This window comes from Poecilia mexicana, unplaced genomic scaffold (genome assembly GCF_051168715.1).
Source record: "Poecilia mexicana isolate PSO_F unplaced genomic scaffold, ASM5116871v1 scaffold_9, whole genome shotgun sequence".
NCBI lineage: Eukaryota > Metazoa > Chordata > Actinopteri > Cyprinodontiformes > Poeciliidae > Poecilia > Poecilia mexicana.
Window position 1 is genome coordinate 1,699,234 of NW_028263378.1, and position 60,948 is coordinate 1,760,181.

A 60,948-nucleotide genomic window follows, 5' to 3' on the forward strand; every position below is an offset into this window, starting at 1 on the left:
TTTACATTTTTTGCCATTTTTACCCTGAAAATGAAAAATTTTTCAACGTTTATTTATTTAAAAACACAGAAAACAGTGAGGCATTTATTTAGTTTACATTTTTATTTTTCATGCTTTCTGTTCCAATGAAGATGTAACTTGGACACAAAGATGTTTTAAAGCTTATAATAAAATTATCGTTAAAATGAACACCATCTGTACATTTATTTAAAAACTATAAAAACCTTGATTTTAACTCTTTAATGCCAGTTTTAAGGATTAAAATCTGGAGGTTTGTAAGAAAACAGAAATATAATTTATATTTTACATTTACAAATGAGAATTATTTGTTTTATCTTGTTCAATATTTCATATGTTTATATGGAAATTCAGTGATTTTCATGACATGAAAACAGATTCATTTAAGCTGCATTTTAAATTAATGGTACAAAAAATTCAGAAGGGATTTTATTTTTTTTTGTTTTAAAAATGTATGAAAGTCTAAAAAAATAAAAACTGAAAAAAAATCTGAGCCAGGAATTTATATCAACGCAGCAAAAATTAGTTAAAAATAAATAAAACTTAATGTGCATTAAAAAATGACCAGGATGGAAAAGGAGATATTAATCTTCAAGTAAATGTTATTTACTAATGTTAATCGTTATTGATGACCAAATGAATCGTTTACTGATGTTTTTATTTCTGCGGTTTAAAGCTCATTTAATCCCAGTCGTTCTTCGCCGCGGCGCCTCCTTCCCTCCGTCTTTCCCGTCTCAATCTGCAGATTATTCCTGCGAGGATTCCAGAAAAATCCCCAGAACAAACACGGCCGGCGGGTCGGTTCATCCATCATGGCCGCTTTTTCCCTGTGAGAACCGGATCTGGACCCGCAGCCCAAACAAACCGTCACACCGACCCGTTTCAGGACGTTTTCCTCCAGGCTCTGACGAGCCGGATCGGGTTTCATGTAATGAGATTACAGCAGTGATAGTTTTAATTAGCAGCAGCTAGAAGGAAAACAAACCGAGGAGCTGCTGACGGACGAGGAAGAAAAAACACAAAGGAAGAAAAGTCTGAGCTCACATGGAGCTGGATGCTGCAGATCTGCTCCGACTGCTGATCGTCACTCAGCAAAGGCTTTAAAACAACATTAATACTCAGATTTACAATATTTAACATCAATCTGGGGGAACAACGACAAAACACATTAAAAATACAAACATGACGCAGTTTTAAAATCACAGTAAGAAAAAATTACATTTCAAGAATAAAGTCGTAGCATGAGGTCAGTCATCAACACTTTCTTATATTTCAACTTTATTCTGTTTTTATTTTTAACACGTTTTCTTAGTGTGGACCTAAAAGTCCTAAAGGTGAGTTTACTGTGATTTATAATTTCATCAATAACATCTTTATAAAATCTTTAAATCATTAAATATCCACAGTATAAAAAGGGTTTCAAACTGTTTCCTTCCTTTATCGGGACGTCAGTTTTCAGTTTGTTGTCCAGGTTTTTACTTTTGGTCGGAGGCCGAACTAAGAGATTTCATGGACCACCTTTGGCCCCTGGACCACCCTTTGGACTCCCTGGTTTAGATAAAAGTTAACGTGTAAATATGATCACATCCCATCAGAACCGGACTCGGGTTTGAGCGGTACCGGTGGATCCTCTGAGGAAGCTGCTCCAGAATCCGTCTGGATTTTAAACGTCAGAAAGTGAAACGACGACATGGATTCTGGTGAAGCAGCAGCTGGTTGACGCCTCCTTCCTGCTGCAGGTAGGTAACTGAGGATCGGCGGCCATGTTTTGAGTTCACTGTAATTAATCAGTTTAATCAAACAATCTCATTTTCAATTCAAAAGCCATTTTTGCTGCCAAGTTACTAAACATTTTAGCTAAAAAACAAAAATATTTACTGTTATTTAGATTCTTCAACCGTCAGACGGGAGTGAAGTTCAGGTCTCCAGTTTCAGGAGCTTCTTCAGACATGTGGCCTGTAGACGCTAACATTAGCGTAGCGTCTGTGCTGCTGCTATGTGGTTAGCATCAAGATGCTAGCTTCACTGATAAGCTAACTGCTTTTAGCACAACCTGAACATCCTGGTCTTTTCCAGACCCATCAGATCGTTCTCCAGCAGAACAAACCCGAGAAGCAGCTTTAAATCACTGATGTTAGATTTATGAGCGCATCAGAAATGAGTAGCTGTAAAATAAAAAGCAATTAATTGCATTAAAATCTGTCATTAATTGACATAAATTACAGTCAAAGTTACACAGAACTGATTTTAAAAATACTAACTCGCTTTGATGAGATGAAAAATAACCAGATGTCAGGAAAAAATGATTGTTAGACACGAAGACGAGAGCAGATTCGGTTCAATCAAGTCACTAAAGTAAAAGTTTTAATTTCAGGCTGTGGATATTCAGTTAATTGTTGCTTTTTAAATTTGGCTTTTATTTAAATTTTATTCTCACTAAAAGAATATTTGTCACATCTAAGGTGTAAAAATATGGAAACAATTTATGTTTACATCATGCCACACTTTTCAGATTTTTAAGGATCTAATTTTACTCCAGAAACGTTTGTAACATTGGAGTTTGTTGTTTAATGTGACAAAACTAAAGTCCAGAATAATATTTGTCTCAGTTCTGCTCTATAAGCAGCAACAATGAGAAGAAACCCAGAAGAAACTGGAAACCAGCAGTTTAATGGGAGTAATGGGTTTAATGGTTTTAATGGTTTGCTTTGGGTGGAGCTTCCTGCTGGATATTTAGCAGACGGCTCACACTTTCAGATCCAATTAGTCATGAACTTAAGGAGTTTTTCTTCTCTCAGGTCTAATTGGAAACACATTGAAGGAGAAGCAAAGTGGAAGAAAATCTGTCAAACCACAAATTATGAGTTTATTTTTTATATTTGACATGTTGAATATGTATTCAAGATAAATATGTTAAGATAAATATGTTTGCTGTATCTTCTGATCCATAAACGGCTCAGAACAAAACTGGACTTTAACGTAAACTGGACCTTTATATGCAACCTAGTGGTGGAAGTGTGAACTACATGTGGAACGGATTGAAATTTAAAATCCGTAAATAATCTGAACCCTCAGGGAGGATTGTGCAAAAAATTTAATTCAGGCAGACAAATGTCTGATGTATCAGGAAAACCAGAATTATTATAATTATTTATAATTCTGGGTTTGAAGCTTTTTAGCGACATTCAGCACTTAAAGAAAATGAGTAATCGGTTTAAGAGGCAACTTTTATCATTAAGGTATAAATGTAGAAAAAGTAAATTACATGCGTGTATTTTGATTATACAACTTTGAAGATTCAAAAACAGTTGTGATCAGTTTCAAAGTAACACTTGATCAATAACAATATTGATAAAATATTCTGACTAAAATTGAAAAGTTTTGTTCATCAATTCAAATATCTGAATTTATTGAATCAGCATCTGTGTTTTTAATGCAGGACGTTTAGACAGAAACTAAAGTTATTCTGCAGCTGCAACAAAAAGTTTTCTGGAGTTTTAATTTAGCTCAGGCTAAAAATTTAACTATTAACATTAAATATAAAATATACCAATTTAACCTTTTTGGTGGAATAAACCTGTGAAACTAATTATAAGAGATTCTCTGTAAAGAAAAAAAATCCTGCTGCCATCATTAATGCAAAAATAATTTATTCCAAAGAAAAAGATAAAACAATAAATTAAATCACACGAGGCTGCAGCGCCCCCTGCTGTCAGGCACCAACTCCTCCATCAGGGACAGAAAACGGATTATTGCAGTAAAAACGCTTCGCATGTCGAGTCGGATGTTTCTGCTCATCACATTAACGTCACATGATCTGAGAAACGTTACATTTTATAATCGACCAAACAACCTGCAGAAACACTTCAAAGGATCTGAAGGTGTAAAATAATTTATGATTTTAATATAAATGTGTAACAGCTGAACGTCGGGTTGGTTCAGAACTTAAAACGCTTTAGCAGAAAAATGATTTTCTGACCTGTTTGTTTTGATCCGATAATAAAAACAGTTTGACTTGTTCTAGTGAACTGAAGGGTTTTTCTGGAAGATTTACATTCATTTACATAAAAAACCTTCACCTGCTGTTTGTCGACGAGAATCGAACCTTCAACACCAGAGCTCTGGTTCTGATCAGCTGAATATTGATCCCAGCTGATCAGAAAGAGCAGAGCAGCTTCAGACGCTGTAGAAACTACAAGTTAAAGTTTTATTTCTGTGTAACGTTAGCTCAACGGAGCTGAATCAGGCTCAGTTCCTCTCCATGGGCCTCAGGTTAAATGTCCCCGTCTGATTGGCCGGTGTGGCGGCCGTCTCCCTCTGATTGGCCGTCAGAGCTTCCTGTCCCTCATGGCTTCCTGTATCTGCCTGCTGAGCTCAGCGATGATGCGGTCGTCATGCGTGTAAACGCCGGTCCTCAGCAGCGTGTCTCTCTCCTCCAGCAGGCGGCTCAGGTGTTCCTCCGCGCTCTCGTTCAGGTTCAGGCTGGGGGCGGAGTCTGGCTCTGCGGGGGCGGGGCCTAACTTCTCTTCTTCCTGCTTCTTCAGCCTGTGGGGGAGGAGTTACAAACATTCAGAGTAAAACACGTCCTAAACAAAACATTTCACATCAGGTTGTCTTATTTTCAGCTCTGCTAAATAAATAAGCTAATGCTAAAGCACTAATTTTGTTAAAGCTAAAGCACTAATTTTGTTAATGCTAAGGCGCTAAAGCAACACAGTATTTATTTTATCTCCAGTGTTCCTGCAGACGTCGGTCCTGACCTCCTGACCTTTGACCCTCCAGACTGAAACATCTTCCTCACCTGTTGATCTCGTTCCTGATGTCGTCCAGCTCCTGGCGGTCCTGCCGCACCGCGTCCTTCTCCTCTGTTGCTAGGTAACGGAGCCTCATGGCCTCCAGCTCCGCCTGCTGCTTCTTCAGCCGGGCCATGGCGTTCTCTTGCTCCCTCTGCGCACAAACACGTTAGCGTTAGCATCGCAGCTCTGCTAGCATCTGGACTCTTCATATCTCCACTAAAATCATTAGCAAACAGACCTCTGACCTTTGACCTCAGCACTGAGTTCAGCTGCCAGCTCTGTGTTTGTCCTTAATTAGAGCGCAGAGCGGCGCGATGATAAATTTGTCTGCTTGTACATTTTCATAAAGTCTCCCTGAGGATCCGATCCACTGAGACCAACCGCATCGCCGTGAGAGCCGACAGAAAACTTCATAAAAACGTCACAGTCGTATTTCTCTCCGCCGCCCGGCCAGATTTACCAGAACCGCTGATCTGAGGTCAGGACGACCCGTAAATCAGAGCCGCGCTAACACGCTGTCGGAGCGGCTCGGCTGCCACTCTGAGGTCCGATCCAATCAGGACGGAAACAAACTGTTTGGGCTCAACGGGTCAGAACTGCAGCTGGAAAATGAAGAAACGACATAAATCCGATAAAAGGAAAACTTTCACGGCTCAGAAAAAAAACAAAGTTCTGAGGATCTGGCACCGGAACCGGGTGATGACGGGTCAGAACCCGGAGGATCTGGGTCTCATTTTTAACTCAATATGATCCATAAACGGAGCTTCAGCCTGAAATAAACCCAGAGCCTGAAGGTTCTGCTCAGAGTTCTGGTCGGGTTGGACCCGACCCGGTAATACGATGAGTTCTGCTACTTAATCATTTTGATCATATTTGTTTTAAGGCTCATGAAGTGAATTTATCCACCAAAGAGCTTTTAACAATATAAACATTAATTATTATGTTATGATACAAAATCTGCAATTAATCACAAATATTTCAATCAATTAGCAAAAATTATTTCAATATTTACCTGATTTAACTTCCCTGCATTTACGAAACTGATTATAGATTTTAATAATCTACTTAATTTGTCAGTTAAATCAATAACATTTAATTATTTTTATTTAAATATGATTTTTAATAATAATAACAGGAGCAGCTTTCTGTCAAATAACCGAGTTTAACCCAAACGGGTCGGCCCAGAACCGGCCGACAGGCGCTGGGTTCTGGTGACACTCAGAAGAACCGCAGCCGGCCCGGTCTGGATGGGAAAACTAACAGAACTCCTGGTGCTGACCCGGCCCGGTTCTCTCCGGTCCATTTGCTGCCTGGATAATTACAGGGAAAACAATCGGGCCGAACATTTCATCTGCCAAGGACAAGCGGACCAGAACCAGGTGGTACCGACAGCAGAACCAGACCAGGAGCCTGGCAGTTCTGACCCAATAAACCAGAAGAGTCAGAACTTTTGGGCTGGAGGTGAAATAAATATTATTTTATTGTTAATCTGTAGAAAAACGATTTAAAGCTTTTAAAACTAAACGGTTCAATTAAAGTCTCATTTGGAATATGAGCTTTTATTCTGGGTTTTTTACATTTGCAGGTCCGACTCCAGACGGGTCAGAACCCCCAGGCGGTCCTGAAACATTTTAATTTATTAAATTAAGTTACAGTTTATTCAGCTTCAGGTCGTTTCTCCTGCTGTCTCTGGTTAAAAGACGATTCCTTTCACACACAGTGTGACGTCGCCTCCACTCACCACAGAAACGCTAAAAATAAAAACACTTCCTGCCAAATACCAACTTCAAGCTGGTATTTATTCTAAACGGGTTGTACAGAACATGACGACTGTGATTCTTCAATGTTTTGAGTTAAAGTGAATAAAATGTTAAAGAGCTTCAATCAGAAAACAGATTGTCGTTTGTTCATCTGTCCCAGAATCCAAGACCTTTTTGTTCTTTTAATTGTATTGAAAGAGTTGGGCTGATTCTGAGAATTTACTTATTAGGAGGCAAAAAATAAATAAAAAGAAGAAAAAGTTATGCTGATCATTTTAGTTCCCAACAAGAAATCAAACCAGGAAACAGAAGAAAAAACTAAGTAGCTCAATGAGCGACTCTAAAGATAAATACAAAATGTTAAAACAACTTTGAGAAATGTAGTAATTTTTCCCTGACTGGAGGTAAGATACTGACTGCTTGTTGATTCCTCACAGAACCCCACAAAGTATCCATTAATCTGTTTTCTACTGAATCTACAGTAACAGATCTGAATATTCTCCTCATCGCTCCTCGTTAAACCGCCAGCAGGAAGAAACGGGTTCCATTCTACAAGTTTCCTTTTTTGGTTTCTGAGGCCCAATCCTCCATTTTCTACAATAAAAATATCTTTGTTTATGTTTCTGTTCATAAAAGCAGCTTTTAAAGCGACCCGACCTCCTGCTCAGCCTTAAAAACACCAAATTTAGCTGTGAGCCTCACATCTTTCATCTGCCTGTCCCAATATTTTCCCTCAGAAAAGAACAACTCCAGGTCCGTGTCCCAATATTTTGACCCAACACCTCGGCGCTGTTTGGGCTTCGACTCGCGGCGCGGAAAGAACATCATTCCTCAGGAATTTTTATGATCCGCCGAGCGAAACGGGAGGCGAGAACAAATCGACGAGGAGAAAACCCAAACAGACGAGTTTAGAACCGGCCGAGTAAACACAGAGACGCTGCTGCAGATTGATCTGCAGGAGGCGACGAAACCCGTAAAGACGCATAAATCACCCCGTGTTTTCTCTGCAACCACGACGAGAACGGAGGGGGCGGAGATAAAGGATGTGAGAAACCGGAGGGAGAGATGAGGAGGAGGAGGAGGAGGAAGATCTGGGTCGGGTTCTCCAGCTGCTTCCTGTCAGGAACAGTTATTAGTTCATCTGACGAGTTCAGAGCAGAGCTGGACCAAAAACATAAAAAATAAAACAAAGTTTGTTTTCTTTTACAAATATTTTCATAAATTGGCTTTTATCGTAATGATCCCTCGCGTGAGAAGTGATTATTGGAAAGATGAGACAAGATTGTTTAACATTGAGAATAAAGTCACAATATTAGCAGAATAAAAACACAAATTTACCAGAAAAACGTCTTAAAAATACAAGAAAAACGTTTAAATGAGAGAAAAGCCGGTCAGGATCCTGGAAACGTCAGGATCAGGATTCAGCCCGACCCGATCCGCTTGAAACGAACGAAGAGCCACAAAGTTCTGCTGATCAGAATTTGATGCTGATCAAATATTTCCTCCTCCGTAAAAATAACAACTTCACATTTATTTTCATAAAATTACCACTTCATCTTACTAATATTATGACTTTATTGCTGCAACAATAAAACTTTGTTTCATTTAAATTTTGCAGAGCGACTGCATTCCTGTCATAACTTTATTCTAGTCATAATAATAAACTTTATTCTGATATTTTATCATAGATCTCCATGTCTGCTGCTTGTCAAACAAGATGGCCGCCCTGCGCGTGATGACATCGTTCAGTGATGTCATCTCGCGCAGGGCGGCCATCTTGTCTGAATTCGGTTAACCTTTGAGCAGAAGCAGGCAGAACCTCCGGCCCGGCGGAGGCGGTACCTGTTTGAACCGAGCCAGCTCCTTCAGCGCGCGGCCCCACTGCTGCTTGTAGTGCAGCTTGGACTTGGTGGTCGACTCCAGCTTCCGCTCCAGTTCCACCTTCACAGAAACAAGCCGTCAGAGCAGAACCGCAGCAGCAGAACCGCTGGTATGAACCCAGAGGCCAGCGGGTCGGGTCGGGTCACCTTCTCCAGCGCCAGCAGGTTGACTTCTGCCTGCAGCCTGAACTCGGGCCGCTGGTTCTGCTGCTCCCGGTAGAGCTGGAACTCCTTCTGCAGCTGCTGGTATCGGGCCTCTGCGTCCGCCATCTGGACCCAGAACCAGAACGTTACCGAGTTTAACCAGGCCGTTATGGACCAGCAGAACCGGCACCTCTCTACCTGCTGCAGCAGCCGGCCACGCTCCTCCTCCATGAGCCGGACCTTCTCCCTCTCCAGCGCCACCAGGTGGTCGCTCTCCCTCTGCAGCCGCCTGCTGGCCTCCTGCAGCTCCTTCTGGGTCAGGTCGTGTTCGGCTCTCAGCTCCCGCTGCAGACGCTGAGTCTGCAGAGGAACAGAACCACGTCAGATTTAAAATAAACTCCATTAAAAATACTTCAACATGTTTTTACTCAAGTTACAGTAAAAAGTCCAAGAAATTACTAAAGAGTGTTTTAGGCTCTGATTGAATAAATCAGAATCTGGTTCTGATGAGACTCAGAACCTCTAAACGGGTTTTAATCAGTTTATTAAACCCATTTTTAAAAATATGATCTTAAATGTGTTTTCATTGGCTGGAAGTAGAAAACTAACAGAAATAAAGGCTGGAAAACATCGATACAAAACTGAACTTATCAATAATATTCACATTTATCTGCACCAGGACAGAGACGCTGCGTCAGCATGACGCTACACAGCATCCCCTTTAATTATTTATTTCTAATCATGGCTGAAACTTTACTATTTGGTCAGATGTAAAAAGAAAAACCGTTTGTGTGGCCTGTTTAGGCTCCTTCTGTCCACTAGGTGGAGCTGCAGCGACTGAAGCGGCTCAGGAGAAACTGAAGAACAATCAGGATTTCCACAGGAAGTTATTAAACACAAAGAGTTCAGACCAGAAACACGACACGTCCCTTAAAGAAGTGAGGTAGTTGTGGAAAAATTAAACAAACGGTGTCAGAACATTTCAGTAAACACTGAAGATGATCTAAAAATGATCGATTACTTTCAGTTCGTATTGATCAGATTTGATCAGCCTGACCTGCAGCTCCGCCTCAGCCAGCTGCTTCTCCCTCTTCTCCAGGTCACACAGCGTCTTCTGCAGCTTCTCCTCCAGCAGGTTAAACTCCAGCTCCTGCGGAACCACCAGAACCGGATCAGAACCGGATCAGAACCACCAGAACTGGTTCAGGACCGGATCAGATGAACTCTTGACCTTCTTCTTGACCAGCGCCTCCCTCTCTCCGTCTCTCTTCCTCCACTCGTCCGCCAGCGCCTGCATGTGCCGCAGCTCCTTCTGCTTCAGCTGCAGACAGAACCGCCGCCATCTTTAAACCAGAACCAGAACTCCTCACCGGGTCAGAACCAGACGTTCCTGTTTACTGAGCTTCTTCTGCTCCATCCTCAATGAAATTCTGTCTTCATGTAAAAACCAACTAAAAACAGAAAAACTTAGAAAATGTGGAAAGTTCTGAGTTTTTACAGGAAAAAGATCAACTTTATTCTTTTGTTGACATATTTTAAGATATTTTTATTCGGGTCGGGAATTTAATGTTAATTTCAATTAAAGCTGTAGTTTGTAACTTTTATTAAAAATATGTTTTTTACATATTTGTTAAAACTGTCACCATGTTGTTAATGTTTGTTATAGACAGATAATCTGAAAAGATCGATCTGCTGTCTGAAGAAATGAACCAAAAACAACCAATGAGAGCCAGGAGGAGGAGCTTAGCGCTGTCAATCATTATCATGTACACGCTGCTAACTGTGCAAATGGGAAACATCGATTTGAACATTTGCCTTGGAGGCTTGGGGTGAGCAGGGTGATTGACAACACTAAGACCCGCCTCCTGGCTCTGATTGGTTGTTTCTAGTTGGTACAGTGTTCACAGATTATCTCATACCAAACTGTCACAACATGGTGACAAAAACTATATTTAAGTTACCTGCTGCAGCTTTAATTAAACTGAATTCATTTTCAATTTCCCCAAAAACGTTTGTTGCTCGGTTGAGGTGGTTTTTGGCTTTTTGGAAAATGATTTAATGAACTAAACAGGAAATGGAAACATTTACTGAATAAGTTCTGATGTAGTGATCGCTCCCACCCGCTGGTGGACCTGAGCCTTACCAGAGGCACAAAACCTCCAGCTGAGAGGAGACTCCGTTTTATTCTGAAACGTTTGCTGCATGCTAGTTAGCAACCTCTACTTTCTGTTAATTTCAAGCATAATTTCTGATGAAATTACGCAAATTTGAATTTTTCTTTTTTGCAACATTTTAAAACTCCTGAAAACACGCCTGATTGGACAGACAGCTAGCTAGCGGCTAACAGAGCTAACTCTTCTGTTTCTACCTGATCGTCGAACAGATCCTCCTGCTCCTCCTTCCACATCTCCAGCTCCAGGGCCGCGCGGTACTCCAGGGTGTCCCTGGTAGCCTGGGGGGCTGGCGGGGCCCCGGGCCCCTGGGGGGCCGGCGGCAGCAGGGACGGCTTGGGCGCTGCTGGGTGAGAAGACGACTGAGGGACGGCGGGACATTCGTCCTAGAGACATGATGAGGAAAAATAAAGGAAAACTCAGAGGAACGGAAACTTTGTAATGAAATCAAGTATAATAAAATAAAAGCTTTTTATTTTACATTCATCTCATGTTTAATAAACTATTCAGTGGAATTTTGTTCCTCATGGACTGAAGATGTTTGTATTTATAGTCTTCAGCTGATCAGGGATGAAAAAATGAATCGTAATCGATCATTTAAATAAAAGTCAACTAATTTAGCAATCAATTATTCATTAACTGATGTATCCAGATTAAAAAGAAATATCCATCCGTCCATCCATCCATCCGTCCATCCGTCCATCCATCCATATTCTGAGCATATTCAGAATTTTCTGAGCAGTAATTCAGCCAAAACTCTACAATAAAACGTTTTGCATTTATGATAAATTACATTTCGTCTGTCAGTGTTCTACCCGGACGTCCTCTAGTGGCAGTTTGAATAAATGAATGATGTCATTGCATTTTAGGCAATAAAATGTTTATTTCTTATGCATTTCTTTTAATTTTTTATAAAAGTTACGTACTGCAGCTTTAATTTATTTCTAATGTTTAAAAAAAAAAGCATAAATGAAAAACCTGAGGACGTCCTGATTGTTTTAAATCCAATCGTCAGAATAACAATCACTAAAATAATGGTCAGCTGCAGTCTTAATGCTGACCCACTGAACTAGGTTCAGAACCATCTGGACCCACCTGGATCGAGTCCGACACCAGAACCTCTTTAGCCTTAATGAAGCCCAGATCCTCCAGCGTCGCCACGTAGCTCAGCTCTGCCACGCGCTCCGCGGGCCTGGAGGACCGACACACCGCCGTTAGTAACCGCCAGGCGACCCGCCTGTCTGTCTGTCTGTCGGAGGCGTCCCTACCGCTGGGGGTGGACCACGGGGATCCGGTCCTGGTGGGTCTGCCTCCAGCCCGGGTCCCCCGCCGGGCCCAGCCGGGTCTTCTCTGAGCTCAACACCTGGTGCAGCTGGATGGAGGCCGAGCCCAGCAGCTGGTCTCTGCTGGAGGAGCCGCGGTCCCACAGCTCCACCACTAGAGGAACCCTGGAACAGCAACGCCATGGTAACGTGTTGCCATGGCAACACGCAGCCAAACACCTGGCTGGGCGCAGCTAGCAACGCCAGGTAATGCAATTCTTTTACATGCAAACCCACCAAATTCTGCAGCATGTTAAGGTTCTCATAGTCAAGCTAGCATAACTGACCTACTTTCCTCTCCTTCAATATATATATATATTTTTTGCATTAAAACTTCTTCCTTACCTCGTTATCTAGTTGTTGTAGTGTTGACAATTAGCACTGCATAGTTTTTTCTTTTTATGTCAGGCGTACATGCAAGACTCAGCAGCTAAAACCAATGCTATACATCATTAGCTAGCAGCTTTCTGCCCTCCAGAAGGGAGACGGGGGCGGGATCTTACCTGCATGACGTCACGATGCAACGTGTTGATGCAATTAAGAAGTAATTTAAGAATTGTGACTGACGTATTTAAGGCCAAATTACTGTTTTAATTAATACAAGACATTTTAACCTGCCATGTGTCTCAGAGAAGAACCTAGATAAGGACAGGCGTGTTACCTGAGGACAGGTGTGTTACCTGCGGAAGGTGTCCTGCAGCTGCTGTGGCAGCGCGGCGAAGTCGAAGGCGCAGTAGGACTGCGGCAGTGACACCTCCATGTTCCTCTGCAGCTCCACCGGCGGACTGGTCATGATGGGAGCCGAGCTGCCGAAGAACTGGTACGAATACCTGGAGAGCAACCCAGACTGGTCAGACTGGGAGCAGGACCGGTGGCGGTACTGGTCAGACTGTCAGCAGGACCGGCGGCGGTACTGGTCAGACTGGGAGCAGGACCGGTGGCGGTACTGGTCAGACTGGGAGCAGGACCGGCGGCAGTACTGGTCAGACTGTCAGCAGGACCGGCGGCGGTACTGGTCAGACTGTCAGCAGGACCGGCGGCGGTACTGGTCAGACTGGGAGCAGGACCGGCGGCGGTACTGGTCAGACTGTCAGCAGGACCGGCAGCGGTACTGGTCAGACTGGGAGCAGGACCGGTGGCGGTACTGGTCAGACTGGGAGCAGGACCAGCGGCGGTACTGGTCAGACTGGGAGCCCACCTGAGCATGGCGGCGATGGGGTATGGCGTGGCGAGCTTGGCCAGGCTGCGCAGGTCCAGAGAGAAGCAGTAGTGATGGGCGGAGGACGGGATGGACACTTTGGGAGCGGAGACGCTGACGGAGGACGCTGCGCCTTCAGGGTGACGAAGAGGAGCATCACCTTCATCACCTCCCGCCAGCTTCCTGTCGAGCTCCTGCTCCTCCAGCAGACTCTCCGCCTCGCTCTCCGTACGGAACGAAGAAGGAGGAAGAGGAGGGGAAGCAGCAGGTTTCTGGGTCGGCGCGACAGCAGGAGGGAGAGGTGGAGCTCTGCTGGGATCCTTTCCCCTCAAAACCTGAAAAACACAAAATATTTAAAATACCCAGATAAAAAAACAAAACTTAACCTTTGAACTCTCACCTATTTCATCATAAATACTTTCAGCATCTTTATGAAGCTCAAACAACAGATAACAACAGAGTTAAAGATTTAAAACTGTTTCTCTGCCAAATTCAGCTTAACATTGACTCTGCTGCCCTCTAGTGGCCGTCAAGAAGAAGACAGGACTATAATAAACCAGAAACGATTCCAGGATTAAATTAAAAAACACTAATAAATCTGACAGTTACACAGATAAATACAACTCTGAGGAGCTCCATAGAAAGTATTCACCCCCTTGGATGTTTTACCATTTTTACTGATTTAGAAATAAATCATGAAAAAAGTAGACATTTTTGACAAATAATTTAGAAAAAAAGTGAAAACTAGTTTCTAAAACATGACAATTAAATAAAATTATTTAACCTTACAATAAGTTACTGTAAAAGTTTTCACACCCCTCCAGTCCCAGCAGGGAGTCAGTGGATCCATCAGTTTCCTGCTGAACTCTTGCAGCTTTATGTTAAACATTTTTATTAAACTATTATTTTGTAGAAATCAGTTTTCACTTTGACATTAAGAGTTTTTTTGTATTTTTTTTCCGATAATTTTTTTTTATTTTGTTGCTAATGTCTGATTTGTAAAATCAATAAAAAGGGTAAAACATCCAGGAGGATTTTTAAATATTAAGTAAAACTATAAGCAGTAAACAACTGATGTTTAAACTTCTAAATAAAAACTTTGAATTAATGTTTTAAATGTTTTATTTTAGTGCTTTTTATAGCTGCTATTTTGATGCACTATAAATATTTCTTGTAGTTTTGTGTGTGAATTAAATGGTTGTTTTAATGTTCATGTTTATTAATAAGCTCTGTTCCTTATTAAATAATTTCATATTCTATTAAATAAAGCCAGATGGCAGTAAGATGGAAATGAATATGCTGATCTCGGCCCAGTTTTATTCACCGGGCCGGTACCGGTACACGACATGCCTAATCACAGCAATTCAAACTCAAAAATCCTTTATTGATCCAGAGGGAAATGAAACGTTGTAGTAACTCATTAATTCAGTTTCCTGCAGCGTTGTGGCGTTTCCCTACCTGAGGCGCCGGCTCCTCCCTCCTCAGGGTGACGGCCACGCCCACCGTCGGCTGCAGCTCCGCAGGAAGAGCCGGCAGCTTGCTGCGCGGCGGCGGCTGCAGGACGAACGCCCCCTCCACCGTGGCGCCCTTGGCCTCTAGGTCGGCGGTGGCGGCGGCGGCAGCGAGGGCGGACAGCGAAACATCGCTGCTGCCCAGAGAGCGGTTCCCGCAGCACAGGTGGACCTGCGGACGCAGCGGGACGTCAGGACCGGCCGCCGCCACGACGCTTCGGTCAGAGGTGGGGGCTCACCTGTAGGCTGGACTGCTGCGTCAGGAAGGCCTGCAGCGCCTGCGTGCTGCTGCGGATGCGCACGGAGGCGCGCTCCGGCTCGAAGTCTGGACTCAGCAGGTTGTGGAACGGCTCGCTGGTGATGTCGTTCCCCAGCAGGGAGTAGTAGAAGAAGAAACCAGAGTCCTCCGCTAGCAGCTTCTTGGTGCTGGGAATCAGCTGCAGCAACGACAGAGAAAACAGCCTGGGGTCAGTTTTAAGAAAAGATGGAAAGAGAAATAAAATCTAATTTTATTAAGACACATCATCCAGAACTGCTACAGCTGAAAGGAAGATCAATTCAAAACTTTAAGTCTTTTTTTAAATCACTTGGAATCAAATTTAAGATCCAAATAAAAACATGTCAGTTAGCAACAAGTTGAACATAAAACATGAGTTTTTTATGTGATTCTTGTAGTGAAGCATCATAAAACAAAGCCTGTGAAAACTAAAAACACCTGCAGCTTGTTGGCAGACTGACTTTGAGGTTTTGTGTTTCATGCATCAATCATCATTTTTAAGACTTCTTTAAGATTTTAACAACAATTAAGGTTTTATTTTTAGATTGATGAATTCAACACCTATGAAGACTTTTTAAGGTCCGTTCACCGAGACAGAAACGGTTTGAGAAAAACACCAGACGTGTTGGTCTGTTACCTTTGTCATCAAAGATCGGATCATTTCTAAAAGCCCCGAAACCAAAAACCCCAGAACTTACTTTCCTGATGACATCATGTAACCAGTGAGCGGTCGGTCGGGGAGGAAGCTGACAGATTTCCTCACCTGTTCCAGTTTGGTAGCGAAGGCGACGGTAACGGAGAGGACGAACATGTTGCCACAGCGATCCGCCGGACCGACCTGATGGTAGCCCTGATCCGGGATCAGCTGCGCCTCCAGCCTGGCGGGCAGCGCGCCGCTCACCGGGCCAGAACCTGCAGCACAGACACAATAAACCTCATGTTTTTATTCAGACAGGACCAGAAACACCTTTGTAAATAAGTTCTACCCAAAATTTCAGTGAAATGTTTTTCTTTTCTTTAATTACATTTTTTATTTCTGTGCATCTTTTAATGTTTTTCTAAAATTGTTTAGAAAAAGCTGAAGTGGTGAAATGGAAAGTCTGCAGAATGCGTATTTCCCCACCGATGAATCGATTAATTGTGAGGATAATGAATTACTACAATAATCATGAGCTGCTCTCTGGTTCCAGAGCATCAGCAGGAAAATGCACAGTAAACCAGCCGGGTCTGCAGGGTCCTACACCCCCATATTCAGCAGAGCCGGTCCAGACCAGCCGACCTTGTCGAGGCGCCGCCTTCTTGGCTCGGATCTTGTCAGGAGAAGCTGCTGCGGCCTTGGAGTCGTTCTCCAGCAGCGTGCCGACGAGCAGCGCCGCCTTCTGCTTGGTGTATTTACTGCTGAGCAGCGGGTACCAGCGGGGATCCTGGAACACAGCGCAGCCTCGTCACCACGGCGCAGAAACACGCTCACCTGGGCCTGCAGCCGCCGCTTTACCTGCCTGGCCTCCTGGACCGACCGCAGGTCCAGGACGATGTAGCCCACGCTCTCCTTCTTCTTGCTGACGGAGTCCAGAGTGAAGCACTGCAGCTTGATGGGCGTCCGCTGCAGCCTGGAGGGACAGAGGGTCAGCATGGAGGGACAGAGTGGAGGGACAGAGTGGAGGGACAGAGTGGAGGGACAGAGTGGAGGGACAGAGTGGAGGGACAGAGTGGAGGGACAGAGTGGAGGGACAGAGGGTCAGCATGGAGGGACAGAGTGGAGGGACAGAGTGGAGGGACAGAGGGACAGCATGGAGGGACAGAGTGGAGGGACAGAGTGGAGGGTCAGCATGGAGGGACAGAGTGGAGGGACAGAGTGGAGGGACAGAGTGGAGGGACAGAGGGACAGCATGGAGGGACAGAGTGGAGAGACAGAGGGTCAGCATGGAGGGACAGAGTGGAGGGACAGAGGGACAGCATGGAGGGACAGAGTGGAGGGACAGAGGGACAGCATGGAGGGACAGAGTGGAGGGACAGAGTGGAGGGTCAGCATGGAGGGACAGAGTGGAGGGACAGAGTGGAGGGTCAGCATGGAGGGACAGAGTGGAGGGACAGAGTGGAGGGACAGAGTGGAGGGACAGAGTGGAGGGTCAGCATGGAGGGACAGAGTGGAGGGACAGAGTGGAGGGTCAGCATGGAGGGACAGAGTGGAGGGACAGAGTGGAGGGTCAGCATGGAGGGACAGAGTGGAGGGACAGAGTGGAGGGACAGAGGGACAGCATGGAGGGACAGAGTGGAGGGACAGAGGGTCAGCATGGAGGGACAGAGGGACAGCATGGAGGGACAGAGTGGAGGGACAGAGTGGAGGGACAGAGGGACAGCATGGAGGGACAGAGTGGAGAGACAGAGGGTCAGCATGGAGGGACAGCATGGAGGGACAGAGTGGAGGGACAGAGGGTCAGCATGGAGGGACAGAGGGTCAGCATGGAGGGACAGAGGGACAGCGTGGAGGGACACCTGTGCTGATGCAGCGTCTTGCGGTCCAGCTCCCAGGCCAGCTCGGTGCTGAACTGCGGCTGCTCTCGATGCTCCACTGGATCCGTTTCCAGATGTTCGCCATCGAAGCTCGCCTGGACCACCAGACTGAGGCGAGGGCTCTTCGGAAAATGCCGACCTAAACGACGAGTTTGTTAAATTTAATTTAAGTATCAATTCATTTCTTCATAATTCCCAGATTTCCCAGCATTCTGATGGACATTTCTCCAAGCCCTGCTCCTTTTTTCACTCATCTTCAATTCAAAGATCCAGTAATAAATCTGAACATCAAGAGACGAACCACTAATGACTAACAACATCAAGCTGCAATTTTTTAATTGGATCTTTGTCACCAGCTGGAATAAACACAACTCTGTCACTTCAGTCTTTCAACATCAAAGATTCAGTTAAATTAAAAACACTTCATTGATCCCAAAGGGAAACTAAATGTTGTCACTAACATCATCCAACTGTCTCCAGAGAGTCGTTAATGTCTGGCCGTTTGGTTAGGATGGAGGAAAACTGATTTTAGTTATTTATTTTGAATGAGTTTACCTTATAAAAATTATATACCCAAATTAGAGGAGATGAATTAATATTTTAGAATTTTTTATGAATATAAACAACATTCAAATACTTGAAAATGTATTAAGTAACAGCTGATTTATTTGAAAACAACATGGAGTTATTGGTGTTATTGGTGATGGACATATTAAATCATATTATATCATATTACTGTAATTTGCATTATTAAAATATTTTTCCTTTGTAGATGGGGCACCAAAACTGGCTCCAGGGCCCCCCATCTTTTTAAATCCGGCCCTGCTGCTGCATAAATATTTATGCAATCACCTGTTTTATGCAAAATATTTTTGTCATTTTGTAAAAATTGGCTTTAATATTGACGCTAAAATGCTTTTTTATTATTATTTGTTTGTCAAAAAGCTACATTTTGTTTATCATGACTAATTTGTAAAAACAATCAGAGTAAAACATCCAATGGGCTGAATACTTTGAGTCACTGCATTTCTGTCCATCTGTGTTCTGCTGAAACACTGTGACTTTCCCAAATGAAAGGTTTATTCTAAGCTAAGCGAAACTTTTTAATTTTGCCAGCCTGCAGCTATGCATGCTGGCTAACAGGAATGTTTATAAATGAAATGCAGCCCTGATTTATTCAGCTGTTTTAAGACATTTGCTGTAACCAGAAACAGGAAAACTGTTTATTTAGAACTGAAAAGGCTAAAAACCGGTGAACTGTTCATCCCACCTTAACTAACTGTTTACCCGAACCCAACAGTCAGACTTAAGCTGCTAACGCGACACTTTGTCTCCGAGAAACAGAGTTAAAACCACCGAAAGAAACTAAAAACACCTGCAGGTTGAGCTCTAACTGTCCCCGTTTATCCCATTAAACCCAGGTCACCTTCCAGAATGGACACAACGATGAGAAGTTGGTCAGACTTCGCAGCCATGTTGACATCAGCTCCGCTTCAAAGAAGGAAAAAACGACGTCGAAGTGACAAACTCCGTCTTCCCGTCGTCGGTTTCATTTAGGGTTAAATTGTTGAGCTGTAACTGTTAACAGTTGGTGTTTAATTAAAAAGCAGAGCGTCACCGACCGTTACGACATCAAACAGCCGCTTTGTTGTCAAGCTTTGGCGCCACCCATCCTGTTTTAAAAGCGGAGAAAATGAAGAAGGCGCTCCACAGCGCCTCTGCCGGTTGGAGGCGGGACTGCATACATTGAATCAGTAAAAAAGTAACGTAGAAAGGATACGGTACTCAAATACTACGTACGGGTGTTGCATATATTTATTTAAGAGTTTAAAATACGTATTTACCCTTTTCACCTCCAAATGGCACAAAAGGGGGTCAGCAAATAAAAAAAAATGTTAGCATAACAAAGCTTGTCTACAAACAAGAAGTCTCACTCTGACATAAATTATAGGTTTGTGTCTGATACATTTTTGGTCAAAATATGTTTGAAATGCAGAAATTTCACACAAGCAGGAGTGAAAATTTCATAATAATATTACTCAAATAAAAGTAAAACTATGGTTCTCCTTAAAGTATTTTTCAAAAAAAAATACTGCATATGTGTACTGCATATCTGTGGCATTACTGTATATTTTGTTGCATTGTGTTAAATGTATAAAATATATGCATTTAATACAACAGCTAAGAAAGAGCAGAGCATAAAAGCGAAGCTTTAATTTTCCTGTTTCATCTGTGTTTCAGCTGCTACACATAAAAACAGGTGAAATCATCTTCCTCTGAGAAGAGTGTGTAACTCATTCTGTAAATACTTAAATTTGAAGAAAATAAATACAAACCAGTATATATATAAACATCCTTTAATCATGATTGCCAACCATATGAATTAAGGCATATACAGTATAAAAAAGCAACAGCAGGACTTATGTTTATACAGTTTCTGAGCGTTATTTACTGGTTAAACCAGGTGGATGAACTGAACATAACAAGCAGCCTCTATGAGACAACAATAGTGTCTCCAAAAAGTAGATTGAAGTTTGTAAACAGAGTCCATCGCGCTAAATTCAAGTAATAAAATGAGCACTGAAACTATGAAGGTAAGGTGTTGTGTTGGTGAGGCAGAGCCGCTGATAGAAATGCTGGGGCTTCGGGCTGCTTGTTCTCAGCCTTGTTCTGCTGTTTTTACGTTGTTGCTGTTTGTAAATGCATGAGCTTAATTTTTAAAATAACATTCGGTATGTCCCTCGAGTTTGGAGATCCACAAGGACCAAAGTGCTGCAGAAACAGTGAGCTGTCAGCGAGCTAACGTTGCGTTTACAGTCGTCCAGCAGGAGTTGTAAACCAGCTACTGGCCAAATATTTAATAAAGAGTTTGATCCAGATGTTTTAAATGACAAGATTTATGACCATCCAGTTATTTAGGCTTTTTTAAGCAAAATAATTGTAGACCAACTTGGTCAGATAAAATTATGTTGAAAGTTTGGCAGTGTTACAACACCAGAGGTAAAAGCTGATTGTGTTTATCAGAGGCTCTGCTGGGAGCAGAAAACGGGCAAAACATCCACCACACTCATTAACGACACAAATGTATACCATAGTTACTTTGTGCATCCATTTACCATTATCAGATATTAAGTTAGTCATTATTTTCTATAACATGCTAATTATCACTTAATAAGTAAAGAAAATAAAACATCTCCAAACCTGCTCAGGTTAAACTGCAACCAAGAAAAAAAAATCAAAATAGCGTGTTTTTAAAAACTTTTCTTCATGAGCTGGAAAAATACAGTCCTGCTGCATGTAAATGTTCTAACAAACAATTTACACATTTATAGGAACAAGATATCGAAGCATTAAACTCTGTCTTGTAACAAACAACGAAGTGACATTTTTGGTTTTTGGTCAAAATAATTCCTAGTTTACCTAAAGAAAAATGCCCTGATCTGTTTGTAAACATATCAGTTTAACACTGACTTTTATTTAAGTTTTTTAATAAACTTTATAATGAGGTTAAAACTTATTGTTTGGGCTACATTTTGTCCACATCAGTGATACTAAAAACACAGCATGCAATGCCAGGAAGAAATGAAACAACAAAAACTAATTTAGATTAAAACAAGTTCAAAATTAAGACAAACTAGGATTTTATAGTTTACAAATTATAATATTTTAATTGATAAAGGGAAATGTTTCTCTAACTGTTGCCTGTCTTGACCTATCTAATCTAATTTTATTATTATCATCATTTAACATGTTGTTGAAGAAAGTTTAATTACTAATAAAAATGGCAATCTGACTTTTTGGAACAGAATTGTTTTGAAACAAACATGAACAAAAGTGCAACTGAGATAAAAGGAATTAGATTTTAATTGGGCCTGTTGGTTTTTATATAAAGTACCATAAGACAATATTCATTGTGATTTGGCACTGTGTAAACTGAATCTAACTTAACTGAATTAATTAAATGTAATCGTCTTCATAACATTTATCACAAAACATTAAATTTCTTAAAACACTGACCGCAAAATGTGAATGATATTTTTTATGTAGTTGAAATAATGCCGTTTTGTTTAAATCAAAGAGAAATAATGTGTAACCGTAATTAGCACCTGCTAATCTGTATTGTTATGGCTAATTTACTGTATGTAGCATAACTAGCTTTAATTAGCTGTTGATATTTTTCTTTCATGATTAGTTTTAGCTGCAGAAAACACCTAAATATCAAACTGTCAACCTCCTATTACATTTAAATGTTCTTTTGAAAATATACACGAGTCTTATGTGATCTATTTGTGTTAGCGAACACCTTTGGCTTGCAAGCTAATAGCTAGCCAAATCTAGTTACTCCTTTTGTTTTGTTCAGTGTTTCTAACATAAAAACAAACATTTAAATAAATATGATGAATAAAATGTATATTTTCTATTATTATTTTAACATATTTTAATGTTGTAGCCAAAAATCGCACAGCTAACATGCTCCGAGCTATGCTAACAGGTGAGCTAATATAGCTCTGCCAGTGGGACCTGTAGATTTTGAAACGATTTTGAAACAATCCTTCCCAACTTCTCCTAAAAATATTGCTGACTTCATTTTAATTTAGATTACAACAAATATGTTGTTCCTTTATCTTTCTGCTGAACTAACATTTATTTCAGCAAACGTCATCACATGCATGTCATATTAGCAAGAACAGCTAGCTCTCGGGCTAGCAGTTGAAACGTTTTATTATGTTAGCTTAAATTTGGACTACTATGCATCAAAGCACAATTAACAACTTAAATTTGATATCTGATGTTTTGATAATTCAGTACAAAATTTATTTTTCTTTCAGATTAACTGCTTTTTCACCTGAACTTAATTGTGAAAAAGTGTGTGTAAACATGAGGTTTTGCTTGAAACAAAAGTTTTTGATAAAACGTGTAACAGAAACTGAGCTGATGAGGGAAATAAACAGGTGAGTGGTTCTACTTCCTGTTGGGTGCGCCTGCATTGCCCCCCGCATGGTGATCAACAGAGTGAGCATGTTGGTGCTCTGCCATAAATCTGTACAGAATATATTTACACCACTGGGGTTGGTAAATGGCACTGGGTAGGTCGAAGTGAAGGTTTTACTCCCACATAAAGACAATACAATCAACATGGTTACACTCAAGTACAGGTTAGTTATACAAATGTAGCGTCAGCACTATGAAGGAGGGAGGACCACTTCAATAATCAGAATGAGAACAATAATTATACACTTTTAGCTTCCTAATGCTGTTTTTGTCCCAACGGGGCTTTAAAAAAAAGAACAGTGAGTTTGAGTTATTACCTTTACATTCAGTCATATCGTCATTATATTACACTACAATAAATGTGCATTTTATAAAGTTAAACACAACAGCAGAGGTAAAGCTGAGTGCACGGGGCTCTAGGATGTCATCTTATACACAACATTTCAATTCGATGACATCTCGCTTTTTACAAGAAGTCCCGCTTTTTAAAAAAAAGAAAAAAAAAGAAAGTCTCATTCCTGCGATCTGTCCCCCACCGCTTCATCTGCTCCTCTGTTATAAAACCGGTGGATGTCATCAGTACGAAATGAAAGAGGTTTCTCTGTTTGTTTGTTCCCTGCCTCTCAGCGAGGCGAAGCTTATTCCACACCAAGGAATTGATGTCTGATAAATCTGCCATCCCTCATGTGAGACGCGGTCACATGGTTCTACTTCTTCCCTTCGCTGTCTGTGGAGGAAAACATAAAGATGTTTAGGTGTTTGGAACATTCAGTTCTGCTTGACTTCAGAGAGAAAACAGTCAGAGTTACGTTCAGCGGGAAAAACCTTCTGGGAGAGAAGAAATGTGCTCAATGAAGCTGTGAGGGTTTCTGCTCTTATTCATCCTGACTTTAGAGAATCTTCTGATCTGACATGATAACACACCAAAAAGCTCTTTAAGAGAAAATACGGATAACCCTCGAATCAAAGTGCAAAACTAGTGGCGGGTAGGCTCGTCAAGATAACTAATTTTACTGGTGATAAATTTGTTATCGCGATTAACGATAATATTGTTGTTTTGAGATTATTTTTAATCAATACAATAAAGAAAAAAACGATTCTGAAAGATCAATAAACTTTAAATTCTAAACTTAACACTGAAACTTTTAGTTGAAACAAAATATCCAAAATAAATTAACAAAACAAATAAAATTAATTCTGAAGTCTCGATTAAAATCTGTGACAGGGGTCAAATTGTGAAAACATATTTGGTATCCATGGGAACGCCACAGATACCAACTTCTTGGCTAGATGCTGATAGAAAGAATTTGAGTATTTGACTTTACATCCCAGGTTTGCAGGTCAGACGTCGGTTTTTTGTTTTTTTCCAAAAAATACATTTCAATTTGAGTCAAATGTAAGAGTTTCTTGTTGATTTATTATAACTGGGTGAAAAATTATAGATAGTTTCTAAAACACTGATATAATGAATAATAAAAACAAACCCTAGTGAAGGACAAAACCTTCCAAATTATTTACATTTCTTCCCCCTTTTCTCTGAAACTGCAGCAGCTGCAGTGATAATTACTTTTCTGATTGCGTCTCCCAAGTGTTAGATTTATTTTAATACCAAGATTATTGAAATAGAGTTTGTAATTAAAGAGAGAAACTACATTATATTTGGATGTGTTATTTTAAACACATACTTCAGAAAACCCCATTGATTTTTTATTAATCAAGATAATTATAGGCCTGCAATTAACCACATTTTAATCTAAAATACTGACAAAATATATAACGCATATGGTGAAAATATTTTGTTTACAAGATTTTTTTATGCAACTTTGCAGCAAATGCATCAAATCTGGTGAGTTAGGATGTGGAGAAAACGAAGCTAATCTCTTCTATCTCCACCATTTCCAGGTAGCTGCAGTCTTTGCAGGGTTACATAATCGTTACATTGTGCTCTGGAACCGCCTGGCAGGTTTCCTCTGCATTATTTTACACTTTCAAACAAAGCAACAGAAAACACTGCAGACAGAGGATCATTTACTCAGAAGGTGATTTTCTCCAGAGAGGAAAAGGTTAACACTTAGATGAATTAAGACAGTTCTCAACATCATTTACTCTCTGTTTGCATTTAAATAATGGAACTTCTGCCACTTTAGAAGAGCAGTTTCATCCAGCAGAACATCTTAAAATAATCAATTTACATGTTTTATGTCATGGTTTAAACATGAAAAAATAAAAATGTCTATGTTGCTTTCTTTAATTTTGACACTGCAATGATTTTTATTTTGTTTTTTTGACAGTATGGTGAATAGCTATGTAACATGTGCTGTGTCATCAGTTTTCCAGCCTTGTAAACATGTCATGTATTGAAGTGAGGAGTTTTTCTGGTTCAGTTTCCGTCTCACCTGCTGAGGAATGACCCGACACCTGCTGGCTGGAGACCAGCGACCTGGAGCTCAGACCTGCAAAACATGAAGCATAAAAAAACAAGAAAATCTGAGTTTGGACATTTACACAACATGAAACATCCTGAAATAAAACTTGTAGGCCTGACACAATAATCAATAATCAGTTCATTGCATGATGAATTAAAATGAGCTCAGTCATTTCCATTTTCATGATTGTTTTTCTCTTCCTACCAAAAACTGGACGATAAAAATCTTCAGTTTGGTGCTTTGGTCTCAACTAGATCTTTATTTAAAGGACACATTTGTTTACAAAGACTTCATTATTATTATTTATTATTTCTGTTGTTTTGTTTATTAATTTGTGTATTTAAAACGTTTTCCAGTTTTAGTGTTAAATGTTCATTAGAAGATAAATTTTATTGATCTTTGAGAATGAATGTGTTCTTGCATTATTATGCCATCATTATTTTAGTCTCAAAGAAGTAATATTATCGTTCATCGCAATAACTTCTGGGATAATTTATCACCAGTAAAATGTATTATTGTGACAGGAATAATTGTTCCCATGTCACTTTCACCATTGAGATTTAGAATCTAATGGGAAACAGCTGAAAACATTTCATACAAATAACATCCACAAAAACGACCTTAAAATGTTTTAACACATTTATATACTTTCCATTTAATTGGTATGTGATTTGTTTTCTTTATTTCTGTTGTAAGTTTTATCACTAAGACAGATCATGATATATATCGTTATCACCAAAGAGCACAGTAGATATCAGGATATTCATTTGATCCCAAATCGCACATCTTACACAGACCAGATGTTTTCGCTGCAGAACATTTAGAGATTCTGAGTCTTAATTTCTATAATAAGACAAAATTGAATTAAAAAACAATATTACAGAGCAACTTTTAAATAAAAAGACAAGGTTAGCTACAAAATTTCTTCGTTAAACAGGATTTGCTCACATTTACATTTTTGTGCTTTTGTATGTTAGGAATTAGTACCAAAAAAAAGCAGAACTGTGTTTGTGTCACTATTTTATTTCACTTTTGGATTAATAAAAGATCCTTTTGAATTTAAGCTACGTCCTTTAAAATGTGTGACCAGGTCAGAAGAAGCAGCAGCTCTGTACCTTGGTAGATATCAAACTGCCCGGACATCAGGTTGTAGCTCATACCCAGGTGTGTGTGATGGTGTGTGTGGAGGTGTCGAGCAAACGACAAGTGGTTCCTCTCCCGTTCGATGTCTCTGTCTTCCTCAGGCGAACCCTTCTCACCAGGCTGGGCAGAAAACAGACAAACGCTCGGCTTGTTCTGGCTTTTCTGAGTCACATCGGGTCAAAGGTTAAAGTCTCTGAGCTCAAAACAAAAATCAGAACTGGAACAGGTTCTAAACCTTCAGCGATTCGTCGAGTCATGCTGGTGAAGAATCATCATGTTAAGTTATAAATATACGATTTTAAAGCTGCAGTATGTAACATTTAAAAATAAATGTTTTTTACATATTTGTTAAAACTGTCAAGTAATTTAGAATCTGTCCAGAAAAAGCTAGTAAAGTTAGCAATAACGACAAAACGAACAGCTAGCTTTGCTATTAGCGCATTAGCCACCACTGTTAGCTTCTGCATTTCTGGTGATTTTTACTTTATGTAACACGTCAGATTGTCCATCCAAGGGTATATCTATATAATTTCTGATAAGAACACAGAATTTTTAAAAAGTGAAATTAATCCAGAAGTCTTAACTTCAGCTGGCCTGGATGTACAGAGGCTCTTCATGGAAGAAGAGTTTATGTTTGAAATTAAAGATGCTTGATGCCAGGCATATGTTTAATCAGGCCTGGTGTTTATGCAGTAAATGTCAGCCTAATTGCTTGAAGTTAGAATTAACTTTTTCAAGAACAGATAAAACATCTGCTTCCTGTCGTGTTTGTCTTTCTTTTATCCTTCGCTGTGGGGGTTTCTGTCAGAGTAACCATCAGAGCCAACATGTGAAGGAAAAACAAACATCAGAGGAGCGGCGCAGTGTGAGTGTGGCCGTGAAGGAAGCGAGCGTTTTCTCACAGCAGGGGATTTTCCATGGAAGTGATGGCTGGGCTGCTGCAGCAGCTCCACGGAAGAGGAGGAGGAGGAGGACGAAGAGTCACCGATCAGCTTGCCGCTGGCCGGTTCTCCTCTGCCGGGCGGAGTCACCTCCGACTCCTCTCTGCCAGCCGTCTTTCCATACAGAGGATAGTGGAAACCTGGAGAACGAAACACAAAGCAGGAACAAACAAATTTAGCTGGATGATAAATTGTCCCAGAAGTTACTGCAATAAATGATAATATTGTTGTTTTGAAACTCTAAGACATAATAATGCAACAATACAAGTAAACTTTAAATTCTAATGAACATTTAACACTGGAACTGGTTTTTAGCCTAAATAAATAAACAAAACGAAAGTAACAACAAATACAATGAATTATCAAGTCTCTGTAAACAAAATTGTCCTTAAAAAAAGACTAGTTGAGACTAAAACACTAGACTGAAGACTTTTTGGTAGACAGAGAAAAGAGAAAAGCAATAAATCATGCAAATGAAAATTATTTATACTGTTTTAATTTATTATGTGATTAACTGATTTACTGATTTATTACTTATTGTGACAGGCCTAGACACACAGAACTGTGGAAAAAACAGATCAGTGTGTTGAAAGCATCCAAACAAAACCTACAGAAAAATATGCAAAACACTGATTTTGTTTGGTATAAAGATTATTTAAATTAATTTAAAAGATTAAAGTCAACAATACTAAGGTAAAATTAAAGCATTCCCGCTATATAACAGGGATGTACAACAGTTTGAATTGTGATTAAAATCAATTCAAATTTAGCCAAAATCTTTACTCTTATCATTAAAACTAGATTATTTTCCCCTATTATTTTTAATAGAGGAGCCATGTTGATTACTTCCTGAAGGTGGAGCTTCAGAAAGAGCAGGAGATTTTAAAGAGACAGAGGCCCGGTTTCAAGGCGTTAATTATAAGTTATATTGACAGCATTTTTACATAACTATGGTACAAAACTAACATAGTTTAACAGTACTATAAAGAGGCACAATGTGCCTGGAAATACATAATACTGCCCCTTTAAACTGTGCATTATTTTTCATCATTGCCCTCTAGTGGCCATTACATAAAATGCAGGTATTTTCCCTTTGGCTTCATAACGTAGGGATGAGATGTTACATTACGTTTCTGCGTTTATGAGTACATTTAGTCTAAACATGCAGGCAGCTGATGTCTGCCTGTTACCTGGGTAGTTGTGGACCAGCGTTGGGGACACCCCCCTGTAGGAGCCCCCGCTGCCCTCACACATCGCCAGGTAGGGAGAGTAGGAGGCGTGCTGGTACTGGATGTAGGGCTGCTGGGGGGTCATGGGAGGAGACACTGCCGCCCTGGCATTGTGAGACTCCTCTGACAGCCCTCCAGTGGGTTCCTGGTCCTGGTCCTCCAGCCCCTCCTGTCGGTCTGAATCCTCCGTGTCAGTGACGGGCAGGAAGTCCTGGAGCCCGTGAGCTCTGGGTTTTTTAGCATCTACGCCGCCTGAGGTCATCTTGGCCCCAGCAGGCTCCACGGTAGTGCCCCACTCCTTCCCACTGCCCACTTCCCCCTCCTCGACATTCTCCCCGTGCTGACTCTGAAGCTCTGAATATTTGCTGAGCGCGAAGCGGTGCGCCCAGGCAGGGCCGTCTGGGGACTAGATTGATGGGGACAAGTGTTGGTGCTGGTTCAGTGTTTCCCCTATAATTCTTTGTTAACAGTGGTGGGTGGCAGCCATTTTTCGGGTCGGCTCGACTTCGGTCCACGTCTCGGTCCTGCTTACATTGCCAGGTGCGAGGGCTAAACTTAGATACCGTTCTATTTAAGCATCAGCAAATTGTCTCTTTAGTGCTTTTTAAGGACAAGCGTTGGGTAATTTATGACTTTCATCTGTTCATTTGACAATTTCTCTCAACGGTGGCCCACCGCTGCTGAATGACTATAGAGGAAACACTGTAGTTGAGTGAACAGAGCCATAGACAGACCATCTATCACTGGCTCTGGATGGGATGTTGATGAAGGATGACGACGTTTCAACAGCAGGCGGCCATTCAGCAGTGAGATGTGAGGCAGAGTGGCGTCTCACACATGATTAAGTGAAGAGTTTAGAGCAATTTGGAGGAAAAACGAGCAACCTCTTCAACATGGCTCGGTTAAAGGGATGACACTGGTACGAAAACTGCACAAGCTTTTTGTTCCTTTACTGCTAAAGTTGGAAAAAACACATTTCCTCCAATAAATCTCACTCTAAACATTAAAAGACATTTGCATTGGAAACAACCGAAGTAGTATGTCAGAGTAGAGTTATAGCAGCACAGAAGCCACATGGTCCTTGATATTAGCACCTATTGTACACAATGTGAGGTTAATCTCTTTGTGACACTCAACAGCAGTCAGTAAAGCACACCAACAACACCATCAGCGGCGGCGGCGGGTTATAAACAGAGGGAGAAACTTACACTGGAAAACGAAACATTTGAGTCCAGATCTGTCTGACTGTTTGGATTGTGGAGGGATGAAGAAGAGGAGGAAGAGGAGGGTGACTTGATGTCATCACAGTCTTTCATTGAGACCTGGTGCTGGTCCACTATGCCACTGTGCACCACCTTTACGCCCAGACTCTGCCCCCTTTCTCCCCTTTCACTCATCTCCACATAGGAAAGCACCGGTTTGGAACAGCAACCTTTAGCACCATCCGGGCCTTTACCTAGCAAGGCCCCACTGGCTGAAACCCCAACCATATGTTTAACATCCTCAGTGTCCCTCAACCCTTGTCCCCTTTGCTTGGCAGTGAGGGTCTGGTCACAGCATTTGGAAGCCAGTAGAAGTTTCTGGTCCATGTACAGTCCTCTGGAGTACTGACCATAGTACAGGGACTGGGCCAAGGCCGTCTGGGTCTGACTCATCGCCAGCTGGAGCTGAGACTGAGGAGGCCCGTCACCTTTCTTAGGATCTGAGAAGTCATGGGAGGAATTTTTGTCGTCGTCTTTAATGTCCTCTTTCCTGTCTTTCCCTTTGCTGTCGTGAGGAGAGTTTTTATGGAAAGCAACAGCCCCGCTGCTCTGCCTGTCCGGCTGCATGTACCCTTGCAGGTAGTAGGGATCGTAGCCATGAAAGTATGGGGACTGGGGCTCCTTCAAAGCTGTGGGAGGGGTTTTACTAGAGTTAGCATAGTTGCTATTGGAGCTCACCTCGGAGGAAGACGAGGAGCTGGACTTGGACCTGAGTCCATCTGAGCGACACTCAGAAGACCCTCCATCATCCCCGGCGTCTGAGATATCGGAGTAGGCAGGGCTGTCGTTCTTACTGCCTCCATCTGCTGCTAGACTCGAATCGAGTCTCGATGAACCACCGATAGACGGACTGGGGGCATTGTCTGTGAAAGTGTAGACCTTATCAGCCTCTGCACGGATGCTGGCCATCCTGCTCTCTTGGCTCTCTGAGAGTCCGTTCATTACATCCTGTTTGCTAAGGTGTTCCTTCAGAAGGCTTCCGGATATTTCCTTAACGCCACCTTTAGGTCCAATTCCAACCTCTTCCACTTTGATCACAGTACTATCACCATTGGGAGTTCTGTTTGCTGGTTCTTTGTTATGTTTGTCCTTTATCTTCCGTTTTTCCTTTTTCCTGGTCTCTTTGCCATTGACCATTGTGGCTTTGACGAGGTTGGGCTCCACTACGATGCTAAGCTTTGGTTTAATGGGTTTTAAGGAAAGGTTTTTACTAGTGAGGCCAATGGCAGCCACTGGGGACGACTGTTGTGGGGGAGTAGCATCAGCTGTGTTGGTCGGATATGTCGTGTTGGGTATGGCAATCAGCTTCGGTGGAGCAGGAGCTGGAGCGATTGGACGGTTAGTCCTGGACTTGGACAGTTTTTCCACCTTCCCATTGGCTTTCTTACCTTTATCAGACGCTCCTCCCTTTTTATCAATCAGTCCTTCTGCTTCCAGTTTCGGCATCTCTACAGACGTGCTTCTGTCTGGGATCATGCAGTTCTCTAAAACCACAGTCATGTTGGAAATGATAGGCAGATTGCTGAGGTCATCAATCAGACCGTCTTTCAGGAGTGAGGTTCTTCTGGTTTTGGAGTTGGCGGAAGGACTGTGGTCCGTGCTGAGGAGTAACCGTCGGTTCTTAGGTGACCCCACCGTAGTCACCTTGTAGAGAGGAGCGGGTTTCTTGGAGGAGCTGTGAGTGTTTGTGCTGTTCTCTGGGGGCTCATAAGTCAAGTTGCTGATGTTGTCCTCACAGTCTGATAGTCGATCCTCACTGTCTCCGTCCTTTGAGGGACCCAGCTCAGGCTTCCTCTGCTCCTCCGCCTCCAGGTGTGCATGTGTCTGGTGGTAGCGCAGGCCGTTGATGTGCTTGTAGCGTTTAGTGCAGTTTGGATGAGGGCAGTCGATGAGAATGGGCGGGGGAGGAGAGGAAGCACAGCCTCCTCCTGGATCCATGAAAGATGGGTCTGATTTGCCCAAAGGCGTCGAAGGGGCACTCCGGGATTTCGCTCGGATCCTCTTCCCATTCCCGTTTTTAATGTCGTCCGAGGAAACGAGACTAAGGTCCAAGTCGGCTGGTGGTTTGTTCTTTCGCTTCCCGGCAGGGATAGAGGAGGTTATGTTGGTGGCTTTAACATCATCGACCGTAAAGAAGGAAGGAGGTGCTCTGCCGTTGCTGTTGATGAGGTTCAGGCTGCCCCTCCGTCCTTTGCTGTGGATGGATCCTGCTACGCCACCACCTCGGCTCCGGTGGTGTGGAAGACCTCTGACTTTAGTGGCATGGGACGGCTCTATGCAGGGCCGCTCAGACATGGCCATCCTCATCCTTTTCCCTCGTCCGCGGCCGCCGGGGAATTCTGGATCACTGCAGGGAGACTCACAAAACCTGGAGAGACAGAGAGAAAGCAGACAGATTGATAAGATTAGACCCAACACAACCGTCGTCCCCAGTGGCTACCGCAGGCCTCACTAGTAGAAACCTTTCCCTAAAGCACGTTGAACCAAAGCTTAGCATCATAGTGGAGCTGAACCTTGTCAGCTCCACTATGATGGACAAGGTTTGTATATGTGTGCAGCATTTCCCCTATCATTGTGTAGGGGTCGCCTCCTCCACCAACAAGAACCCCAAATGTCTAGAATCTCTCAAACGTAACATCATCAATGTCCAGTCGTTGGTTCATCAAGGTCACTATGTAGTAGTGTTGTAAAACAGAGATCCCAGTACAACACTGTGATTTAAATAATGCCACAAAAAACACAAGTCTTGTTATGTTCAAAGAGTTTTTTGCAATGGGATCTGCTTCTGGTCAGAATATTAGGAACAACAGCCAAAAACACAGTGAAAAGTCTTAAAATGCAGTCAATGTCATAGAGGACATGATTTAAATTTATACATTTTTTTAGTTGGGCAAGTTTTATGTTGTGCTTGAACTGGAAACCCAAACACAATGTTGGCTGAACATTTTAAAATGATGAGCATTTGGGGTGCAAATGGAGGACACTTCATACTTCATATTTTAACCAAGAATGAGCTGAAATCAGATTTCAGCTCAAAGTGAACCACTTCACCCTGACGTTAAGCACAAACAGTTTTTTTCCTGCACAAAGCCTGTTTTTATTTGATAAACATGAAGGAATCTGTAAAATCCACCATTATCTCCGTCTTTGAGTCGTTTCGTATTCACACAGCGTTCCCCTTTTACCTTGAAGTCTTTTGATGCTGTTCGCTGCTGCGCTTTGCATCTTAACGCTGCTTTTCCACACTCCAATACGTGCTGTTATTTATATCAGGAACCTGTCTGCTGATGCCGCGGCTCTGCATCCATAACGACCCTTTAATGCAGTCGTTGCAGCACTTTTTCCCAGAACCGGATGGTGTTAAATAATCCAGAGCAAATTCAGAGTTTAGATTTTTTAAGAAGAAGATCTCTCAGGTTTCCTGTGATGTTTGTAAATGTTTTTTTCCACAGTTGCTGCTGAAATATGCGGCAAAACCTCCAGCTATTTCTTTGACACTCCAGCCATATTTCCTGCTTTTGGGCCTTTGTTTAACAGAGTGACGATGGTTTAGAAACACGTTTTCTATAGAAGTTTGTCTGATTATATTTAATCTTTTTCACTTACTTCAGAAAATGAATCAACAAGAAAAAAAGGAGCTTTATCCCATTGAGCTACGTTATGAAACTGCATTCGGTCTCCGCCGAGAGACGAGTCGAAATGAAAAAAGCAATTTAGTCCCCACTTTTGGAGATTAAGCTGTAATTGCCATGACAACTATCACTTACATACAGGAGCAATAATTGAAAGGTTTCAGGAGAGCGAGGGAGGCACCGTCACGTTTCCCACTCAGCAGCTCTCGGTTTATAAAACGGTTTGAATGCAGAGTGGAGAGTGTTTTTATTAAAGCTCATCACCGAACAGCGGCTGAAACCCTCTGAGACAACTTACACCTTTAATCATCTTTGCAGCAATAAAGAAAAAACGAGTTTCTGTCCTGCGAACCGGAGCAGTGGTCATCGGTTTAACACCCCGGATCAGGCTGAACTGACACGGTTTAAACTCTTTCACTGTGTTTATCTCCACCAGGAGGATTTTATAAGTGTAGAAACAGAGACAACAGGTTTCAGTTTGTCATTTCAGGACATCGTTCCTGCTTACATCTGCACTGGATGCAGCCAGGTGCTGCTAATCAAACGCATTCATTAACTGATTGTAATCAGCAGCCATGTTTCCATCCAATTGTCATGTGAACTTTTAAAATGTCACAAAAAAAGAAGAAAAAAAGGAAATGCAAATTAGCCGTTTGCATAGTTTGGAGTAGGGCTGCAGCACCGATTGCAGTTTTCTGGTCGATCTCCGATTACTGATCTTTAAACAGCCCAACCTGCTAATTAATTTTTTTTCTGAATTGTTGCCAAGTATAACAAGAAAGTTAACTGTTAACTGCAGACCTGACCTGGTGGGTCGGTCTGCCAGTCAAACCTCTCACTGCAGAGCAGCAGAGGACAGAGGCTGGTTTTCAGACCTTTGTTGAGGTAGAAAAGATCGGAGGATAAATCGGCTTCACATGTAAGAATCGGTCGATCGCCATTTGATGCATCTTTGAATGTCTGTCAGAAGACGAATGTTTACCTTGGAGGAGCCCAGTCGTGTTTGGTGCAGTCCAGCAGAGTTCCCACGTAGGTTCTCTTCCTCCAGGTAACGTTCACCACCAGCACACCTGTCAGGAGCACAGCAGAGTGAACCGGACCACACAGAACCAGAACCCTCAGGTTAGAAATGCTGCAATGTTAAAATTCGTTTAAAACGGCTGATCCTGGACCAGATACTTTAACCTCTGGTTCCAAAACCAGATTACTAATCCCAAATTAGCTGCTTTACAGTCCATGACTGTTCTACTGAAGATCTCTGCAGAGGAGAAACCACATCAGTGTGAATGCAAAAGGAACAATTCCTCCTTTATTTATAAGAACTGCAGAACAAACATTTCTCTCTCCCTTTCTTAAATGGGGAATCAGTTTATAATTGAATCCAAGACATAAAGATATAAAATAATGTTCAGATAACATCCATTACATATTATTCTATTAAACTCACTAAAGTTGGCCTTTAATCAAAGAACGCTAATGGGTCATGGCTTCATTTGCTGCCTGACTGTTCCAGTTTCCCTCTAATCAAGGCAACACTACTCCTGATGCAGCTTGGATGTTTTTCCAGCGCTAAAGGTGGGACAGCGTAGCAACAATCCTGATGGGAACAGACACCACATCCAGGAAATACAGCTCTAAATACCAGGAAATACAGCAGAATTAAAATACATTGGGACGCTTCACAGGATCCAGTGAAACATGATCTGATGGATGTTCTCAGTATTCAGGCAGGTGTTGGGGCAGATTATTCCAGATGAGAGGAAGAAGGGCGGAAACAGAAACAACAAGCCAACGGAGCTGAGAGGCGATGAAGAGGAGATGAAGAGGAAGAGGTGATAAAGAGGAAGATGAAGAGGAAGATGAGAGGATTTAAACTGGACGATGGTGAAAAGTAGAGTAGATTTCAGGTCTCTGAAAGGTTTCAACATGGAGACAGACTGATGGACCATCCATCCATCCATCCATCCATCCATCCATCCATCCATCCATCCATCCATCCATCCATCCATCCATCCATCCATCCATCCATCCATCCATCCATCCATCCATCCATCCATCCATCCATCCCTGTGCTGTGTTCTGTTTACAAAGACATAATTGTGTTTATCTTCATGTTTATGACTCTTCTCTCTCTCTTTCTCTCGGTTCTGCTTCATAAATCTCAGTCGATGTAGAACTGGAGTGTGAGCCTCATCATTTTCTCTCTCGGTCAACAGCAGCCAGAACTGCCCTGAAGATCCGATTTACTGCTCATTAGCTCTGCCAGCAGCGAGACGGTGAAGTGGCAGTTTAACCGTCTGTCACACCGAAGACGCTCAATTAGAAATGCAGCTTCCCCAGAACCAAACACCTGATAACTCTATGAAAAGTGACTTCTACAGCTAATATGAAAATAAAAATAAATTGTGTGTTAGCATCTTTCAAGCCAGAGAAGCAGCAGGATGAACGGCAGCAGTGAAGGTTTCCCTCGTCACTCTGACAGGCTGAAGCTTCATCAGGTCTGAAAGTGACACAGTTTCTATTTTTACTCTTTCAGGGAAGAAACTGAAACACTCGATGGCAACATCAGGAGTTTAAAGAGCAGATCCACAACTCAAAACAATTCATGGAGGAAGAAACAAGCAAGAGTCTGTTTCCTGTTTTTATGTCTTTACAGCCTTCATTATTTTGGAAGTGATGGTTCTAGAACCCTTCAACTATAAATGATGTGCAGTAAATAGAAAAAAGGAGTTAATTTCCAACAAAAATAACCTCAGAAATTTTTAGGAAATTTCTGAGCTCCGAAAGTCAAAAAATTGCAAGAAAAAAAGAAATTTTGAAATTAATCCCTTAAATTTTCTAGAAAAAGCTTGGAAATTTTTCAACAGTTTTAAACTAAATATTTAATTAGGAATCTAATGAAATATTCAAATATGTAGCTAGCTCTAATCCATATAAATATGTACCTAGCCTAGAGCTAACTAAATATTTAGGTCAGAGCAAAAAGTTTTGTTTGTAAATTAAGTTTTTGGCTTGAATTAAAACTTTAGCTTCAATCTAAATATTTAGCATGCTAACTACATATTTAGCTGCCCGAGAGCTAACCAAATATTTCATTAGCAAGCTAAATACTAAATATTTAGGTAGCTCTGAGCTAACTAGCGTTATAGCTAACCCAGAGTTAGCTAAATATTTATCTGACTCAGAACTAATTGTTTAGTTTATAACTAAATTGTTAAATTTTTTTACTTCAGTCCAACTATTTGCCTTTCTAACAAAACATTTATCTAGCTCAGAGCTAAACATTTAGCTTGACACTGAGGCATTTAATTTATCAATTATGATAATATGGTGAAAATAAACTTATATTTTATATTTCTGCGATTTTTCCGTTTATTTCTCGGCGGTAAAATCAGATTCTAGCTGACTGAGTCTCCAGCATCCAGACAAACAGTCTGAGGTTGAAACCAATTCCTGTTTGATTAAAGCTCTTCACTCTGAACTCCTGCAGAGAGGAGGAAGAAGAGCAGCTCTTCATCTCCTTTCTGTCTGTCCAATTAGTATTCAGCTTAATTAACATGCAACCTGCATCCTCCCTCCCAGTCGTATCGTATCCCTCCACCACCAAACAATTATCCTGGAGCTGCAGGGAGAGAATCTGTCCCTCTTTCCAACAACAACATGAATGAAAAAAAAAAACAACACTTTTCTCCTTCAGCTTTTTCTTTTAAATGATCCAACTTTTACTGCCGTCTTTTATAAATACATTATATTGTATTTATTTGTTCAAACTGGTGATGAGACTTGATTAAAATTTTTTATCAAGTTAACTGTGATTAATCATCACATTTGAATCAAAAACTATAACCATATGCCAACAAAATAAGCAACATCTTCAGCTCAAAAATCATTTTTGGTGCTAAACTGTTGAATAAATAAACATGTTAACTCAACAGCAAATACATTTATTGATTTTGATCTGATATTCAAACATCAGACTGAAGGAAAGTGTTAGCCATTCAGCTTTCCAGTGTTTCTGAAACTTCTTTAGAAATTTGGACGCTAACATTAGCATTAGCATCTGTGCTGCTGCTACATGTTAGCACTAAGATACTATTTTAGCTGGAGTAGCTTCGCTGATTGGCTAACTTGTATTAGTACAACTTGAACACAACAATAATGTTTTTTAGTGTCCAATCAGATCAGTTCTGAAGCAGAGATTAACCCACTGCAGACCGAAAATAAGCAGCTTCCATCGCTGGTGTTAGCGGATGTTGCTTGTGCATCAGATTTACGGGTTTACCAGAAACATACAAATACAAAGGTTCCACTCTGAACTGTTACATGTAAAACAAATGCAATTAATTGTGTTCAAAATATTAACAAATTTAGGTTCCTTTTTATTTCTATCATGTAATGTAAACATGTTTTTGTCAGTTTTAGTACTTAGTTTGATTTCCGGACAGAATCTTCATACCAGTCTGGAGGGAAACCAGTGACGAGTTGTTCTGTTGTTTTAGCTGAATCTTGCTCAGCAGGGGGTTAAAACTTAAGCCTATATAATTTTATATAAGTTAGAACTTAAGTCAGGATTGAACTCTATTGAATGGTCAGTCTGTAATCTACAGTAAAAGGTGATAAAGATCAAACAGTTCCCAAACATCAAGAGGCAAAAATCATCGGATATCGCAACTGAAAACGACCAGATCTGTTGTAGTTCTGTGCAGTTTGCTGATCTGAGAAAAGATATTTATGTTCAGTGTTTAGCAGCCGTCAGTGGGAGCTGCTGCTGCTGCTGCTGCAGGCTTTATTAACTCCTGCTGATTCTTAGAAATACTTTAGTGTTGAAGGCATGAACCGCTCACGAACAAAAGCAACCAATCAGAGCCAGGAGGTGGGGCTTAGCGCTGTCAATCAATCTCATGTACTCAATGCTTAAAGTGCTAATGGTGGAGAAACAACTTACTGTTGCAAGAAAACTGTTTATCCACTGTCATCGGAGGCTATGCTAACTAGCTTTAGTACAACAGGCTCTGCTAGCTGTAGCAGCCTAAATAACAGCACTAAGCCCCGCCTCCTGTCTCTGATTGGTTGTTTCTAGTTAGCAATGAAAGACAGAGTGGGTCAATTTTTTCACAGATTATCTGTCTCATATTCTGTCATGACATGGCATGACAGATTATCCGAATATAAAATACTGCAGCTCTTATATAATCTAAAATTTTTCCCTAAAAACAGTTTATAATGAATAAAGTTAAATAAATGACTTGGATGATTAAAAGAGTTTTTATTCCTCACACATTCATTGCTTCTCACCATTTCCATTTGTCTGATTGATCCACATTTAGGGACCTCAGTTGTCACTTTGTCTCATTAAGAAATATTAGCTTGATTATTGAAGCTTAATTTGAGTTATCTACCTAAATTTTGAGCCTTTTTTCACTCCATAAAACTTGATCTAAGTGCCTTATTGACCCCGGTTGAAGACAGCAGACATATTTTCCTCTCTGTCCCTTTTTATTTCTGTTTCTGTTTTTCCTCTTCAGCGTTAATTAACGCTGGGCTGGGATTCAAACGCTTCTCTCCACTAAAACCAGCAGCCAGCATCAGAGGCCCGGCGGCTGGCAGAGCGAGACGACGCGGAGATTTATTCATTACGCCTCCGTGGAGAGGCGCGGCGTCCTCGTTAACGGGAATCAAAGCGCCCGGCGCCCGGATCAGCCGGTGAATCATCTGCCCATCTGATCCGCGGCCCAGCAGTCCCACGGTGCCGTTTTGCACCGTCGGACTGGATCTGGTTCTGCTTTTCTTCTCCATTTGAACCGAAAGGCCTCTCCGGAGGTTTCCCGCTCCGCACCGACAGAGATTTGGGTTATTTTTCCAGGTTTTTTCTAAGTCCAAATAAACTGAAAAACCTGGAACAGAAACAAGCATCATGTTTTCTGCTTGGAGCACTTTTAAACCCCCACAAACACACTCACACTTTTCAGTTAATTAATTAATTAAGCGAGTCTTTGAAGGAGCAAAAATTATGTTTAAATATTGAGGGTTTTTTAAACGGTAAAGAGAAAAAAACTGCTACTGACTGTATCTTCTAGCTTTTGACTGAGGTTTCAGAATATCTTCTGATTTCCTGAGAAAATTACAAAAATAGAGATGGAAAAAAATCAAACAGTCTAGATCAAAAAGTTTAAAAAATGAAAATGCTGAGTCAGCGGTTGCCATGGTGATTCCCTCCATTACTTGGAAGAAACGGGGCAGTGTTGCCAGATTGGGGGGGTTGCCAGATTGGGCGGATCTCTGCTTAGTAAAGTTTGGTAAAGTTTCCCAGACTTCTCTGTTCCAAATGACCTTAAATTAAAATCATAAATGTTGACTTTTACTAAAGTCTGAATTGTTTGATTGACTTTGTTGCCGGATTGGCAGGTTCTGATTTGAAGACAGACTGAATATAAAGGTTTGGGCTGGTTGTTAAAATTTGAGCTTATTTTATTAATATACTTTGAAATGTCTGTTGAACATGACATTATCTATGATTACTAATCGGTTAATCCCGTGTCCATGTTGCTTCCAGCCATAGATGTAGAGTTTCCAGAACATTCCTGACCTTCTTCCGTCTCATGCCAGACGATTCCCTCCAGGTTGACGCTGGTTCCGGGCTGACAGGGCCCCAAGAAGGCCGGGTCCCCGTCCACCGGGCCCGGAGCGCCTCCGTCCTGCGTGTTGGTGCCGACGGACCGCGTCCGGATCGTTAGCGGCTTGGGGCTGGAAGTGGGTAGGGCCGGAGAGGAGAATGACGGGACCGAGGGCAGGGAAGATCCGGGGGCCCCGGGGTGGCCTGGAGCCGGGGGGGCTGGGACTGTGAACATGGGGTCCATCTGAAATAAAAAAATACTTTCATTAGATTCATAACAAAGGTTTCTGATCATTTAAATTGGATTTTTCTTCAGTTGTACAGTAGAAGAGGATTAGGACCACGGGAAAAAAAGAATTCTGACTTTTTTTCTCCGAATTCTCAATTTAATTTCAGAATTTGACTTTTAACCTGAAACGGCTGACTTTTTTCTTAAACTTCTGACTTTTTCTCAAAATTGTTGATTTAATTTCCAAATTCAGATTTTTTCTAAAATCCTGACTTAATTTCAAAATTTTCACTTTAATTTCAGAATTTGACATTTTTCTCAAACTTATGACTTTTTCCACACAATTCTGACTTTAATTTCAGAAGTCAGACTTTTTGTTTTTTTTAATTTTGACTTTAATCTTCTGAGAACAAAGTCAGATTTTTAAAAAGTGTCCCTAATCCTCTTCCGTAGAACGGAACATATTTTAAAAGACATATTTTCATTAAATGTCGTAGCATTAATTAAATATTCCACATTTCTTGAGTTATTAATTTCATATTCCTGAGCTTTTTCTCCTTTCTCTGTCAGTCATGAGTGGAGGAATCCTGACAAGGCAAACTTTTCTCTGGTCTCACGCAAACAGAAGGATTAAATTTATCTGAACATTTTAAAAGAAGTGATTTGAGTCACTGAGCAAAAATAATGAAGGTGAGAATGGAGTTCATCAGCTTTATTAAAGAAAAAAGGAATAAGGTGCTGTTAACTCAAGGACACTTTTCTACAAATTGCAAATTATTAAATGAATGAAAGATTTTTTTTATATATCCTTTAATAAGAAAAATTATATAAAAAAAAATACAACTTAGAAAACCACTCTATTAATCCAACCATTAAAGTTTGTTGTAACAGAAAGTTTCTCTGCGTTTAATTCATAATATTTGGTTTTTATTTGGAGATATTTCTGTTTTTGCAGACTGTCTAGTCGCGACTAAAGCTTAATAAAACCTGGAACAACGTTTTAAGCTTTTCAAACAGTCATAACTACCATTATCACCATGGCAACGTGTAATGAAATCCTCGTCACCGGCGGCTTGCAGCGCTCAGGTCTTATCACCAGCACTTATTATGAGAACAATTACAACCGCTGCGGGGAATAAGTCTGCTGAGAGAGCGGCGGCGGCGTCTTCTCACCATCATCACGACTTAATAAAGATTACAAGTCTGACAGAAATCTCACTGCATTTGTTCTTGAGTGATTTAAAGACCCATAAAGGAAGCCTTCGTCTCAAATCAGGCCCGGCGCTCCGAGCTTCTCCCAGAAAAGGAGTCGAGTCTCCGTTGTGTCATTATGAGGATCAGTCAGTGGCTCACACGTCTCCTTACATCTGACAAGAGGAAATCTCTCATTTCCTCAGCAGGAAAAACAAAAGACTTCAGATTACTTTTTGTTTCAACAGCAACAAAGATTTTCTTCATGACGATTTAAGCATTAAAACCTTCATGAATCAGGCAATGATGCAACATGACACGTTTCTGTAAATATATTCATCTGAAAGTAAAACCTTTTCACCCAAAGCTTTTCTTGATTCTCTTACCAACAGATTAACCACATCAGTCTACTTTAATCGGATTAATCAATGATTTAAATAATCAACTCATTTAGTAATCAATTAATTGCTAACTGGAGTTTACAGACTCAAAAAAGGCAATTTACCAAAAGAACAACACATTGAAAGCAGTATTTTATTTTTTTTGCTACAAATGATCAACTAATGGAATGCTATTTTTCTTTTTAGACAATAAGATCCTTATTTTCTTATTTTAAAAAAGAATTGAATTATTTGTTTATTTGCATCTTTTAATGTCTTTATAATATTGTACAAAAAAGACTTGAATGAGTAATTGAGTACATTTTCAGTGTGTTTAAAAAGAAAAAACATCTTTATATTTTATTTTACAGCCATAAAAATCATTTTCAGTTTCTCAAAAACAATATTTAAATCTAAATATGCTTAATAGTTTTTTCTTTTAAAATGTAAAACCAGAGGCAAATCTGTTAAAACGTCTCTGGTTTCCTGTCAGCTGGTTTAATATGACAAACAACTGATTTGGACTTTATCATTTTCCTCAGTATTAGTGATGTTTACTTTTGGCTTAACTTTGGAAAATAATTGTTTTTAGCTGCATGAATCAATGCTTCGAAAGCCATCGTTAAGAGCTTTTAATCCAGGGATATTGAGAAGCTGTGTGCTGCTCTAAATTTATGTTAAATCCTTCCCAAGCTCTGCAAATTTACAATGCTAAACAGCAATAAAACAAAAGGTATTAATTCCTCTGTGATTCTTGAAACAACCTGTTCACCCCCACACAGCTGCTGGCAAACACCTCCAAAGACGTCTTCCACAAATTCACAGAGCAAATTAACAACAAAAGCTAAACTCTGGATCCCCGGCGGTTTTTGTAGCTTTGCTTTCTGCAAACACCCAGAACAAAACGGCAGGAGTCATCGGCTAAAGCACAGCCACAGAAACTGACAACAGAAACACAAACCTGCACCTGGAGAGAAAAAACCCCAAATTAAACATCCTCCAGCTACAGGTTTCTAATTTTAAAGAGCAGGAAATGCAATAAAATAGGTGGTAATGTGCAACAAAGCGTGGTTCTTCATAATAACTACAAAAATCGATTATTATCCTTTTACTCTACTTATTAATGAATGTATGGAGCGCTGACACTACCAAAATTAAAGACCTTAAATGTACAAATGAATAATAAACAAAGGTAACCAGATTAGATGAAAAAAATGTTTTTCACATTATGATTTTATTTGTTAAGGAAAAATAAGCTACCCAAGCCAACCTTACTCTCTACCCTTGTTGGGCCCAGCCATGGTTTGATTAATTGATTTAAGAATTGATTTTATTTAAGTTGGACATTAACTAACATACAATGTTGTCACGAATATACCGGATGTAGAAAAATGCTAATTAATTTGTATCCACAGTCCCATACACAGACAAGACACAAACATTCATACAATTTTACAAAAAAATAAAAAAATACATTGAAAAAATACAGTGCAATTCAGTTATCACAGGCCAAACATTAAGCTTCTCCTTAAAGGAGAGAAAAGAGGAGCTCCCTCTAGTGGTAACAGGCAGAACCGAACTCCAGTCCGTTTGCCTTCAAAGTCCAGTTCACTTGGGGAAGTGTGAATGTGAAATTGAACCGTGGTCCGTCTACAAACCTCGGTCTCAGATTGGTTGAAGTGAACTCTTGCACGAACACCAGACCATTCCAAAAGGCATTCTGGATAAATACAACCAAAACTAACATGTTAGCCTAGCGCTAGCAAGAGAAATGGCTCATGGTCTTTGGCCAAAGACAAAAGAGAAATCCTACAACCATTAAAAACTGATGCCACTCCATTTTAGTTTAGATTTGGTGAAGAAGGAAGTTGTGCTCAGTGTCTTCAGAGGGTTTTGTGTCATTTCCTTCAGTGGTTCCTGGTGTAGCGCCCCCCACAGGCGAGGAGGGGAACAGGTTGCTCAATTAGTTTGGAGACCAAGTCCACCGGACCAGGGTGTTTTCACACCTGATAGTCTAGTCTGGTGGACTTGGTCGGATTGGGGACAAAAATTACAACATTTGTCACATTTTCAGCTGGTGGAGCTGAAAATGTGACAACACACTGTCACATTTTCACAACACACTGTGTCTGGTGTGATTTTTCAAATCTTTTGAAAAACCTGTTCCTCTCCTCGCCTGTGGGGGCGCTGCACCAAGAACCACTGAAGGACACAACATGAAAACCCCAGAAGAGTCCGCTTGGCGTTCACATAAACATTGGAACTGAACCAGAGTTCACTTCAGCCGAACCACACGGAGGTTTGTAGGCGGACCTGGAAATTACACCAACAGTTTTCTTCCTATCAACCTCGGCTGATATCTTTGTTTTTTTATGACAGCGAATGAGGCGGCAGTGTGTTTGCGGTGTAGATCTAAACTTCTGACTTCAAAGAACAAAATATTGCTGTCATAATTCTGGATTTTAGCTAATGATAAGTGGATAATCTTCTCATGAGGAATCCATTAAATTCTAATCATGTTGACACCATCAGCTTGTTTGTGTTCTTCTCCAGGATTGTGCTGAAAGTGATGCTGTGTGAAGGTTTGTATCCCTGCTGATGCTTTCAGCTTTGCAGACATTGATTTTATTTTTTTCTCCTTTCATGACTTTCTAATATCTTGTTTTGTAAGCTCTTTGGCATTTCTGCACAACAAAAAGACAAAGAGAAACTCAAGCTTCGCTCCCAACTAAACCACAGAGGCGCGCCAGGTACACAAAGACCCAAACAAATATAAAATATGCATGGACCCTGAAGCTGTGCACAAACACACAGCCATCTTCTTCATTTTGCCTGAAATCAATATCGACCCTCCTCTTCCTCAGACAGTAAAACGTGTTAATTTAAAATGTTATAACTGCAATTCTCCTTCAAAGCTCTCCTAAAGCTTTGTTTGCTTTCATTTGTTTGATGAAAGCAACGTTTATTTTAAATTAGGTAAGTCAAAGTGTAGCCTGTTAGTGACTGTTCCCAAACCGACCACAGTGTGGCAGTAATGTTCCACGTTTAACAGAGAACCTGCAAAAAAAATCCACAAACAAACCAGTTTAAGTCACCGCCTGTCTCATTCTGATATATTTTATTTTTAAGGAATAACAAGGTAGAAACTATTTTCTGCGTCCTTCCTGTAATAATAAAGATATCACATTAAAGTACCTGTGTGTGTATCAGGTTATTCCACTCAACCTCTGGTCTGTCCAGCAGGTTTTGCTAAGCTCAATAACATGCTGAAAAGGTCCTTCAAACATTTGATTTGTAGCATCGCTGCGATTTAATCGGCATGGTCACAACCCCCTCGATTCCAGTAATGGTGGGAATCACCATGGCAACAAGACTCAGGATTTTCTTTTTCTTGTGCTCTTACATGAGTTTTCTGTCTGTATTTTAAGGGATTATTCCCACCTGTTCAGTCCGCTTTAATCCAACTCTGTCTAGAAAGTCTGGCTCGTTTGAGGAGGAATGCTAATCGGACCAACCAAGCTAACTCTGGTCCTCCTACCAGCCTCGGTTCGGTTCGGTTGAAATGTTCTTCAAAGCTCTCAAAAAGAAGCTGTTCAAATGCATATGTGAAAACCAAATGAACCAGAGTCCGCTCCAAAAACAGGAGGTGGACCACAGCACAGGGCATTCTGGGTAAATACAACCTAAACAAACGCGTTAGCGGGAGAAATGACTCCGTTAGCTGCAGCTCTAATCTGAAAACAACAGGAAGTGGTCATAGTTTCTGTGATTTATTTCCTTCACGGCTTGATCTATAAGTACAGTTTAAAGGGCATCGTTTTTGTAAGAAGGTGAATTCATCATCCTTTCATAAACTAATTTCCACCGTTTAAAGTGTGATTCTCCAGTTGAAGGTGGAGGTGGGAAAAATCTGCTGCAGCTGGAGCGAAGCAGTCTCCTCTTTCTTGTTTCCTGCGCTCCTCTGGCGCTCCGTGTCGAGGTTGAATAACAAAGAGCCGTCCTAACGGGCGAGCGGAGCCGGTTTTACCCAAATTAATCAGGAGAGGGAGGCTGAGCGGCGGGCGTCGGGGGAGCCAGCTGAGTTTTCCATTAATTCTGCCTCTAAAATCTATAATTAAACAAAGACACACTGTTTTCCACTCTGTTTTTCTGCCTTTTTATTTCGTCTTCAATCACATTTTTATGCACTAAAGATGACAGACGATTGTATTTGTGCTCAGAAATGCAGGCAGAGATTTATTCAGTCCAATGATGTAATTATTCATAAATCGTTCATTTTTTCCCCTCACTACATTCATCATCTTAATCCAGCTGGACTAATGTTTTCTTTCCTTTGTTCTGCAGTCATTTTCTATGTTGACTGGGTTTGTTTTTGTTCTTCCTTTTCATCATTTTTCAAACCGTCTTTCCCATTATTCTGATTCTTTGTTGTTTTACTTTGCTTCCATTAAACTCATCTTCTTATCTTTTCCCATCGTTTAATTTCATCATTTATTTCTAATTTTCAACAAAATTCAGACTCTCGTCCATGTTTGAGTCCCTTTAGCCTAATCTGTCCTCTCATTTGCTGCTATAGTCCCATCAGAAAGTATTCACACCCCTCCACTTTTTCCACCTTTCGTCACAATAATAATTTATTCTATGACAGATTTAAGTATAGTAAATGTTGCCGTTTTGGTCGTCAATCCAAGTCCACACCAGATTATCAGGTGTCTGGTAGACCTGGTTGGATTCAGGGCCGAATCTGAAACATTTGTTCCATTTCCAGCTGCTGTGGTTTGATTCCCACTGCATTGGTTCAAACCATCCAAACTAACTGGGAAACCTGTTCCCCTCCTCGCCTGTGGGGGCGCTGCACCAGGAACCACTGAAGGAAATGACACAGAAAACTCTAAAGACAACGAGAGCAACTTCCTTCTTCACAAAATGTAAACAAAACTGGAGTGGCGTCAGATTTTAATGGTTGGAGGATTTCTCTTGTTTTTGGTTAAAAAAAAAACCCCCAAAAAACCCCCCACAAAAACAAGAGTCATTTATACTGCTATGCTAGGCTAGCACGTTTGATTTGGTTGCATTTACCCAGAATGCCCTGAACTTTAGGGTGCATTCATGCCAGCTTTGTTTAGTCCACCTCAACTCAACTCCAGTCTGTTGGTCTAGAAGGTTTGGTTGGTTTGTGGAGGAGTGAACGCTTCATCAGACCAAAAACCAACTCTGGTCCGTCTACAAGCCTCGATCTCGGTTCGGTTGAAGTGAACTCTGTTGCAGTTCGAGAGCAAATGTGAATGCCAAGCGGACCAGTCTGCTCCAAAAGCAGGAAGTGGACTACAGCGCAGGGCATTCTGGGTAAATGCCCAGAATGCATCCACCCAGCATATACAACTAAAACAAACGCACTAGCCTAGCACTAGCGGGAGAAATGGCTCGTGGTCTTTCACCAAACTTTAAAGAGAAATTCTCCAACCGCTACAGTTTCACGCCACGTTTGTTTACATTTAATGAAGGAGGAAGTTGCGCTCAGTGTCTTACTCAGGTTTTTATGTCATTTTTTCAGGTGTTCTTGGTGCAGCGCCCCCACAGGCGAGGAGGGGAACAGGTTGGTCAAAGGGTTTGGTTGGTTTGACTCAGAGCAGAGAAAAAGAGCCGCAGCAGCTGGAGGTGGAGCAGATGTTTCAGTTTTGTCCCTAGTTGAATTGAAACTACTGGGCTGTCAGGTGTGAAAACATAGAAGCGGTCTCCGGTCCGCAGATTTCACTTCAACAGAACCAAAGCCTTGCTTTGTATTCAGCCCAGAGTTCGCTGTTTTGGTTCCGTTACTCATTCTCACCTCCAAAACGAACCGAACTTTCTGAACAAACGGACTGGAGATTAAACGGTGTGAATGCTTCCTAAATGTCTGTTTTTGTCCTGTCATTATACTTTCCGGTCTGTTTCTCCTTGCTTCATCATTACCGTTTTCTTTTTCTTGCCCTTCATGTATCATTTCCTCTTCGTCTCTCTTTCCGCTCTTTGTGCCCATCCTCTTCCTCATCCTCTTCCTCCTCCCCTCCCATTAAACCCCTGAGTGAGCAGCCACACTCCTGTTTTTTTTACCAGACAGATATCAGCCCTGTCTTGTCGGGCTTCAGAGAGAGGAAGTGTGTATGTGTGTGTATGTGTGTGCGCGCGCGCGTGCAGCATGTGTGTGTGTGTGTGTGTGTGCGCGCGCGCGCGCGTGTGTGTTTTGAATGAATAGATGACTTTTTTCTCCTCCAGCGTTTTTCCACGGCAGCCTCCTTCATCTCTGATCTCATGTTTTCAGTTTCCCAGCATCACGCACACACACCAAACGCGCGCGCGCGCGCACACACACATACACACACACACACACACACACGCACACCTTTGAATTGAAATTGACTGGCAGGCTCTAATGGCATTTAAACCAACCGAGGGAAAAAACATCGGACGTTCCTCGCCGCCGTGATCATGATGTCTGCAGGCGGCTGCTCCACAATCAGCCCTTAGAAACAATTAAAGCGCGGCTGTGTGTGCGGTAAAGCGGCTGTGTGTGCGGTAAAGCGGCTGTGTGCGGTAAAGCGGCTGTGTGTGCGGTAAAGCGGCTGTGTGCGGTAAAGCGGCTGTGTGTGCGGTGAAGCGGCTGTGTGCGGTAAAGCGGCTGTGTGCGGTAAAGCGGCTGTTTGCGCGGTAAAGCGGCAGTGTGCGGTAAAGCGGCTGTTTGCGCGGTAAAGCGGCTGTGTGCGGTAAAGCGGCTGTTTGCGCGGTAAAGCGGCTGTGTGCGGTAAAGCGGCTGTTTGCGCGGTAAAGCGGCTGTGTGCGGTAAAGCGGCTGTTTGCGCGGTAAAGCGGCTGTGTGCGGTAAAGCGGCTGTGTGTGCGGTAAAGCGGCTGTGTGTGCGGTAAAGCGGCTGTGTGTGCGGTAAAGCGGCTGTGTGCGGTAAAGAGGCTGTGTGCGGTAAAGAGGCTGTGTGCGGTAAAGCGGCTGTGTGCGGTAAAGCGGCTGTGTGCGGTGAAGCGCCTCGTTTTCATGAAGACCAAACATCCGAGCCGACAGGCGTCACAAGCTGTCGGTGTTTTAATCAGGTTACTGGGAGGAAATCTCAACCGGAGAGGCCGAGGAGCTGCTGTTTCCAGAATAACAACAATAAATGTTCTTCACACATCGGCGAACGGCTGGGAGCAATTATCCCATAAAAGCCAAGCTGGCCCAAGGCATATGCGAGTTAAGCGGCTGCACATGTTGTATTTAGTTTACAAGCCAAATATTTAGCTTTGAAATTAAATATTTAGTTTTCAACTCGACATTTATAAATGGAGAAATGACATGGTGAAAATATGAAAATTTTCTCTATGACAGGCTAAATAAATCACATTATTTCTGTAAATCTTTCACTGTGTAACTTTACAAACTGCTCTCCATAGATGACCAGTTCCAGCTAAACGCATCCTTCCAAATGAAAGGTTTATAGTCCATATAAATTCAGATTAGTACTGTAGATTATTAAAAATATATTATTTGGAAATAATAATCTCCATTTCGTGTAAAGGATTCCTTCTCTGGAAGCCAGAATTTGCTGAAAAGATGCTAAAAATTGATGTAGAAGCTCTGGAAGCAGCTGATGCAGCAGCTTCCAGTCAGGCTTTATTTTAAACTCTGCAGGTTGTTTAACCAACATGGCGGTTGGTCACATTTAGAGGAACTGGATGTGAGGAGACTCTGTGTTTTCAGGTGGGAGTGGATGCGTAGCAGCGGAGGGCCTGCTGAATGAGTGTGTGGGCGTACGGAGCCTTTTCACGCTAACAGCTAATGGACTCTCAGCTGCTGCTCTGAAAACACACGCCACGGCGCCATTTGCTCCTCCGCTTGTTTTCCATCCTGTCTTTCATGAACGCTGCCGAGGAACGAGGTCAAACGGAAAATCATGAAAGAGTCAAGCTGATTAGTCAATCTGGCTGCGGTGCAGTTTGTCTGAAACGATTTAATCTGATGCGATAATAGAGAAAACCTGCAGAGCATTTTACATCTGACTGGAGAATTAGAGACAAGCTGGAACATTTTAGCATTTGTGCTCAAAACAATTAGTTGCTTCTTTGTAAACATTTTTTCACACTCAAAGATAATGCTTACAATTTGCTATGTTTTTCTGATATTATCAGGTAAATGAGGCTTTTTTACAGTGTAACTAATCCCCAAATCTACTTCTTTTTTTTTATAAACTCACTGCAAAACCAAAAAAGTCTTACCAAATATTTCTGGTCTAGTTTATTGTAAAAGTAGCTTCTACTTAAAATGAGACAAAACTAAGTCATAAGTGACTTTTCAGCAAAATATCAAAGCTGTGTGGTAAAGCAAATATTTCCCTAATATTGATGAAAATGCTAGTTCCAGCGACAAATTTGATCACTTATGAGAGAAATGTCTTGTTATAAGTGAAATAATCTGTCAGGGAATCAAGTAGTTATTCATCAATATTAAGGAAATATTGACTTAAAATATCTAATTTAAAGTCATAAAAATGTTATGCAATAATTACGTTTTTTCAAGCACCATCATCAAAATCATCATTACACAGGAAATATGTTGTTCAATGTTTGATTTATGATGTTTCAAAAGCAACTTTAAATGTTTTAGTTAAAGGATCTCAGTATTTCGGCTGTTTTGCAGTTTTTTGGAAGTTTGTTCCAGATTTGTGCTGTTTAGAAGCTGAATCCTGGCTCAGTGCTGCCCTCTTTGGGTTAAACAGTGGCACTGCAGTTGAATTTTCTTATTGGTTACAACCTTCCAATAGGAAAGCTGTACGCCTCCTAGTGGCGAGTCAGGAGTTGGAATAATCCCAGATATTCGAGTATGGCGAGCGTTGATTGGCAGCTAGAAACTTTTTCGTTATAACGAGATACGAAAAGTTTCTTCTGTGTTGTCTGTGAACGAGCGATTTCTAGTAGCTGTTGTGCTAAAGTTCAAAGATAACAGAGAAATAATCAAAAAGGGCAAAATCAGCAACAGAGTTATTGGAAACATTCACAGCCTTTCTGATAATCATGTCCAGTGTGTGTGTGTGTGTGTGTGTGTGTGTGTGTGTGTGTGTGTGTGTGTGTGTGTGTGTGTGTGTGTGTGTGTGTGTGTGTGTGTGTTGCTTGTTTAACAAGGTGAATTAGACCAAAATTATCAAGAACGTCACACAGCCTTTTTGTCTTTGAGCTTATCAACATGTTGAAATGTCCCACAATTACTAAACAGCCATAATCAATGCCTAATAGATAACAGCTCATTAAAGTCGATAAAGAAATTTTCCACATATTGTGGGGTTTTGTAGAGACCCCTTGCAAGTTACTGCTTACATCCGGAAACTTCCTGAATGCGCACAGTGATGGAGGAAAAACCACGTTTGTTTCCTGCCTCAGTAGAACCGTTAACTAGATGAAACCTGGTATTATTAATTCAGTCTAGTTCGCCACAGCAAAGGGAAAAATAATGCAGAAAAACCATTAAAGATCAACTCAAAACCACTTTTTTCGCTCTCTGTGTCAGTTATGCTACACACAGACTTGTTGCCATAACAACTGACGACAGCGCCACTTTGTTTCCAGATTCTACACAAAAATCACTCAAACACACAAAGAACAGGACATGCAGTCTGTTACAGTTTTATGTTTTTAATGTTTAGTTTGTGATTATTAATAAGTGATCGCTGTGGTAGATTAGCTACTGCTGCTATTAGCTAAGCTAACAGAGGGGTACCTGATCAGCTAACTTAAGTTCCTGCTGTGCTGATGATCTGTCAGAGTTGTGTTAAAGTCTCTTTTATTTTGTAACTGAACCAAAATGCACTGAATTCTGCAGCACATCTACAAGTTAAGTCAAAGTCAAGCTAGCACAACTACACTACTTCCCTTTCCGTCGCTATTTTTTTTTCTTAATTAAATCCTGTCAAATTGATCAAGTTTTCAAAAGTTTCTGACAAGAAAAAGTCCAAAGGAACTGTTCATTAGTCCTGCTGTGGAGGATTTTACTGCAAAAGACTAAAATAAAAATGTATGAGATTAATGAAAGATGAGATTTTGGTGCAACATTTTATCTGGTAATATGTTATGACAAACATCAGATTAATAAAGTCATAATATATTACCTGATAAAAATATGCCACCACAGAACTACTCGCCAAAGAAATAAAAAAAGTATGAGACGGTGTTAAAATGCATTTACTTTAAAAAACGAGCCGAATCTCTTTCTGTGTGGTAAATGGTAAAAATATTCCACTCTACATAAACAGCCTTAACCTTTTGACCTATTAGAGGATAACCAGTTAGCCTGAATTCATGCTAACTGAATTCAGTTAGCATGAACCTCAGGAAAACCTCAGCCGTTCATCAAAGTCTCGTCCAGCTCGATGGATCTTGTTAAATTCCTGTTTTTCCTCCCATTAAAAGAAAAATAAAAACTACATCAGAAAACAGCAGAGAGATCGATGTGTTCACCAAAATACAAGAGTTTGTTTTTAAAAATAAAATCTCAATTTCTGAGCTTCCTCTGTTAAATCTGCTAGAGTTAAACCTGAAGAACTAAATTATATTCATAGGAGAGGTGAAAAGAGTTATTCACAGAAAAGGAGAAAACATTCTTTCAAGGTCACTCGCTCATTTTGAAAAACATCTAAAGCTCCAGCTTTTCTCTGAAATTCACCAGGGAGCCTCCTGCTGCTCTCTGCCGGCCTGATTTCCATTTTTTGAAACCAATAACTTCCCGTCAATCACAGCCACAGAGAAACGCCTCGCAGTCGGACAGAAAGAACAATTAACGCCGAGGAATCAGGAAGTATAAATATTAAGCAGCGATGCCGGATCAGGAACTCGGCGCAGCCGGCCCAATCTGCTGGCTTCTGATTATTTTTATTCAACAAACATCATTTTTTAATAATCACACAAAAACAAACAACTGAAAATGAGTAATTTGCTTGATTTTGTGCAAAAATGAAAGAATTTGAACACTTCTAGACAAATTTAAAATCATCTGTGGAAAGCTTTAAAACACAAAACCTCGCTCTAAACCAAATTATTACCATAACTAAACTCAAAAAGGTGAAATAAACAGAGTTATTTAAAAATCTACACTCAAGAAAGATTATGACTCAATATTAACAAAATGTCAGGAACATTTGATAATTACAAGATGGAATTTAATATTGTTTTTTTAAGAAACAATAAAACTTATAGTTTACTCAAAAAATATCTCCAACAATTTACATCATACTTTCCAAAATGTTACCCAGTAAGTTCAAGCTAAATAATTTATAAACTGAGAGGAAGTGAAAGGGAAAGAAATCAGGAATTTATCCTGAAAACTCAAGAAAAGTATCTGAATTTGTTCTGAATTTACAGAAATGTTTCATTTTGCCTGATGTGTGATTTCTCCCTCTGCAGAGATTTTAGGATAAAACCTTGAAGAGCTGCAAAGAAGCTAAACTTTTGTTAGCAGTCTGGGTTTTCTTGCAACATATTTTCCAGAATTCACCGTCCACAAAGCTACGCTGTAATTTCAGGAAAAGTAACGTATAAGAAATAATATGTAAGTCGAGGGAAAGTGAGCTGGAGTTTACTATGAACATTTAAGAAGCATAGCTTGTAAATTTTTAATTAGTTCTGAAAATTAACCAGTAAACTGGTGGAAAATAACTTTTGGGAAAGTAACATTTAATCTTCTACATGTTCTGTAAAGCACTGAGTAAAGGAAGTGAAGTGTAAGTTCCAGGAAAGTTGTTTTGTTTCGTTCTACAGCTCATCCTGTTTCCACCCACCCAGCCAAATGCCAACTCTGCTCACATTCATCGCTTTGGATTCAGCAGCCGAATCTCTAATGTTAGAAAATCAACAGGATGTGAGAATCCAAAGTGATGCAACTGTTTGTGATTTGCTACCAGATTGTGAATCGATCCACCGTTTGAGAAGAACAAATGTTTGTGCTACTATATGTGCTGCAATTCCTGCTGTAATTCCTGTAAATGTAAGAAATGTTGGATTTTGCAGAGATCTTAAGTAAACAAAGACTGTAAAGCAGCTAATTTGGGATTAGCAATCTGGTTATCATGTTTTCCAAAATGTTCACCTTACTTTACAATAATTCAGCCTGTTAATTCAGGTGAAATAAGAAAACTGAGACACAGTTAACAGGAATGAAGAAAGAAGGAAAAGAAACAAAAAAAATGTAAAAAATAAACAATAAAATAATCTGGATGCAAGAAAGCACTAAATACATAACATGAAACTTTAGAAAATTGCATAAATAGGAACTAAAACTACTCCTCCAGTTGTTTTACTTTCACATTTCTGTCTCTTCTATCAGCTTTTATCGTCCTGCTAAATTCAACATGTTCACATTTCTCATGTTTTTCTTTGTGGCACCAATTTATTCCTGATTCCTCCTCCATCTGAGCTGACAGGATGTTCATATCCCACCACCAGATGTGGTTATTTTTACAGAAATTTGGACCATATCTCTGCTTTTCATCTTTTCTGGTGCTGAAATATAACAAAAGGAGCGTTGAGTCAGATTTATCTGCTCTGACGCGCTGACATCAGGCTTTGTCCCCGTTTTAAATCAACTCTCCCAGCTTGTGAAATGTCTCAGAGCGAAACTCTCGGCTGCTTCGCAGGGATGAGTCAGATCTCCGACGGTCTGGATTCTGCATCGAGACGTTTTGCAGCTGCAGAAAATTAGACGTGCGTTTGGAAAAGACATCTGGCTTCCTGTTAGATAACAGGCGGAGGTCTCTGCTGAAAATGAAAGTTGCAGATTATGAGCCTCAGGTGAAGTCCGGACACACACAGGCGACGTCTGATGAATGAAAACATCAACCAGGCAAACAAGAAGCGAAACAAAGCCGGGTTTACTCTGGAAGCTGGAGGAATTTACACATTTTATTCCTGTTTTAGGTTTATTATCACCTAAAGGTGTTTAGCTGTGAACCTGAGCAGCTTCCATCTCATGCTTTTATTTTCATGCAATCATCAGGCTTTCTAAAACATGAATGATAATCAGGGTGTTGCTAAGCAGAATGCATAATTCAAAAGTTTTCCATTGTTTTTCTAGACGTTTTATAATGTTTAAGTCGTCAACATTTACAAAGCAATTCAGAAGGTTCGAAGCTGTTGAGAAAAGTAATTATCAGAACAAAAACAGAATAAGCACCAGATACGTTTATGTTCCTCTCATTTGAAGGATTTTCACTCATTTCCTTGAGTGAAAATCCATCTATGATGTCAAATGTTAGATAAAATCAAAGCTGAGTTGTTAAGAGGTGATCAGTAAAGGGCTGCTGTAAGGACTGACTGGCATGATGACGATTTTTACTGGACGATAAATTCTCCCACAAGTTATTGTGACACACGGTAATATTGTGTAATGGTAATGGGACAATAATGCAAGAACACATTCTCAAATATCAGCAAACTTTAAATTCTAGTGAACATTTGAAAAATATCCAAAATGAATAAAACAAGAGAAACGACAAATAAAATGGATTATGAATTCTCTGTAAACAAAATTATCCTTCAAAAAAATGATGAGTTGAGACCAAAACACCAAACTGAAACTACCTTTTTTGGTAGAAAGAGAAAAAATTAGAAAAACAATAAATAAACCAAATGGAAAATATTCAGCTCATTTTACTTTATTGTGAAAGGCCTACAAGTAAAAAATATTTATGTGAAAAAGTTTGTATTTTTAATGGCTTTTCAATCTTTTAGACTTTCTGTATGTACTGAGTTTAGCATGTTTGGATTTTAAATTCTCTTTAGTCTTTACTTTAAATAAAATTATGTTTCGGTTTTTGCTTCCTCACACCTTTCCTCAGCAGGTTAGTAAGAAATACTTTGTTGGATTTAGAAATCCTCCATCTTCAATCTCAACGAGATGCTAACATGCTAACAGGCTAACAAGGAGAAGAAAAGCAGGAGAGAAACGAGTGATTCAGAATGGAAATGAAGAATAATTCATGTAGAGGACTCACTCAGGTGACTGGTTCTGTTTATATCGCGTTTCCTACATTTGTCGATACTCAGCAGTCAAATGTTTGCTGATTTCCAGCTCATTAGCTTGGAGATCACTTTTAAATCTCACCAAACGGCATCAACGCCACCAAAGAGATCCAACCTCGGATCGCCTCAGCCGAGTTTCACAGAAAGAAAAACCAAATCATTTTAACGAGCATTGAGCCGCTGAGCAGATTTTATAAAGTCCGGCGCGTCCGGCTCTCCTTCCCGCTGCAGCCCGCAGGACGGACGGGGAGACGGAGCAGCCGCTCACGGCTAACTCCAGCTTCCTGTTGTCAGGCAGATGAAAGCCGGATTATTTTATTCCTCTCAGCGCGGATCGGTACATCTCTTCATCGTTTCAGTCGTTTCTCCAGGGTTTGAGTCTTTAGAACCGACACCGGCTCCGTCTGTCAGACTGAAGGAATAAATCTATCGCCGTTCCAGGAGTTACAGCCGCTGTGCTTCCATATAAATGTCATGCAAATTTTGAGACAGCTTTTAAAATTTAACAAAAAAAAAGAAAAGTGAATTATGCGTGTTTCCGCCTAAGAGTTTGGAGCGAATCAACCAGAACACTCAAAGCTTGATTTCATCAGATGGAAACAAGAACTAAAGGCAAACCAGCATGAAACACGTCGTGCCTCTGGTAAGGCACAGACCCACCAGTGGATGGGAACGTTCCTTATGGAAGAAATTATTTGGCTAATTTATTTTCATCTCTCATTCACCGCTTTGATCGTTTTGTTTTGTTATTGTTTAAAAAAAACAAGAAAACAACCTCGAGTGACTTCTTAAATTGTAAAATTGAAGGAGTTGCTTTGAATTTAGAACCGTTTCTAAGGCGATACTCTAAAATGTGTGTTTTGATCTAATTTAACAAACAAAAAAACAAGCAAAATAGTCGAGTTTCCATCTTCGAGTTTGGAGCGAATCCACCAGGCAACACAAATCGTGATTTCATCTGATGCTAACGCTACGCATGGCTGTAACAAACAGGAAGTAGAGGTTGCTAACCAGCATGTTCCTCCTGTGAGCAGGAGGTTTGGACAGAGTCAGTCATCAGTGCAAGTCCAGATGCTAACATGGTTGCTATCGGTTAACATTGTTTTTAATCAGCTGTGGCTAACAGGAGGAGACCCAAACAACCCACCCCATCAACGTGACAAAGATGGAGATGCTACTGTGATTTATTAACCAGAGGAAATGTTTCATTATCCAGAGAAACTACAGCAGGCCTTAGATTTAGTGTCAAAATTATAAATACTTCATTAAACGTTGTTGACTTTTTGACCCATAATAAATGAAACATATTTGATGTCGATTGGTGATTCTGATAGCCATACTCATCAAGACGTCATGTTTGTTCATGATTTTCTCAATTACTGACTGTATGGTGTCTTTTTATGACACCGTGTTTATTCAAGTTTATTTGTTTTAAAGCACAAATAAACCTGATGGATTGATTGTTCTACTGGAAGTTTTATGACAAAAAATATCTTTTATATCTCTAAACCCTACAGAATCTCATCTTAAATGTCCTTTACAAGAACTGAAAATACCAAAAGTTTATAATTTCCTGCCCAGCAGAGGCTCAGTTATTTTACAGTAACTGTTTCAGGGTCACACAAGCAGAGAAATACATTAAAACAAACAGCAGCAGAGACCAATACTGGTGTTTTCCTCTGGTTCGCCTCACTGATCAGTGGTTCTCATGCAGCCCAACCCACTGACTTTCCTTCACATTGTGTGGAAATTATTTAACATTTCAGATTTTTCTCAACCAGATTCCTTCCCTGAAGACGATGGTTCTCCACTTTCCTGCAGTTTTTAAGAAGTTGGCCGTTTCTGAACCTAATTTAGTCGTTTCCTCGGATGTTTCCTGTCCTTAATGACCGTTCCTAAACAGATTAACATCTTTTCCACAAAAACAAATCAAGTTTATTAGTATAGCACATTCCAGCAACAAGGCGGTTCAAAATCCCAACACAAGTAAAACACAGCAGCTGCTGGTCCAGAACTCCAGCAGCAGCGTTCTGGACCAGCTGCAGCTGGAGGACAGTAAAGACAGTAATCCACTAATCAATACAAATAAAGATAGACAGATTAGTTTCTCTAGAACCTGCTGGGCCATTAGAAATGTTCTTCAGCTGATAGAAGGCCGACTTTGTAACCGTCTTTGTGTGGTTCTGAAGGTTCAGGTCAAAGTCTCTAGTTTCCAGCTGGAATAACTGAAGCTACATGCCAACTCTAGATTGGTCCAAAGATACCAATCAATCAATCAATCAATCAATCAATCAATCAATCAATCAATCAATCAATCAATCAATCATGTTTATCTGTACATCACATTTCAGCAACATGGCTGAAAACATAAAATCGTCATAAAAACATCAGTTCGTCAACAATTGTGAAAACCAGTAATTTTGTCAAGAGCCATCGCTACAACCATCAATGCACATCAAATATATTGATCAATGCTTTATTTATTATTAATCAAAATCACCTCTAACCAGGTGGGTTTTAGTTACAGACATTTGTTCCAGATTTGTGGCACTTAGAAGCTGAATGCTGCTTCTCCACGTTTGGACCAGAACCAGAACACCTGAGAGGTCTGGAAGGCTGATCCAACAGCAGCAGGTAATAACTTCAGCTCCTCCAGGCATTGATTTGTGACGATGTAGAGCAGTGTATCATCTGCATAGCTACAGCAGCAAATCTTATTATTTGTTATAATCTGAGTTTAGCCATAAGAAATGAGAAGCTACTGGTTAGCAGTGATGATCCGACAGGATCCTGGACGGGTTTGCTCGGTTAAATCCAGAGTTTTCAGCGTTTGATGACGTAAAGCTGCTGCAGTCCAGCCATGAACTGAACCGACACCAAACAGCTGAGTGGAGCTCAGACTCTCGATGACAGGAAATGATTTTTAGAAAACCCTTCAGATCAACACGTAAACAAAGCAGCGTCTCTCCTGCAGACACAAACTCCTCCTGGACATCCTCCCTCTTTGTCTGCCAGACTCTTCCAGCCTGCGTCCTCTGCTGTCAAATCAAATTCCTCGCTCTCCATCATACATCTCTCTTTTCCTCACCTCACCCCTCCACCCTTCCCTTCATCTTCCTCCATCTTCTCCCTCTGGATGACTTATTTAAAGCTCCCAAAAATAATTTCAGAAGCACAACCTGACAGCCTTTTTATAAAAAGAATTAAAAAGAAAGAAAGAAACGGAGTTGATGACATAAAATGTGAATAAATGTGACATCATGAGGTCTTTTCCCACATGGGGAAAAGCAAACAAAGCATTCAGAGAAAACGATTTGTTAAAACATGCATCCAACCTCCTCTAAATCTCCCCAAAAGAAGAAGAAAGAGAAAATCAGACATCTGTGCAGATCAGCCTGGGAACAATGACAGCAGCTGGGCAGCAACAAAAGGACATCAAGATGCTCCGTTTGTGTCTTTGTGGCCTTCACACCTGCATCCCTCACTATATTTATTCATTTTATCGCTAAAATAAATCCTGTTGTGATAAAACTCCTACCTTCTCGGCTCCTCTGTGTTTCTTGGCCGCTGGAGGCTCGTCGTGAAGCCGCCGGACAACAATAGCTCCTCCGCCGCTCTTTACTCCACAGTCCGCCGCTGTTTTCCCGGAGCCTCCGGTGATGGTGCTGCTGTCTCCCGCGGGGATCCGGGAGTCGGTTCCGGGTCCCTGGTGATGCTCCGGCAGGAAGACGGAAGGCGGAGGAGACGCGCCATCGTCGCCGGGCTTCTCTTTCCTGATCCGGGCGGGAGGAGCGGCGGCGTCCCGGTCCCTCTTCCAGCCCCGGATCAGGTTCTTCCCCTTCCGCTCCTCCTTGACTTTGCCCGCAGGAGGCTCAGAGATGCTGCTGCTGTTATTGTTCCCGTCCGCATCTCTGCCGGCCGCTGAAATCATTTCCACACCTTCCGCGCCTCCGACGCCGCGTCCTTGAGGCTGCAGCCGCCGCTGAACGACGACCCCCGGAGCCGCCGGATGATCCGCCGCCGCCTCCGCCTCCTCCGGGTCCGCTCGTCCTTCCTGGCCGCCTCGGCTGCGTTTCAGCGCGGATCTCCTCGGCTCCGACCCGCCGCCTGGTCCCCGGGTCTGGAGCGAGGACAGGGCCGCGTGTCTGTGGGCTGAGGAGGAGGAGGAGGAGGAAGAGGAGGAGGTGGTGAGGTTGTGTGACAGCTCCCTGCAGTCTGTCAGCGGCTCTCCATTCTCCTCAGCGATCAGGAAGCGTTTCATCTCCTCTCTCCTTGTCTCCTTTGTTGATCTCCACGATCATCAGCATTCAAGTCATTGTCAGCGCGCCAGCAGCCGCAGTGAGGCTCAGAGGCGGTGGGCGCCTTCAGCAGCAGGCCTGTCACGATAACAAATGCTGCTGGACGATAAACGTTCCCAGAAGTTATCGTGATACACGATAATATTGTTCAGAGCGGTTTAAGCCGCTGCACCATCAAGAGGCCCAAGAACAAAAGCTAACATGATAATAAATATACTTAAAGTAACTACAAATAATACAAACTAAATGTTATTTAGTTTTCCAAACTAAGTGGAAAACGATTTATTATTTTTATAGTTATAACACCAATAATAGGTAACTCTTGGGGAAATTTAAAATATCCAACTTGTTAACTTATTCAGTATGAATTTAGAATTTTCTAATTCATATAGTATTAATTACATATATATATATATATATATATACATATATATATATATATATATATATATATATATATATATATATATATATATATTTTATTTTTTATTATTATTATTTTTTTTAAGAGCAATACTTACCCAGGCTACAGTTGAAAAGTTATTTATGTATACATATTTAGTTGATGGCATTTCCAAATAATTAAAATAATATGGCACACTTAATAGCACAGTTTTTATATTTTTTGGTTTGCGACACCTGTAGGGAATCAGTAGCCATAACAACACTGGTGTGACGTCATTACAAACAACGCTAATGTTGCTGTAGCTTCATGATAAAGCTGTGAAATGATCTGGACGTTCAGTTCCGCCACATGGGGGCGCCGTTGTTTCAGGCCTCAAGATTTATAAACCCTGTAGCTGCAGATAAGGCAGCACTAATGCATTTAATTCATTATTTTAATGTTCAGTTAAAAATGACAATAAATGCTTAGTAGTATCTGTTATGAGTCGTTAAATTACTTCCAGACCAACTATAAAATAATAAATAAATGTGAGATAATGAAGAGAAGTTCTTGGTGTTTTGAGTGAATCCATGAGAAAAACTACATC

At 41.0% G+C, this 60,948-nt stretch overlaps 2 protein-coding genes across 4 annotated transcripts in view; one reads left to right on the plus strand and one right to left on the minus strand.

The window, feature by feature from the left end:
* The window catches only part of prdm6 (PR domain containing 6), a 71,146-nt gene extending 70,957 nt beyond the window's left edge, over positions 1-189 (plus strand). The window contains exon 9 of the mRNA XM_014989099.2: positions 1-189. This exon is cut by the window's left edge and continues 1,759 nt beyond it. The gene's annotated coding sequence lies outside the window, so the exon portion shown is untranslated.
* A 3,462-nt stretch (positions 190-3,651) lies between these two features.
* Positions 3,652-60,301, minus strand: LOC106918991 (centrosomal protein of 120 kDa). 3 transcript variants are annotated; one of them, XM_088008598.1, is made up of 21 exons: positions 28,284-29,495; positions 27,055-27,233; positions 26,125-26,272; positions 17,574-17,730; positions 16,573-16,687; positions 16,357-16,501; positions 15,841-15,989; positions 15,040-15,237; positions 14,748-14,972; positions 13,290-13,624; positions 12,772-12,921; positions 12,038-12,217; positions 11,865-11,961; positions 10,967-11,155; positions 9,830-9,919; positions 9,656-9,748; positions 8,797-8,958; positions 8,602-8,724; positions 8,417-8,515; positions 4,820-4,965; positions 3,652-4,563 (listed from the first exon to the last, which is right to left on the minus strand). In XM_088008598.1, exons 1-21 carry the CDS (start codon positions 28,582-28,584, stop codon positions 4,347-4,349), a joined length of 3,498 nt encoding a protein of 1,165 aa, XP_087864724.1. In that variant the 5' UTR covers positions 28,585-29,495; the 3' UTR covers positions 3,652-4,346. The 3 variants fall into 3 exon arrangements, with proteins under 3 accessions (XP_087864724.1, XP_014844588.2, XP_014844589.2); XM_014989102.2 differs by lacking the exons at positions 26,125-26,272; positions 27,055-27,233; positions 28,284-29,495 and adding an exon at positions 19,018-19,365; XM_014989103.2 differs by lacking the exons at positions 3,652-4,563; positions 4,820-4,965; positions 8,417-8,515; ... (13 more) ...; positions 16,573-16,687; positions 17,574-17,730 and adding exons at positions 19,933-23,310; positions 24,980-25,036; positions 29,531-31,952; ... (1 more) ...; positions 39,803-40,073; positions 59,197-60,301 and having other exon boundaries at positions 28,284-28,728.
* Positions 60,302-60,948: the final 647 nt, after the last annotated feature.

Coding starts and splice junctions, on each gene's coding strand:
- LOC106918991 (XM_014989103.2), bottom strand. CDS start 59,919: ATGAAACGCTTCCTGATCGCTGAGGAGAATGGAGAGCCGCTGACAGAC. Junction 40,074..59,196: donor AACACAGAGGAGCCGAGAAG/GTAGGAGTTTTA, acceptor TTTTTATTTCAG/ATGGACCCCATGTTCACAGT. Junction 25,037..26,124: donor GCAGTTTGATATCTACCAAG/GTACAGAGCTGC, acceptor CATGTTTTGCAG/GTCTGAGCTCCAGGTCGCTG.